The sequence below is a fragment of the Aquila chrysaetos genome, chromosome W (genome assembly GCF_900496995.4).
Source record: "Aquila chrysaetos chrysaetos chromosome W, bAquChr1.4, whole genome shotgun sequence".
NCBI classification, from domain to species: Eukaryota; Metazoa; Chordata; class Aves; order Accipitriformes; family Accipitridae; genus Aquila; species Aquila chrysaetos.
This window is the reverse complement of record NC_054457.1, coordinates 11,257,676-11,329,764: the sequence shown is the minus strand read 5'-3', so window position 1 is coordinate 11,329,764 and position 72,089 is coordinate 11,257,676. Positions and strand designations below refer to the sequence as shown.

The 72,089-nt window shown below is 43.3% G+C and overlaps 1 protein-coding gene and 1 long non-coding RNA gene across 14 annotated transcripts; one reads left to right on the top strand and one right to left on the bottom strand.

The window, feature by feature from the left end:
• Nucleotides 1–16,443: 16,443 nt before the first annotated feature.
• LOC121232839 (nuclear factor interleukin-3-regulated protein-like) lies at nt 16,444–49,375 on the bottom strand. Of its 13 annotated transcripts, none has more exons than XM_041121309.1 (4): nt 48,974–49,150; nt 29,500–30,884; nt 27,657–27,709; nt 16,444–17,651 (listed from the first exon to the last, which is right to left on the bottom strand). In XM_041121309.1, exons 2-4 carry the CDS (start codon nt 30,697–30,699, stop codon nt 17,588–17,590), a joined length of 1,317 nt encoding a protein of 438 aa, XP_040977243.1. In that variant the 5' UTR covers nt 30,700–30,884; nt 48,974–49,150; the 3' UTR covers nt 16,444–17,587. The 13 variants fall into 13 exon arrangements, with proteins under 13 accessions (XP_040977243.1, XP_040977242.1, XP_040977244.1 ...); XM_041121308.1 differs by lacking the exon at nt 16,444–17,651 and adding an exon at nt 22,445–24,712; XM_041121310.1 differs by lacking the exon at nt 16,444–17,651 and adding an exon at nt 24,620–25,357.
• On the top strand, nt 44,673–64,618 carry LOC121232844. The gene is made up of 4 exons (XR_005931733.1): nt 44,673–44,789; nt 50,335–50,340; nt 55,975–55,981; nt 64,608–64,618. It is a non-coding gene; the product is annotated as an uncharacterized LOC121232844 (long non-coding RNA).
• The last annotated feature ends 7,471 nt before the right edge of the window (nt 64,619–72,089 follow it).

Below are 72,089 nucleotides of genomic sequence, written 5' to 3'. Positions count from 1 at the left end.
TTTACCTCATCTGACTGGATTAGAGCAATAATTTGTTTCAAAAAGTCCACACACAGCTTCTTGGTCAGAAAGCTTGTCTATGCAAGAAAGCTACCAAGTAGCAACTATCTAGCTTCATTCAGTTACTGAGTGTTGTTTCAGAGGCCTAAGGTATATGTCTTCTGACTTTGACCAACCAAAGAACATTTAGGACTTTTAGCTGTAATGTCTGTTTATAAATTGTATCCTTGTATCAACCACAGTGCATAATCTAGCAGCTGGACTGTCATTTTCAGAGAATGTACACTTGTGTCCATAGGCACACTGTAAATATTTAACACAAACATTCAGAGTAATTTTCAATTTCCTTTTTCAGTCATCTTTGCTTCTTTAAACTCTCACAATGAATAAGGCAATAGTCTTGTTCTCCTAGAAAATAGGATCAGGAAACTCTTAAGAATCAGTGAAGGATCCAGAGAAAAAATACCTTACCTTAACCTTAAATTAATTATATAACTAATCCAGATTGAATTCTTAGATTCTTGCCTGTCCCTTAAAATAGAACCTGGGTGTGGTGGCGGTAATTTCCAAAATTAAAGTCTGTATATTCTAAAAATAAAGTCAAAGTATCAGTTCCCATGGAACTTTGAGCTCCTTATCATTTGTCAGGCTTATGCCTTTAAACCAAAGTAAATATTTTGGCAGCTTTCAGTAAAATGAATTCTTGTAAAATATTTAATTTTTTTGACTGGGCACTTTGTCTTTATACTCCGTTTTGGTGTTCGAAGGACAGAATGCAGGAAATAAACTTTTTTTTGTTTGGGGCTCTACTGAATGACAATAGTCCAATGGAAATCCAAATATACTGAAATAGTATTATTAGAAAGATAATATACTGCTTTATATTAATCATTCAGAAACATTCCAACAACACCATGTTGGGAGGGAGGGTTGATCTGCTTGAGGGTAGGAAGGCTCTACAGAGGGATCTGGACAGGCTGGATCGATGGGCCGAGGCCAATTGTATGAGGTTCAACAAGGCCAAGTGCCGGGTCCTGCACTTCGGTCACAACAACCCCATGCGACGCTATAGGCTTGGGGAAGAGTGGCTGGAAAGCTGCCTGGCAGAGAAAGACCTGGGGGTGCTGGTTGACAGCCAGCTGAATATGAGCCAGCAGTGTGCCCAGGTGGCCAAGAAGGCCAATCGCATCCTGGCCTGTACCAGAAATAGTGTGGCCAGCAGGAACAGGGAGGTGATTGTTCCCCTGTACTCGGCACTGGTGAGGCCACACCTCGAGTACTGTGTTCAGTTTTGGGCCCCTCGCTACAGGAAAGACATGGAGGTGCTGGAGCGTGTCCAGAGAAGGGCCACAAAGCTGGTGAAGGGCCTGGAGCACAAGTCTTATGAGGAGCGGCTGAGGGAACTGGGGTTGTTGAGTCTGGAGAAAAGGAGGCTGAGGGGGAGACCTTATCACGCTCTACAACTACCTGAAAGGAGGTTGTAGTGAGGTGGGTGCTGGTCTCTTCTATCAAGTAACTAGGGATAGGATGAGAGGAAATGGCCTCAAGTTGCACCAGGGGAGGTTTAGATTGGATATTAGGAAAAATTTCTTTACTGAAAGGGTTGTCAGGTGTGTAGGACCTTGGCTGGACCGAGGGGCCTGGGGAGGATATTGACCTTGACAAGATTGCAGTGTTCCCGTGAGAGAACAAGAAAGGAGGAGAAGAATGCCTGGGAAACTAAGTTTAAGGAGTGTGTTGACTGTTTGCAGTTGTGATAAGGAACCTGAAAAAAGCCACCCAATGAGGGGTGAGAAAAACAACTTCTGACAACTTTCTGACCAATAAGGGACAGACATATGTACAAGGTAACAAGTATAATAGGTATAAATTTGCTGGCTTGGAAGTAATAAAAAAAAATCCCTTCTTTGCTTGTACTATAAGAATGTGTACTTGTCGTTTGTCCGTCTCGACCACGACAATTGGTGACCCCGACGTGATGCTGTAAATTATGCTTGTGACTGCGAGGAGAGCAGTGGAGACGGAGCCCGGCATAGCTTGAGAGCGGCGGGAAGAGCTGCTAGTCCGGACCGATACTTGACACCTGCAGATAAACAGGTGAGCTGCCGGGAACATGGGCGGGACCCTCAGTAAAGAGGACGCCGGAATTGTAAATATGTGGAAAGTAATTTTGCAAAAGAGAGGACTTAAAGTAGAAGAGTTGATGTTGCGGAAAATGCTCTTATGGGGCAAGCAACACGGATATAAAGCAGACACAGTGACTGCATTTAGTGTGCCTGTGTGGCAAGGACTCGGGGACAAGCTGTTTGACAGTGCGTCCCGAGGGTCTAAGGAGGCAGCCAGCCTCCTGACGACGTGGTACCTGCTCCTTGAAACCGTCAAAGACATTAAAGAACAAAGGGATAGGATGAAGGAGCCAGACTTCCCCATCGTGGGGGGAGGGCAGTCCTCTCCCACAGAGGACGTGGGGTCTGTTGCCCAGTCCTCTGGCAAGCGCGCCGGGCAGCCAAAGCCACGGGGCTGACAAAAGAACCCTTTCGTTGATGACTCTGATGATGAGCGGCCCTCAGGACATCCTCGGACTATTAAAGATAGAACTTATAAGCGGCCCCGGGACTTGCTTCCTGGTAGTGACGTATGCCCTGCTGAAACGGCAGAGGCGCCAGTTAACCCATCCGCCCCCCCCTTGCCGCCTGATTCAGAGGATTGGGATGATCCCATGGACAATAATATGGGGGATCCTGAATCTGGGGGGTCTGCGGGAACACCGAAGGAGGGACAGTTACAGGGAGGCTCGCATTGCCGAGGACAGCCCTGGGTCCTCCCGCCGGCTCGAATTACTGTCAGTCCCCACAACCCCCTGAAATTCTGGCAGCAGGTGAAAGCTCGAGCTCTGCAAGAAGGAAATTGGGACCTGTCCGAGCAAATTAACGTTCCTGTAACAGCAGGCAACTCTGGTGAAACGAATTTAAGGGGGACTGGGGCGATGGCTTTCCCCGTGGTACGGGGTGATCCAGGACAAGGAATTATGGATGAACATAGACCATATTCGTGGAAAGTTATACAGGATTTACAAAAGGCAACTGCGCAATATGGTCCCAACTCCCCCGCAGTTATGCAATCAATACGCCTGTTAACTATGGAAGAAATGACACCTTATGATATTGCTCAAATTGCTCAAATTATTTTCCAACCTGTGCAATGTGCTGTTTTTCGTAGTATCTGGACTCAGAGAGCCGAGGCGCAAGCAATACACAATTTGCAGCTTTCACAAACCGATCCACGTTATGGTAACGGAGCTGATGTTCTGACTGGGACTGGTCAATTTAATAATCCTCAACATCAGGCTCAATGGCATCCACTTGTATTGGAGTAAGTAAAGACTATTGGTGTAGAAGCTTTGCTCCGAACGGCGGAGCTGGCAGAGCCTAAGCCGCACCTGATATGGAGAAGTTTGCTTTCACTGTACCTTCAGTGAACAACGATGAAGCCGCCAGGGATGTTATTCGGCGCTGGCAACGAGCGTTTTCTGTGGCTGGTGTACCTCAGCAGATTAAGACTGACAACGGTCCAGCCTATCTTTCTGCCAAGGTGACTATCTTTTTGCAGCTTTGGGGAATTACCCATGTCACTGGTATCCCTCATTCTCCCACAGGACAAGGCATTGTAGAGCACGCCCATGGAACTCTAAAGCATATGCTTCAAAAACAAAAAGGAGGAATGATGGGTGAGGGCCCGGAGGCTCGACTTAACAAGGCCACGTATGTATTAAATTTTTTGCAGGTCACTGATGATGTTCAACAACCACCAATGCTGCGTCATTTTGGGTCATTGACAAGTATATCTGGTGTGACCCCCGGGGTTAAGGTTCAGATACGGGACCTGCAGACAGGTCAATGGTCTACACCTTGTGACTTATTAACCTGGGGTCGAGGTTATGCTTGTGTCTCCACAGATACTGGACCGTGATGGGTGCCGGCACGACTGGTAAAACCCTACTTAGAAATGTCATCACCTGCTGCAGTCTCCTCAGAGTAGTGGTTGCAATATGGGTACCATCGCAGCCCAAGATGAACGTATGAGTAATGCTTGCAAATGCTACGGGCCAAGAGGGATGCTGGCTAAGCACGCAAAGCGATGCTACATCACAAGCTCTTTCTGGATTATTGCTAGATATAGATTCTATATGCCATGCTATGCTATAAAACAGAGCAGCTATTGATTTTCTGTTGTTGGCCTATGGCCACAGTTGTGAAAACCTTAATGGTATGTGTTGTATGAACCTATCAGGTCATTCGGTGTCGGTGTCCCAAAGTATCCAACAACTGCGAAAGGAGGTGCAGAAACTGACAGAAGATGTTGGGGTTGTTTTTTGGGTTGGATAGCTTGTTCTCTCAATGGGGGATTGGAGGGAGGCTAAAAAGAGTATTGAAAACAGGATTATTAATATTGGCAATTATTATCATTGCATTGAGCATCCTCCCATGTGTGCTGTCCTTGCTGCAAAGGGCCCTGCAGCGGACAATTCACATGGCATATTTGGCGCAAAAACAAAAAAGGGGAATTGTGGAGGACCTTGGCTGGACTGAGGGGCCTGGGGAGGATATTGACCTTGACAAGATTGCAGTGTTCCCGTGAGAGAACAAGAAAGGAGGAGAAGAATGCCTGGGAAACTAAGTTTAAGGAATGTGTTGACCGTTTGCAGTTGTGATAAGGAACCTGAAAAAGCCACCCAATGAGGGGTGAGAAAAACAACTTCTGACAACTTTCTGACCAATAAGGGACAGACATATGTACAAGGTAACAAGTATAATAGGTATAAATTTGCTGGCTTGAGATAATAAAAAAACCCTTCTTTGCTTGTACTATAAGAATGCGTACTTGTCGTTTGTCCGTCTCGACCACGACAGTCAGGCATTGGAACAGGCTGCCCAGGGAAGTGGTTGAGTCACCATCCCTGGAGGTATTCAAAAAGCACGTAGACAAGGCACTTCAGGACATGGTTTAGTGGGCATGGTGGTGTTGGGTTGATGGTTGGACTCGATGATCTTAAAGGTCTTTTCCAACCTAAATGATTCTATGATTCTATGATTCCTGCTGCAAAAAGGCTTACAAGGAAAAGTTCCCATTACATAGACTTGAACATGATTTGACTTAATGCGACTTTACTGCCATGGACATAAAGGTAATTACCTGTATAAAACTTTGTAGGATTGGGACTTTTTTTAATCTTCTGCTTTATTTTATTCTATTAGCAAAGTATCTACAGGTCTTGGAGTTAATTTATATGAATTCTGAAGGGATAGAGTTAAGATTAAGGGATAGGTCTTAGATTTGTGTCATGTGGTTCTTCCTATGTCTTTCTCAACCATAGTGTTTTTCATACTAGTCAAACTGAATTTATGTGTGATTATGCACTTAAATTTCATAAATGCACAGATACGGGGCTTTTTGTTTTAGCTGAGTTATATAATTTCTGGACCTCGTCTATATGGCAGAGTGTGGGATAAATGACCCATGCTAAGCTCCATGTTGCAGTGGCTAGAATGTTTCTTGTACCTGCAACATCTTGTTTCTAAAACACGTTAAAGCAGTCAGCAGTATGAACTGTCCTTCAACTCTTTTCTCAGAATGGAAATTTTTACATTGTTTTTGTTATTGAAATTTCTGTTTCATCAGTGGTTTACTGATAGATCATTGTCCAAAGACATTATTGTGGTGTTACTGCTGTCTAGTGTAGCATACTTTCCCCTAGCTCAGCTCTGCCTCCTGCATTGACTTAAGTGTCCTGAAGTTGAGGAGAAAACAATGCAGCAGCTAGTTGCATGTGGGTTTTGGAGTTCTTTTCTGAATCCAAACCTAGAGTAGTTTTAAATTTTGAAGGACTTTTACCCCTAATACCAAAAATATCTTAGGAAAAGCAAAACACAAATGGAGACCGTTGCTTGGAATGCTATGAATCCATGAATGTAGCTCTTCTTAGTGACATTAGTATTAACTGAGATTAAGATTTGAAGGCAGTGAGACTGCTGATTCTGCCTTGGACTGTCTGTCAGAGCAGAATTGGTTCCTGAATGCTATCAGTTTCTGTGTCTGAAGCAGGAATGCAGTCATGTTATTGAGTTACTGGTATATTCTAAATCTATACTTCAAAGTTGGTGTACTGGCAACAGTTTAAAATTGAAGTCTGGTTATCCATGAGCTCTTTGAAAATCAGTGTTGTTTTGACTCCTCTTGTGACAAAAAGCAAGAATTTGCTTTTTATCATCTGTAGCTCAAAAATCAATATTTTTATTCAAATTGAAAAAGTTGGTTTATCACAGAACAGAAAATGGTATTTTGCTAAAGATATCTTTTAGAACCATTGAGCTGTGGCTTGTGACCTTAAAGTCTACACTTTTATTTCCTCTAAATATACTTTATATGCTTTCTGTGTGTCTGTCATGTTGATTAAGTAGCCGGCAGTGGGCACAGGACCAGGACTCATGTCCATACATTATTGTCGTGGTTTAACCCCAGCCAGCAACTAAGCACCATGCAGCCGCTCACTCACTCCCCCCCACACCCAGTGGGATGGGGGAGAAAATCGGGAAAAGAAGTAAAACTCGTGGGTTGAGATAAGAACGGTTTAATAGAACAGAAAAGAAGAAACTAATAATGATAATGATAACACTAATAAAATGACAACAGTAATAATAAAAGGATTGGAATGTACAAATGATGCACAGTGCAATTGCTCACCACCCGCCGACTGACACCCAGCTAGTCCCCGAGTGGCGATTCCCCCCCACCCCCACTCCCCCCAGTTTATATACTAGATATGGTGTCACATGGTACGGAATACCCCATTGGCCACTTTGGGTCAGCTGCCCTGGCTGTGTCCTGTGCCAACTTCTTGTGCCCCTCCAGCTTTCTCACTGGCTGGGCATGAGAAGCTGAAAAATCCTTGACTTGAGACTAAACATTACTTAGCAACAACTGAACTCATCAGTGTGTTATCAACATTCTTCTCATACTGAACTCAAAACATAGCACTGTACCAGCTACTAGGAAGACAATTAACTCTATCCCAGCTGAAACCAGGACAATTATATAAAACAAAACAGGCAACTCTTTGAATTATGAGACTAGAATTCCATCAAGGACTTCTTCTGATGTCAAAAAAATGGAAAGCAAATCTCATGCATAGTTCTCAGAATCCTGAGATAGACTTGTAGCCTAGTAATTCAAAATTTAGTAATTCAAAATATGCTCAGGTTGGGTTTTGTTTGTTTGCTTGCTTGTTTGTTTTTAATATAATACTTAGTATTTTAGTATAATACTTGCTACCATTTCTTTAAAAAACAGCTTCACCTTTCAAATTTCTTGTTCCTCTGCCTAAGGTTCCTTCTGAATCTTTCCCTAGCCTGCCACTTTCTGTACCCCTTCTTTGCTGTGCTTTACCAGTGTAGCTTTCTCTACCGTTCTGTTCCATCTCAAACATTGCCAGAATCCTCCTCACTACTCTGAGGTTACTGCTTTGGCTCTGCTCAGTGACAGAGAAATAGTGTTGGCAATTATAACCTCAGATCTGCCTTCTTCATTGATGCTTAATAGTACTTCAATCTGTAAACAATCCCTTGGATTTGACATTCCAACTGTCAGAGGATCCAATTTCTAATCAATAAAATGTTGCTTGTGTGTTATACGCTTATATGTTGTGAATGAGAGAGAGAGAAGAGGATCCTGTGAGAGTAGGTTAGCTGACAATTTTCTGGCCTGCTATTATCTCATCAGTGGTAGATTTGAATAATTTACCAAAGTAATATTACTACAGCAATCAAAAGAAGGGTTATTCAGAAATTTTATCTTAAAATTGCACTCGCAGCCCAGAAAGCCAATTGCATCCTGTGCCGCATGAAAAGAAGCGTGGCTAGCAGGTCGAGGGAGGTGATTCTCCCCCTCTACTCTGCTCTCGTGAGACTCTACCTGGAGTACTGTGTTCAGCTCTGGGGCCCCCAACATAAGAAAGACATGGACCTGCTCGAGCAGGTCCAGAGGAGGGCCACGAAGATGATCAGGGGGCTGGAGCACCTCCCCTATGAGCATAGGCTGAGAGAGTTGAGGTTGTTTAGCCTGCAAGAGAAGGATCTTGGGAGACCATATAGCAACCTTCCAGTACCTAATGGGGGCCTACAGGAAAGATGGGGAGGGACTCTTTAACAGGGAGTGTAGGGATAGGACGAGGGGTAATGGTTTTAAACTGAAAGAGAGTAGATTTAGATTAGTTATTAGGAAGAAATTCTTTACTGTGAGGGTGGTGAGGCACTGGAACAGGTTGCCCAGAGAAGTTGTGGATGCCCCATCCCTGGCAGTGTTCAAGGCCAGGTTGGATGGGGCTTTGAGCAACCTGGTCTAGTGGAAGGTGTCCCTGCCCATGGCAGGGGGGTTGGAACTAGATGATCTTTAAGGTCCCTTCCAACCCAAACCATTCTATGATAAATATTGTGGATCACACTTCTGAGAATATATTAAAAGGTTCATTTTGTGTTACACATTCCTTAGTTTAGGGCTTAATTTATATAAATTTTGCAGCCTGTCTACTCAAAAGTGTGGTTTGGCAGTTCTCAAGACTGGTGTGCCAAGCTGTCCATGTCTTTTCCAAACTGTAGGTCAAACAGATACTGCTGATCAGCTGATTGGTGGTACTTTGCTCCTGTGGCAGGCAATGATTCTTGACTCCCAGATAGTGATGTACGACATTCTGAATCTGCTCATGTTCCTTCTCTAGAATGCATGCTATCAACTGCTTGCTCTGACAGATAAGGGACTGCCCCTGCCCTTTAGTAAAAAAGATAGATTTCATGCTTATATAAAGTAACCAATTCCTATAATGTCATCTGCCAATAATTAAGAAGTCATTAATTTAATAGTTTAAAGGAAATTTTACAAGATTTTAAAAAAGATAAAATTCTTTTCAGATTACATTAATATAGTTACCTGTTGAATAAAAGAAGTACAGACGGATATTTTCTTTCTAGCCTGCCCCTGTTATATACCTAGAGGGTAATATTTCAGTGAATCTTACTAAATTCCCTTCAGACTCTAGCTGTTGATCTCTCTTTTTTTCAACAGTATTCTGTTTGAAGTGAATTCCAGTTCTCTGATGCTATTTTGATATGCTCTTAAATAATATGATAAATATTAGTCTGTTAAATTTCAACTTTCTATTTTTATCCATTGTTAAACACTACACCAGATGTGGGTGTGAAGGACCCTGAGAAGCTGAAGGAGTTCCGCTTTTATTCAACATTTTTAACTGTCCAAACATTATAAGGTTGTGTGTGTGTGCTGTTTTGGTTTTTTTAAAGAGCAGAGAAAAACAGGCTTATGTAACTAACTTTGCATAAGTGCAGTGAGTCATTCACATCTATTTTTGGTGTGTGTCTGTGTATGTGTTATATCATTTTATATAACTGTTTTTTGAAAAAACACTACCGTGAATGCTAAGAATATATTTGCCCTGTAAAATAAAATAGAAAGGTGCCCATTGAACAGATAGCTGCTTCTCTGTGATGGCTCCTCATAGATGCTGTTCTCCAGTGAGGCATTTTGGTCATTCTCCTTGAAGCTCTCATTCTACTGGCCTTCAGTGCCAAAATTTATGCTGGTATATAAATGTGTAAGGGGAAGGATAGGTAGTTCTTACATTTCCCCTTAGTAGGCAGAGCTGTGAGGAACTCCAAAACACAACCGATAGAACTCTGCAAGGGTTTAACATTGCTGCTTTTCTCTTTTTTTGCCTACGTGATCTGGGGCTGCCTCAGTTATGATAATGTTGATTATATAAATATAGGGGTTTCAAATGTGTATAGTCCTTTCAGCATACCATAGCTTCTTCATTATTGCATTGCTTCTTACCACTTATGGGAAGGGTGGAACTTTCCTGAGCCCAACACCAATTGGTACTCTGTGCATAATAATGCAATCATCAGGCACAGTCAACATGGGTTCACAAAGGGAAAGTCCTGTTTCACTAATTTGATATCCTTCTATGATAAGGTCACCTGCCTAGTGGATGAAAGGAAGGTGGGGGATGTATTTTTTCTGGATTTTAGGAAGGCTTTTGATACTGTCCCTCACAGCATCCTTCTGAACAAGTTGTCCAACTGTGGGATGAGCAGGTTCACGGTGCACTGGGTGATGAACTGGCTGGAGGGCAGGGCTCAAAGGGTTGTAGTGAATGGGGCTGCATCTAGCTGGTGGCCAGTCACTAGTGGCATTCCTCAGGGCTCAATTCTAGGGCCAGTTCTGTTCAATATATTTATCAATGATCTGGATGCAGGAGTTGAATGCACCATTAGCAAGTTTGCTGATGATACCAAACTGGGAGGTACTGTTGACTCTCTTGAGGGCCAAGAGGCCTTGCAGAGGGATTGAGATGGATTGGAGCATTGGGCAATCATCAACAGGATGAGATTTAACAAGAACAAATGCCACGTTCTGCACCTGGGACAGAGTAACACCGGGCACAAGTATAGATTGGGAGAGGAGTGGCTGGAGAGCAGCCCTGCAGAAAGGGATCTGGGGGTGCTGGTCGACAGCAGGCTCAATAAGAGTCAGCAGTGTGCCCTGGCAGCCAAGAGAGCAAAACGCATTCTGAGGTGCATTAAAAACAGTATAACCAGCTGGTCAAAAGAACTGATTATCCCACTGTATTTATTTTATCCCCAACCCCAGTGGCAGGCACTGCAGCTACCCAAATCCCAGCGACAGGCACTGCAGCTGAACCAGAGAACCAGCCTGTGCCAGTATCAGTCACCCCTATACAGAAGAAGAAATACACAAAGAAATCAGTTCACTTAGTGAGGGATGAAAGTGAACCAGGGTCATCACAAGAACAGGAGGAAGAGGCAGAACCTGAAATAATCACCCGATCTCTATCCCTGAGTGAGTTGCGTGACATGCGAAAAGATTTTAGCCGCCATCCAGGTGAGCACATTGTTACCTGGATGCTTTGATGCTGGGATAATGAGGCAAGTAGTTTGGAATTAGAGGGTAGGGAAGCCAAGCAGCTGGGATCCCTATCTAGGGAAGGGGGCATTGACAAGGCGATTGGAAAAAACTACACAAGCCCTCAGCCTCTGGAGGCGACTTCTGTCAGGTGTGAAGGAAAGATACCCCTTCAAGGATGATGTTACATGTCACCCAGGCAAGTGGACCACCATGGAGAGAGGTATCCAGTACCTGAGGGAATTAGCTGTGCTGGAGGTGATTTATAATGATCTGGAAAATGGGCAGTCACCCACAGATCCAGATGAAGTCCAATGCACACAATCCATGTGGCGGACATTTCTACGAAGTACACCACTGACCTATGCCAACTCATTGGCAGTAACGTCCTGGAAAGAAGGCCATGGACAAACGGTGGACAAACTGGCTGTCCAACTCTGGCAATACGAAGGAAGTCTCTCTTCCTCCCTACGGGCCTGTGTCTCGGCTGTAGAGGAACTGTCCTGGGAGTTCCAGCAATTCAAAGTGGACATGTCCTTCTCCCCGTCTGTATGGGCCCACATCACAGCTATTAGGAGTAAGCGTTCTTCTGCCCAAGAAAGAGGAGATAGAAAGTACACACGACGGGGTACCCTGTGGTTTTACCTGTGTGACCATGGAGAGGACATGAGGAAGTGGGATGGAAAACCTACCTCGGTCCTAAATGCACGGGTACGGGAGCTGCGACAAAAGGCAATCAGAAAAGAGGATTCTTCTTGGAAAAAATGCCGCTCCAGTGTCCCGTGAGCAGTCCCCCAGATGCAGTAGATGGGCTGATCTCATTTCTGATCCTCTTGAAGGGACTGCTGATTTGCATTCGCGAAAAGTGAGTAACCAGGATTTAGAGGGGCCCTGCGTCCAGCCAGGTGGAGGAAAGGGATAACCGGGTCTGTTGGACTGTGTGGATTCGATGGCCTGGCACGTTAGACCCACAGGAGTATAAGGCTCTAGCAGACACCAGTGCACAGTGTACTCTAATGCCATCAAGTTATAAAGGGGCAGAACCCATTTGTATCTCTGGTGTGACAGGGGGATCCCAAGAGTTAACTGTATTGGAAGCTGAAGTGAGTTTAACTGGGAATGAATGGCATAAACACCCCATCGTGACTGGTCCAGAGGCCCCATGCATCCTTGGCATAGACTAGCTCAGGAGAGGGTATTTCAAGGACCCGAAGGGGTACCGTTGGGCCTTTGGTATAGCTGCATTGGAGATGGAGGGAATTGAGCAGCTGTCCGCCTGGCCTCTCTGAGAAGCCTTTGATTGCGGGGTTGCTGAGGGTTTAAGAGCAACAGGTGCCAATTGCTACCAGGATGGTGCACCAGAAGCAATATCGCACCAACGGAGACTCTGATTCCCATCCATAAGCTGATTCGTCAACTGGAGAGCCAAGGAGTGATCAGCAAAACTCGCTCACCCTTTAATAGTCCCGTATGGCCATTGCAAAATCTAATGGGGAGTGGAGACTAACAGTAGACTATGGTGGCCTGAATAAAGTTACGCCACCGCTGAGTGCTGCTGTGCCAGATATGCTAGAACTTCAATATGAACTAGAGTCAAAGGCAGCCAAGTGGTATGCCACAACTGATATCACTAATGCATTTTTCTCAGACTCGTTGGCAGTGGACTGCAGGCCACAGTTTACTTTCACTTAGACGGGTGTCCAGTACACTTGGAATCAATTGCCCCAGGGGTGGAAACACAGCCCCACCATTTGCCATGGACTAATCCAGACTGCACTGGAAAAAGGTGAAGCTCTGGAACACCTGCAATACATTGATGACATCATTGTATGGGGCAACACAGCAGAAGAAGTTTTTGAGAAGGGGAAGAAAATAATCCAAATCCTTCTGAAAGCTTCAGAAACTGCTGAAGGAGAAGGTGAATCGAGCCAGTTTGCAGAGGTGAAAGCCATCCAGCTAGCGTTAGACATTGCTGAAAGAGAAAAGTGGCCAGTGCACTATCTCTGTACTGACTCATGGATGGTGGCAAATGCCCCATGGGGGTGATTACACCAATGGAAGCAGAGCAACTGGCAGCGCAGAGGTAAACCCATCTGGGCTGCCGCACTGTGGCAAGATATTGCATCCCGGCTAGAGAATCTGGTTGTAAAAGTACGTCACGTAGATGCTCACGTACCACAGAGTTGGACCACTGAAGAACATCAAAATAACCAACAGGTGGATCAGGCTGCCCAGATTGAAGTGGCTCAGGTGGACCTGGACTGGCAACATAAGGGTGAGCTATTTATGGCTCAGTGGGCCCATGATACCTCAGGCCATCAGGGAAGAAATGCAACATATAGATGGGCTCGTGATCGAGGGGTGGACTTGACCATGGACACTATCGCACAGGTTATCCATGAATGTGAAACATGTGCTGCATTTAAGCAAACCAAGTGGTTAAAGACCCTGTGGTATGGAAGGCGATGGCTGAAATATAAATATGGGGAAGCCTGGCAGATTGAGTATATCAGACTCCCACAAACTCGCCAAGGCAAGCGCTATGTGCTCACAATGGTGGAAGCAACCACCGGATGGCTGGAAACATATTCTGTACCCCATGCCACCGCCTGGAACACTATCCTGGGCCTTGAAAAGCAGGTCTTGTGGCAACATGGCACCCCAGAAAGAATTGAGTCAGACAACGGGACTCATTGCTGAAACAACCTCATAGACACCTGGGCCAAAGAGCATGGCATTGAGTGGGTGTATCACATCCCCTATCATGCACCAGCCTCTGGGAAAATTGAGGAATACAATGGAATGTTAAAGACTACATTGAGAGCAATGGGGGGGGGTGGAACTTTCAAACATTGGGATACACATTTAGCAAAAGCCACCTGGTTAGTCAACACCAGAGGATCTGCCAATCGGGGTGGCCCTGCCCAGTCAGAATTTTTACGTACTGTAGAAGGGGATAAAGTCCCTGTAGTGCACATAAAAAATATGTTAGGGAAGACAGTCTGGGTTACTCCTGCCTCAGGCAAAGGTAAACCCATTTGTGGGATTGCTTTTCCTCAAGGGCCTGGGTGCACTTGGTGGGTGATGCGAAAAGATGGGGAAGTCCGATGTGTGCCTCAAGGGGATTTGATTTTAGGTGAGAATAGCCAGAATTAACCTGTATGGTATTAGTTGCTATATAACCCTGCTACTGTATGTTATCATTACTATAATTGTTATATGCTATATCCATAGTACTATAGTAAGAATCACTTAGATCAAGCAAGAAAAAACTGTGATAAAACTGAGCGAAGCGCAGTAGCGATGGAACCAGAACTGACTCCAGCATGCAACAATCCAATGGTGCACACCATCCTCCTGCTGCGTCCAATGTCACCTGCTCGCCACACTGCACTGAAGCCCAATTCTTCTCTATTGACTGAGAGGACTTTGCATCATCCCTCCTGCCCAGAAAGACTGGTATGACAGATGGAGCCCAGAGTCGGGAGCTAAATGAACTCAACGAACATTTTATGAACATAACCCATAAACTAAAGGCATGATATCTCTGTGTGTGTATACATATATATATATATATATATCTCATTGTTCATATGTCTCAAAGGGATGGAAAAAGTGATGATGATTGACTGGGATGTAACTAAAGGTATGGGAACTGAGCATGACGTCAATGGCATAGAATAAGGGGTGGATACTGTCCTGGTTTCAGCTGGGATAGAGTTAATTGTCTTCCTAGTAGCTGGTACAGTGCTATGTTTTGAGTTCAGTATGAGAAGAATGTTGATAACACTGATGTTTTCAGTTGTTGCTAAGTAATGTTCAGTCTCAAGTCAAGGATTTTTCAGCTTCTCATCCCCAGCCAGCGAGAAAGCTGGAGGGGCACAAGAAGTTGGGAAGGGACACAGCCAGGGCACCTGACCCAAACTGGCCAACAGGGTATTCCATACCATGTGATGTCACATCTAGTATAGGAACGGGGAAGTGGGGGGCGGGGAATCGCCGCTCGGGGACTAGCTGGGTGCCGGTCGGCGGGTGGTGAGCAATTGCACTGCGCATCATTTGTACATTCCAATCCTTTTATTATTACTGTTGTCATTTTATTAGTGTTATCATTATCATTATTAGTTTCTTCTTTTCTGTTCTATTAAACCGTTCTTATCTCAACCCACGAGTTTTACTTCTTTTCCCGATTTTCTCCCCCATCCCTGTGTCAGTCTGACAAATTATAGTCAATGTCTCAAACATTCGTTAAAGAACTTTGGTGGAGAAAATGGCCTCTGTAAAAATGCTGGAGTTTTGTGAACAGGACAATGTGGCCGGAGGAGAGGGCCCCCCAGAGGGTGGGACCGCGCTTCTCCAAAGCCGCAATTCCTTATCTTAAGTGACCAGGAGAAGGAGCACAGCGTATGGGCCTGGAGGAGGAGGCCCCCACGGAAGATGGGACTGTGCTTCTATCTTAAGCGGTCATGCCAGCAGGAAAAGAGAGGCAACTCCACAATGAATCCCCCCAAAGCTCACTGACCGATTCCAGAGAACCCCGGGAATGGGACTGCGCATGTCGAGACCATCAACTAAACCACTATAAAAGAAGGGGTAACGAGTTCTCAGTGCACGCCCTCCGGAACTGGTTCTCTACGCTGGCTGGACCAACGCTGGACCCAGGACTGGTGAAACCCTTTCCTTCTCTCTTTCTTTCTTTCTTTCTCTCTTTCTCTCTCTCCCCCTCTTTTCCTTCTCTCTTTTCCACAGTCCCTACACCTCATCCTTTTAAACATAAACCGTTGACCAAGTCTGAGACTAGGAGTGGATCTAGCCGCCCCTGGGCTCCTCTCTGAGAAGGAGTCCAGAAAGCAAGGGGGTCTGCTCTGAACCTCGTGACTCAACGGGAGGGCTCTCCTTCTGACAGTTTCATGTTCCTTTTTCCATTTCATTTTTCTATACTTCCCTTCTCAAACAGCGGCTTAATGACATGTTGCAAGGTTCATATTGATAAGTTCACGTGTACTTGGACAAAGTTAGCTAGGTTGAATAAATGTTGATTGTTGTTTGAACTCCCCTGGTGTTGTTTCACCTTAATTCTGACAAAGGAAATCCACGAACCTGAGTCGCTCCAACTTTGGGACGCAACAATCCCACTGAGTGGGGGGGAGTGAGTGAGCGGCTGCGTGGTGCTTAGTTGCTGGCTGGGGTTAAACCACGACACCTACTCTGGTTGATTGGTAATAAATTGAGTTAATTTTCCCGGAGCTGAGTCTGTTTTGCCTGTAACGGTAATTGGTGAGTGATCTCTCCTGTCCTTATCTTGACCCATTAGCCCTTTGTTAAATTTTTTCTCTCCCCTGTCCAGCTGAGGAGGGGAGAGTGATAGAACGGCTTTGGTGGGCACCTGGCGTCCAGCCAGGGTCAACCCACCACAGTGTGTTATCAACACTTTTTTCAGCACAAATCCAAAACATAGCCCCATACCAGCTACTATGAAGAAATTTAACTCTATCCCAGCCAAAACCAGTATAACAAGGTATCATCTTACTACTACTTTTGCATCCCCATTATGGTAAATTCATCTTGATCAGACTTCCCTAGCATCCATCATGTGAGACATAAAAGCCTTATAGTAGTTAAGATATATAGCAGGTGTTTCTTTGCTAACTCTCAAGTGTTTACAAATATTTTGTTTGATTATTTAATCCAGAATTTTAAAAAATGAAACTGATCCATAATTTTTCAGGTTTTCCCCCCTACCCTTTTTGAAAGAAGCAAAGAGGCTGTTTCTTTTCCAGAGCATCACCGCAGTTCTCAAGGGGTTCTTAACTACTCCAGTATCTGAGATAGCTTTAGATGATTGTTTAAGCAAAAATCTTACAGGACAATTTGTAAGAGTCCAAAGATTAAATTCTTTGGTCGATTTGAAAGCATCCAGTTCACTTAATGTTCTTATTCTATCCTACACAGGTATTGTCTTGGCCACTTACTTGCATTAACTTTTATTATAAAATACCAATCCAAAAAAAGCATTAAACCCTTCAACTTTCTCTGCATTGTCTATCATTAGCTGCTTCTTTCTGTTCTGTAGTAGAGCAACAATTCCCTTCTCAGTATCATGCTGTTGATGAGCTTATAGGATGGTTTCTTGTTACTGTTGATATCTATAGCTCCTTTTCTACCTGACTTTCTTTATATGTACTTATATAACTGAACCATTTCCAATTTCTGTATGCTTTGCTTATGTTTATTGTCAGTGAAACCCATCATTAAGCAAATTGTTCCCTTCCTACATTCCCCATCTTCTACTTTGTGTCCTTAGTATAATTTCTTTGCCAGTTCTTCTTAACCTTTTACCCCTTTGATTTGTCTTCCTGATCTCTACATTTATTTGAGACTGCTATTTTTATTTTACTTCTATCCTCTATTTAAAAATTATTAGCTCTGCCATTTCACGGTCACTCCAATTCACTTTACGTTGTGCTCTCACATTCTCAACCTAATATGTTAGCTCTTTCACTACTTACTTCACAGTCTGCATCAAAAAAATATTACCAACTCATTCCAAGAACTTGCTGAGCAGTCTGCATACTGTCCTGTACCTTCCCCAAGGTCACATCAAATTTCTGCAGAATTTAGTCCAAGTCGCCTCTGTTAACCACAGAACAATCTTTCTCCTGTAAAAACTCAAATAAAGATAAATAATATCACTCAAATTCATAAATACATACTCTGATTTAATGTGCCCCCCCAAAATTTATTTGGAGAGCTAATACTAGAAATATTCTTCCCATGTTTGGAACTACTTTTGCTTGTTCCATAGCATTATGAGCCCCTTGAGTGGAATGGTAAGGGAACATAAATAAGAGAGCTTTTACCATGCCTTAAAGACATGAAGGTTGTTTGGGCTTGCTTCCTTCCTGTGACATTTTGGATACAAAAGGGAGAGTCCAGCACAAAGTTTACAAAACTAACCAAGTGCTCTGTGCATACCATAGTCTTGGTAATGACAGTGTGAGGCAGAACATTTGGTACATCATACATTCTTAGGTCTGATCCACATGCTTTAATAATGCCATAGTAAATCAGACAAGTTGGTTTGGCTACCAGCTTGAATATGCCTTACTGTGTAATTTACACAATTAAAATAATGAGATGTTAGGCCCTATGATTATCTTTTAACTATACATCATATTTTATTCAGTAAGGCATGACTTTAACCTGGGGTCTGAAAGACTAATCGGTGAGCAGAACCCTCTAATTAAAATGTATTCTTATTTATACCGTACTATTAATGTTCCCTAAATCTTTAGCTGATGATTGAAATGCTTTTTGATAATAATACATACTATTTTATCTAGCAGGGTTTTTTTTCTTTCTTCAGAAACATCTATGAAACAGAAGGGATGAGACTTTCTATGAAAAATTGTGGGAACACATAAAATACACAGTACACTTCCTGTTATGTAAGACTATTCATTAGTCTAAATACTTGTGCAATATTTGGCAAATGATCAAAACTAGTTTCTCCTGATGTGTTTACAGTGTTCTAAATTAAAAGCAAAGCCCATTTTCAAGTTATATTTGTCATACAAATGGAAATGTTCCTCTCATGCTGCATGTGGTTGTACTTTCTGCTTGACAGGATAAACTACAAAAGTTGAGCACAAAGTTTGTAACAAAGTTCTTGTGAGAATTAAAGTTGTGGTCTAGCAATTCTTCTTATAAAAAGAACCAAAGGAGTCTTTCCCCCAGTGTAGGATTTTTTTTCTGTGACTGCATGTTTACTTAACTTCCTGTCTGATGCTGTACTTAATCAGCCATGTTGAGAGAAATTATTTTGATTTCATTGCATATTCTATTGCTTTTTACCCCATTTTAATGTTCTTTCCCATAACCTTTGAGTGGTAAAATGGTCACACACAAGAACATTAGAGCTCCCATTTCTCTAGTGAACACTTCAGAAATGTACTAAGGCATAAATTATCCAGAAGTTTTGAACAGACACTGTGTTTTATATTAAACTGTGAAAAAGTAGCTTGCAGTGCTAGAAAAATACTATTAAAGTGTTACAAAAATTACTCAGCACCACATGCAAAACATTTTCTTTTCAACTCAGGTGCAAATCCTATTATACAAACTGGTTTATTAATTATCATTATTGTTTCCTAAGGATTTTAAAAGAAAACTGGGTCAGTTTAATAACAGCTACTTTTGAACATATTTCACCATTATCTATGTGTCCTGGTTTCAGCTAGGATAGAGTTAATTGTCTTCCTAGTAGCTGGTACAGTGCTATGTTTTGAGTTCAGTATGAGAAGAATGTTGATAACACTGATGTTTTCAGTTGTTGCTAAGTAGTGTTTAGTCTAAAGTCAAGGATTTTTCAGCTTCTCATGCCCAGCCAGCGAGAAAGCTGGAGGGGCACAAGAAGTTGGCACAGGACACAGCCAGGGCACCTGACCCAAACTGGCCAACAGGGTATTCCATACCATGTGACGTCACATATAGTATATAAACTGGGGGGAGTGGGGGGGGGGGGATCACCGCTCGGGGACTAACTGGGCGTCAATCAGCAGGTGGTGAGCAATTGCACTGCGCATCATTTGTACATTCCAATCCTTTCATTATTGCTGTTGTCATTTTATTAGTGTTATCATTATCATTATTAGTTTCTTCTTTTCTGTTCTATTAAACCATTCTTATCTTAACCCACGAGTTTTACTTCTTTTCCTGATTTTCTCCCCCATCCCACTGGGTGGGTGGAGGAAGCGAGTGAGTGGCTGTGTGGTGCTTAGTTGCTGGCTGGGGTTAAACCACGACACTATGCATTCAAAAATCCATGCAGCACTTCATGTTACACAGAAAAAATGTGCTTCGGTAATTTTTCATGTTATAAATAGACAGATAAGCAAATACATACACTGTATAATTTCCAAGAAAAATACTTCATATTCCAGTAAACCTGTCCCTCTTCTCATATCTCAGATTTAGTAATCTTTTTATTAAGTTGCAGACTGACCTTGGACCTTTAGTCATCCTCAAATGTAAATAAAAATTACTGGCATCTGTATTTTTGTTTCTTTTCTCCTTTACCAAAGTGCTTTAATAACCATGAATGGTCCTGACTGAAATTAAAATGAAACAATCTGTTGCAGTTCACGAAAATATTCATTTGCCATATGTAGGACACCACACTGTGGATGTTTTTTTAGGACTGTAACATCAGCTGACTCAGGGATACTTGGAAAGAGAGTAGGTGAAAAAAAAAAGTGAATGTATGCAGTCTTTAAAAAAATAGATCGGCTGGTGTCCCAGCCCTTCCCTACGTCTCTAAGGAGCACATTTTGCTTCCTGTTCTACAGCTTTCACAATGGCAACAAAAATGTTTTGTTTACATGAAGTAAGCATAATTACTACAGTTTTTGGAGCTGAGGATTTTCAGAGATGGTAAAGAAACATATTTAACAAAGCTGAAACTGACACAGAAAATAATACTGAAAACCAGTTATAACACCACATTCTGTAAAAAAGACTTGTATAATAAATAACAAACATGGCCTGAGCTATCAAACCACAGCTACATGACCAAAAATATGCTAACTGTTGTTTTCTTTGCCTTTTTATTTGCCTTTTTATATTCTTCCTGTTGCAAACACTTCTATTATATTATACAAAAAGATTCTGCCATAATAAAATGAGATCCTTGCTGAAGGCTGGTTTCCAATTCCTTCATTTGATGTAAGTATCAAGTAAATTCAATGTTGTCAGAAAATTTATGTCATATTAAAGCCACAGTAAGATAACAGAATTGCGATTAGCTCACTATGTGAGCCATGAAAAATTTTAGACAGAAGATATCCTTTGTAAATGGAATACGCCATAATATTCAAAACTGATATTGAGAGGCATGGTCTGGAGTGCAGTAATAAACTAGGAGGTCAAGTTTCTTTAGGCTCAGCTCTAAATATATATATATATATATTTATTTTAATTAGGAATACTCCTTTATGCTCAGATACCCATAAATGCTTTTTGAGGAGATACAGATAAATATAATAAAGATACAGGTTACTAGAGAAAGAAACATTTCAAACTGACCAAGGATTGAACTAATAACCCTGAAATTTCCTTATTTTAGGAGATAGCTTCAGCAGCTTATGGAAAGTTTGAGCAGCTGGAATCTGGTCTAACTGCAGTGGATGGGAAAATGAAACAGCAATCTATTGGATTACTACTGTTGCTGAGGGAAGCAATCTAAGATATGGCCATGTGAATGGACAGGAGGGAAAAAAGATCTTAGGGATTGGGGGTGTGATGGGTTGACCCTGGCTGGATGCCAGGTGCCCACCAAAGCTGTTCTATCACTCCCCCTCCTCAGCTGGACAGGGGAGAGAAAATATAACAAAAGCCTTGTGGGTCAAGATAAGGACAGGAGAGATCACTCACCAATTACCATCACAGGCAAAACAGACTCAGCTTGGGGAAAATTAACTCAATTTATTGCCAATCAACCAGAGTAGGGTAATGAGAAATAAAACCAAATCTCAGAACACCTTCCCTCCACCCCTCCCTTCTTCCCAGGCACAACTTCACTCCTGAATTCTCTACCAACCCCCCCCCCCAGCAGAACAGGGGGATGGGGAATGGGGTTTACGGTCAGTTCATCACACGTTATTTTCTGCCGCTTCATCCTCCTCAGTGGGAGGACTCATCACACTCTTCCCTGCTCCAGCGTGGGGTCCCACCCATGGGAGACAGTCCTCCACAAACTTCTCCAACGTGGGGCCTTTCCACGGGCTGCAGTTCTTCACGAACTGCTCCAGCATGGGTCCCTTCCACGGCGTGCAGTCCTTCAGGAGCACACTGCTCCAGCGTGGGTCCCCCACGGGGTCACAAGTCCTGCCAGAAAACCTGCTCCGTGGGCTCCTCTCTCCACAGATCCGCAGGTCCTGCCAGGATCCTGCTCCAGCGCGGGGTTCCCACGGGGTCACAGCCTCCTTCGGGAACCCACCTGCTCCAGCGTGGGGTCCTCCACGGGCTGCAGGTGGATATCTGCTCCACCGTGGACCTCCATGGACTGCAGGGGGACAGCCTGCCTCACCATGGTCTTCACCACGGGCCGCAGGGGAATCTCTGCTCTGGTGCCTGGAGCATCTCCTCCCCCTCCTTATTCACTGACCTTGGGGGCTGCAGGGTTGTTTCTCTTACATGTTCTCACTCCTCTCTCCGGCTGCCGTTTTCTGTCTGTCCCAACTTTTTTTCCTTCTTAAAAATGTTATCACAGAGGCGTTACCACTATCGCTGATTGGCTCGGCCTTGGCCAGCGGCGGGTCCGTCTTAGAGCCGGCTGGTATTGGCTCTCTCTCGAACACAGGGGAAGCTTCCAGCAGCTCCTTACAGAAGCCACCCCTGTAACACCCCCCCCCCCGCTACCAAAACCTTGCCACACAAAGCCAATACAGGGGGACATGCATTAATCGTCCTGAGCAGCAGTATATTTTAAGCCATTGTTATCCTGATACACTCCAGAGATCCTTTAGGGAAAAGTTTCTGTGCAAGTGTTACAAAGTCTATCAAATATGGAGGGAGAAAGTTGCAGCATGATTTCATTCCAGCCACACTATAAAGAAGTGGTATAGAGACAGAAGATTCTAGTATGGAGTCTCTGGAGTCTCTCTGTGATCTCTTGAAGTCAAACATGAACAGGAAGAGAGTACCTTCCTTAAGGAGTTTTATCCCATGAGTTTTATATAAGAAAAGTTATCAGAAGAAAAATAAACACTGCAGACTTGCAAGGAAGCAAGCTGATGGATGAAAGCATCAGATTAGCAAGTGTCACATGGACAGATTGTAATAGATTAGTTATAAAATGGCTCCTGGAGGCTTTCACACTTTTCTTACTACTCAACTTCATTATATTACTTTGTATATATAAAGTAATCTTCTGAGAGCCAGCTGACTTTCTGTACATTCTGACATGCTGCTTAACTGTTTATCACATCAAACACAATCATAAATAGATAACTGAGGAGTCTGTAGCAATTTTTTTTTTAAAGGTAGATAAGTCAATTTTGTTCTCAGCCACAATCCTGCACTTGTTAAGAAGATGAGACATTTCTGGCAAAACAGAGTGGTTTATAAAGAATTCAGACTGCAGATGAGTTAGTGTTCCCTCTGGATGTCATTTGCAGGCCACACTTACATTTTTCCCATACTTGAAAAGACTAGTACATAGATATTACATAAACCACATACTAGGGATCTAATGCAGACATAGAAAGTTCCAGAGGAGCCTCAGATATTTTTGTGTCACCATGACTGTATTTAGAGGAGGTTCTGATATGACATTTGCTGTTATATCCTGTTTCTTGTTATTTTAAAAGTTCTCACACCTGCCTATGAGTAGCACACTTGCACCATTCTAATAAAAGACACAAGGCATGGACTTTTCTTCTTAATTTCCATGTATCTTGCACTGTTTTGCTAGGATTTACAGTAAGTTTTGTTGTTGGTCTAGAAATTGATGTATATTAATGCATCACCTGAGAGACTATTTTCCCCTTCCATGCCTGTTAACACTATCTCACAATACCATCAAATAAGGATTGTTTGTCTTTCTCCCAGTTTTCTAGTTTTCACTGTCATAAATCTCATGATAAAAGAAGCTAAAAATCTTCTTTTCAAAGTAATCTCACTATTCTTACAGAAAATGAGAAATTATAAACAATTACTTCCAGCCCCCTACAATATTTATAGAGAATATATGTTGTCCAGCTGTCACAGTCTCTTGTCCAATGTAGCTTTTTTTACATAAATAACTTTGACATTTGTACATTCACATTTTTAACAGGCTTTTTAAAAAAATGTGTCACCAAGCCTTTTTTGAGAATGGGAACTAAATACTTCAATCTATGTTAACATGTATATTGTCAAGTACGTATGATGTTGACGTGTATATTGGGGACTAGTTAAATGTGTACTTTTAATTCATGGATCAACCCTTGACAGTTGATTATTTTACTTTTGCTCTCCTCCAAAATCCCTCTAGCATTTTTAAATCCTTAATGGGAACAGGGCCCAGAGAAAGGAACACTGTGTTCTGCTACAATGGCTCTCATCACATTTTATCATCTTTTCAGCTATTTTATATGATATAGTATTATGCTTTAGTACTTTCTGATTGTTATACATACCATGAACATCCTGGCTTTCAGGGCCGCGTAACACAAATCCCATGGAAATCAATGCAATATGTTCTCAGTGTATTTATATACAACACAATTTTTAGAGGTCCAAATTGTTAGAAAGAGACAGAGGTTTAATGTCATACCTCAGAAATGTAGGTATAATGGATGCTGACTCTGGCACATAGAGATATCAGGACAAATTTAGGTTTTTACATATGTAAGTTATTTAGATGACCATTCAGCCATTTGCACATCCAAGAATCTGAGTAGCATGGAAAAGTATAATAGCTGTCTGACATTTTAAGTTGTGTATACATTTGTGCAGGGGGGAAAGGGAGAGAGGAGGAAAAATTGACCATGGTACCTGAATGTCAATAGTATTAGATGCACGTGTAGCTTCCCCAGAACCTCTTGGGCTGATGCAGGTTTTCTCAGATCAGATCTCTCTGATGTAGCAAAGGCAAGAAGGATGCTTACAGGAGATGAAAACCCACATAAAATCATAGCAGAGTTGCAGGCCCTGCATTTGGTCTTGTAATCTTGTGGAGCTCCATAGTGTTTAAAGACAAGATGAGGAGGAGGAATTACCATAACTCTACTTCATACATTAGGATTGGCACACAGATAATAGCTGGCAGAATCATAAAAAGTGTAGATGTGTTCCTGCAATATTTGGAGTTATAAGAGTAAATGTCTTCTGCTGCTTTCTCTTTCAAGCAAATAAACACTATGCCTTTACTTTGAGCTTTTGCTCATAATTCACCCAGCCCTTTTAGAGCTGACATAGAATAAATAAGAGTTGAAGACCTGGCTGCCTTCTCTTTCTACATGAGTAAGTTCTCTGTAACTCCAGTAATATTGACTCACATATCACTATTGTGTCACAAGAGAGTTAGCCTTAGAGATACTGAAAATCAGTAGGACTCTGTGGCATGAGTGAACAGTAAAGATTATGTCCTGGTAATCTTACTCAGTTTGAGTAAATCCCTTATTCCACTCATAAAAAAGTCCCCTTGAATAAGGAAAGTAGGATCTGGCACTAAGTTAAAGGCCTCAGGATTTGGCCTAGTATTTTTAACTTTGAACTTGGCATTCCGTAATGGAACAATACGTGCTACTCATTCTCATGCAATAAATACTAAAAATTATTTTGCTGTATTCTTGTAGTTACCAAGCTTGTATTGTGCAATAACCTGTAAAAGTATTTTAAAAACAATATGGTGTTAATAAAGGCCATATTTTAATTACATTCTCTGTGGGTTTTCTGCTAAATTCATTGTGCATTGCCTATTTTCAAAAGCATATTTGTATACTAGCAAGTAGAAAAGATTTGTAGAATTTGGTATTTTAATATAACTTCAGAAATGTGTTTATGGTGCAATTGTACATTTCTGTTAAGTTCTACAGAAAATGAACACTATGTATTCTCATGAACTGCTCACATGGACATAAGGGCCATAATGAAAACATACAAAATAATAAGATAAATCAGGTATTGCCATTTACCCATCTCCTATTCATGAACGAGGGGATATTTGGCTATACACAATAATACTAAAAAGATTTAAATATATCACTATCCTGTGCAATACATAAGCTTTACTGAAGGCAGAATTTTGAAGGGATTCAGAAAAGCATATCTATATTCAATCTTTATATCTACAAAAATATAGATGCTGATGAAACATGAAAATATATTACTGTATTTATAAATGTTAGGCAGATTTAAAAGAGGGACTGACATGCACACTTCACAGTATCAATCAACCACTACCTGATGTCACTAGGAAAAAACTTACCTTGTTAATCAACAGTTATTTTCCATGGGCTTTCTTAAAATTTTCTGTGAAGCCTTTCATACTAACTATTATCAGAGGCAAGATTCAGGACTAATCAAACTTATCTGGCATGATAATTCCTATGTTCCCATAAAAAATGACAATTTCTGTATTGATAAATCAATGGGTTTTCCAGTTTCCATATATGACCTTTCTTAGCATTCTCATTTGAAAGCATACCCTACAGACATTTTTCAGTCACTGTAGTTCTAGTATATGCCTAACTTGACCAAAATAAGTCTAACCCACTTCTCAAGTTTGATTCAAGTGTTTTCCACAGGATTTGACAGAGTATAAGAGCATTCATGTTACATATCCTTTTCCAAAATAAGCACATCCACACACCAAAATCACCACTTATACACATTTTTAACAGTGAAAATTTACTCCTGGGGGTGTAAAGATCCTTATCTGTTTTTTAAATATGCCATATATAAACCCAGACATGTGAAAGGGTAACAATATAAATCTGCAGTGTAAACTTACACATAACCATACCCATCTTTTAAGTGTTCCTGTGAGATAGGACAGGAAAATATATCCTTACTATTTATGTTCTAATTTATTAGTCACTGCTGCTGAAAGTTGGAGTATGGGAGCAGAGTCCCACCGCATTCTCTCCCTCCTACTGATCAGTGGCAATTCTTCCGCTTCCCCGATACAACATGCTGGAGGAAAGCAGGCTAAAGATGGGGCTGGGTGAGGAGATCAGCTACACCAAATTTATTTTTCAGTTGTCCACTTTAGAGAATGAGACTGTAGACAAAAATCTAGCTTTATATGAACCACCCACACTCCTGCATTTTATAACTTCAGTTTATGGAAGATACTCCAAATTTTAGCCATAGAAGTAATAACTTGGGCATAGAATGATTTTTCATCAACTGCAGAATTGTAGAGATAACACTTACTAACCTACATATTGGACTAATATGATGAACATAATAGAAAATCATGTTGCAATTAGTTCTAGTTTTGAACAAAAGACAAATTATTTCTTTTTTCAAATACTAAAGGGGGGTGGGGGCATAAATAGCATCTGATTGTGCTCTTAAGTTCCATGCTATAGCTTACTTGCAATGACACCCTTCAACAAATTAACTACATCATTGCTTTTAAGTATTAATTGCACAAAAGAAATACACAAAATAGTGGAAAATATGAGCTAAAAGGAGGATAATAATCTTCAATTATGACAAACAGTAAGTAACAATAAATTAAAAAAAAAAAAACACAATAGATCTAAGTTTACACACATAGCAACACTGAGATTTTTAAGTCCTCTCCTTGAACGCATTACATGTGATAAATAATATACAAAATATTTATAGAATTTTGTGGTTACTTACAGAAGATATTTAGCAAGCAAAAAGCTAGTAGCAATCACTGCCTGATGTCTCATATCCTTGTAATTCAATGTATTTATTTATTTTTTCATGCAATAATCTTGATCTTATTTTCAATAACACCGAGATGTCATCTATATTACTTACAAAATATATAGAGAGCTTGACTATGGGGTCTATTGTATTATTAAGGTATGAGAAAAGAATTAACAGGCAATTTTTGAGAAAGGAATCTCTGTGTGTTATTAACTCTCAATGTCACAAATACAGCTCAGCAATTAAAAGGCTCAAAAAAGTTCAAATTGTACCATTGATTTCTGTGCCAAGGTCCACCCAGAATGTGACTGTGAATCATCAGTGCCTGAAAAAAAAAAAATTATAATAAAATCCTGGCCTTGCTGACATCAGGGAGTTTTGCCATTGCCCTGACTGCTGGACCAAACTTCAGAGCTATCAGAAGAGACTCAGACTGCTCTTCATCCCAAAAATAAATCAACAAACTTTCTCTCACTCTAGTCAAATATGAAATTAAAAATCACTAACTCCATTCTGTTTTCTTAATTAGTATTTTAAGACTATTAATTTCCATGATCTATAATGGAACATTTCCATAAAGAAATTTTTCAGAAAGTGCTTATTTGTTAATCTGATTTATTAGTACTTTAAGAGAATGGGAGAAGGACTTCTGCCAAATCTATGTTCTATTTATAAATTATTTTTATTTTTTTAAATGAAAGACTTTGGTAAGCCCAGCCAAGGGGGTATGATGCAATACAATCTCCATGTTCCAATGGCTCTTCTCAGACAAGAACACTAAAACCTTGTCCAGTCATCATATGAAGAAGTCCTTGTCTATGCAAATTTTAAGGGGCTAGTACTATCTGGATTGTTCTCCATATATTCTGTTTTATATTTAAGAATTTCTAGCAAAATGCCTTGTAGTCAGCCAGGATATTCCAGTTCAGTTAACTAAGCCATTAAAACCAAAGCCATATTGGCTGTAAGCCTTATTTCATACTTACAATTCTTTTATGCCCCACAGCAGGAGCTGAAATAGCAGATTATCTCCTCTAACACTGCTACTTACTATTGCCTGTCCTTATACAGATTTTGCCAAGTTAAGCTTGGAGTTTATAGATCCAGTAGCCTTTGACCATACTTCTTTCCATGCCTGTACAGGCATAAGCACAGACCTTGGCAAAGACGACATTGTCCAATTTTGTCACTTCGAGGCTCTTAAAACTTGAAGATGCACAAGTCCAACATAACTAATTTCATCTAAAACACAAAGTTATAATACTGAAAAAAGTTTGTTATAGTAAGCCATTCAGGAAACCCAATACTCTCTCTCACATGAGACAGGAGAAAAAGTTCCTTGATATTACAATTACTGTGTTAGAATTTGTGTGGCTTTTGGTTAATTTATACTAAGAAGTAAGTTAAAGAAAGCTAAGGCTATGAATTGGATACTGTTTCATTTATAAATATCCACTTTATTTCAATTCTCTTCTAAAAAGGTCTTAAGGAAAAAAAATACAATTTAAAATATGTGTAAGTTTGGCTGTAAAAAACAAACATATAAGTTGAGCACAGCGTAAGAAACAAGCCTTTTTCTTTTTTTTTATTAACATATTTACAAGTTCATAAAAATCAATTGAACTGAAGTAGATGTTTTGTGTTTGTCACCAATATTTTATTGTAACTGGTAACTTGCACGCTTTAGAAGAAGAAAACAAAGTTCACTATATATAGGCTTCAGTATTGGCTACTTGACTATACATGAGGCATAATGATCATAACACAGCCTACTCTCCATAATAATTTGTGCACAAAAAGACACCAGACATTATGTGAACATTACAGTGAAATGACATCACAAGTCCAGTGATAAGTCAGCATAATAGAAAACATATTGATCCACTGCAAATGCCATTGTTTTTAAAAAACAACAATAAGCCTTTATTCAGTAATAACTTAACCAGAGTCTGATGCAGAGATTTGTTGTGTAGTTATAAGTCTTTTAAGGGAAGCAACCTCTACAGATAAGTTTGTTATGCCCTGCTTCAAATACAGGTTCTCTGACTCAGAGACATTGAAGATACTGTCTTTTATTTCAACAATTTCAGTTTTGCAACTACTCTGAATTCTTACATTGAGTTCCTTGTGATGCCAGAGTTCTGGTTTGAGAGACCAGTCTTGGATATTAGTCACTTGAACTGAGAAAGGAGTGCGAGAAGAATGCACCAAGTTTTGTGCAGTGTGTTTTTCAAGCTCAACAGGTCTTTTTGATAACATATCAATAGGTGATGATAGTTTCTGTGCAGCATCATAGTCATTATCTACTGCTTCCACCTTAACTTGCATGGCTTTGGCTTTAATTCGAAGCTTGTGAGGCAAAGCTGAAGAATTCACTTCTGGAACTTTAACTGTTGCACAAATATTTTTATGTTCAACTGGGGAATGGATTGGACCCTTAGGAACCTGCTGTTCATCTTCTCCATCGGATGACTTTCCAACTGCACTGTCATCAGTTTCTGAAGTTCTGGGGGAATTACTGGAGGACCTATTGACTTGGAACAGAGGAGGAGAATGTGAGTACATGTTAAAGGTAGTTCCCATGTAGTGTGGATATATGGATGCTTTCTGTGAACTTCTGTCATCTCTTGGCTCACTCTCTAATTCCATGGGCTCCTGTTCTATAATCTGGAACTTATTTTCAGGACTTCTGCAGTTGTTTTGCATACAACTTGACTGAGTATGTTCTACTGATGATATTTCAGACATATCAGACATAGAGCTTTGAGGAGAATGCTTAATGACAGAAATACAACTGCTACCAACTATAGATGGTTCATGTTCATCCACAAATGAATTAATATTTGATTTGGAACTTTGATAATCTTGGAAATACACAGCTGTTGAGCTACTGAGTTTCTGTATCTCTTGGGCATAAGCTGCAGAAGTAATTAAACCAAACTTCAGCTTCAAAGAAAGCAGCTCTGCCTTCAAAGTGGCATTCTCTTCTCCCAGTGCAATTAGTTTGTTCTCTAAGACAAGGTCATTCAGTCGTCGTTTTTCACGAGATCTTTTAGCAGCTTCATTATTTTTCCTCCTTTTCTCCCAATACATAGCATCTTTCTTTTCATCTGGAATGAATTCTCGCTTTCTCCGGCAAGCTGAAGATTTGCTTTTTCCACTACTTGCTTCAGTGAGTAGTATCTCTTCATTTGTAGACAATTCTTCAGACACTTCTGCTAAAGTAGACTTAAGTACCATGATTTTGTCCACATTGCTACTTGTGTCAACAGGTCCATGTTCCTTTTTAAGGGTCTGCATTTTTCTCAGCTGCATCAGAAACAATTTGTAATAGATCTACAATGAGCAACAGAGCAAACTATTTCCCCAGTACTTCTCATACCACAACTTAATGCAGTACTTTGAAATCCACACATATTCTTCCTTTTGTTTCATATTCTCAAACAGAAGTGTCTAGATCCAATTTTCTTGGCAGAGGTGATGAGAATCTTCTAAATAACCTTCAATAAATAAAAAATTTGATTACTGTTTAGGAATTGCTGGTTTGGGGCATTCAAAAGTAACTTTCAATAAAAAGCTTAGACTAGCATTTGATTCATTAAACCTGCTGTAATATGAAGGAAGCTTGACACTGAAGCAACTGATATTCTAAGCTTTATGATACCTAGGTAGCAGATCTGCTTCCAAAACAAATACAATATGATCCAAAGAAAATTAATTTTAAAAAAATATATATTTGAAATTTGATCTGACAATAATGTCACAGAACTTTCCATAATATCACTGACTTAAACCTAACACATAACACTGCTGAACACCAGACATGTTGATGAGCAGCACTGGAAAGTATCTTGTCCTTCCAAATTAAAATATCTCTTCAGAAAACAGCTGTGGTGCATGATTTAGCAATGCTATATATTTGGGTCCTCCACAGATTAAAAATAACATAAACTGATTTAGAGAAGCTAGAGTGCTTTCTATTGTCCTAAAATAACACTGCTATCCATGAAGTTATTAAACATTTAACTACTGCTTTTGTATCCTGTAAGTTTATATATATATAAAATGTGTGTTGTATGCATGTGTGTATACACACATGCACACACTTCAAGTTTTAAAATCTCTTTTTGATCAATCATATCAATTCAAACTAGTAAATGCACACATAATTCTGGCAAATACAGAAGCAACATGTTTTCTCTTAAATAAGACTGTTTCAGGACAAGAACTATGTCTTTGTATCTATCTGTATGGTCTCCAGCTCAAAGCGATGCCACTTTGGTGTCCATCCAACACTACAATTTAGGGAAAATATTAGTAATGATAGTAACTGGTAATAATAAAGAGCAGAAAGGGTTTTTTCTAAACGCATGCAGACCATGGGCATAGCTCATCAGTATGATCTTCTATTTAATCAATGAAAATTCAATTGCAAGTCCAAACAGTCTCATGCAGCCAGATACTGGTGTTAACCTACACTTAAAATCCAACAAGCTGCAGAGTTCATGTCCCTTGCTTCATGGGGCTTCTACAGTTTGGGGCATTTGAGGGCATAATCTGCTTGTTTTAGCACTGGTAACTCCTGTTTTGGCCAGTCTCCCTCCTGTACACATTGTTCCTGGCACAAGTAGAACGACCATAGAATTGGTAGCTTGTAAGTCTACAGCAAATATAAGTGTGTATCAAAACAATGGTGGTTTTGCATGCAGCATTCAACTCTGCTTTCAGCCAGAGTACATCAGTAAAGACAAAAGTGTAAGCCACATGTTTTATGTCAGTCTTACTGGTTTGATATTTATGTAATTAGTTCTAATGCCATTGGTTTAGTCAGCTAACAAAACAATAAAGCTCTAGCTCTTTCCACATATTACCTGAACACTTTTATCACGGTAACTGAAATTGCTGCTTTACAAACAGGACTCAAAGCCCTAGTTTGTTAATAGTTCTCCACATGGATCAACCCAATACTGAGTCTGTAAACTAATTAAATTCCATCTGACGATAATGGTAAAATGTCTTCAATAAAAAAAGCCATTTCACTTCACTTGCATTTATAATTCCACTGGAAAACATGAGTATTTACATGTAAATTAATGAACTGTAATGATTTCTCTGATTATATTTCAAATTCCAATATTTTCCCTTATGATTAATTTTTTCAATTGCTTTATCACTACCTCATAAAGTATTATAAAACCAACCTTACATTAGTCATTATAAAAGATTTTTTTTGTTGTTGTTGCTTGATGTTAATGACATTGAGTGCCAATGTAACAGTGTAATAACACTCGACCCTAACTATTAGATCCAGTCTTGCTCCCACAGCAATTTTGCCATTGGCTTCAATAGAAGCAGGATACAATCCCAGATCCAAATATTAATGAGACTTCCATAGAATTCATACTATTTAAGCAAGAAATTACACATGCAGAAATCAGGAAAATTTCATTTATCCATGTCAAAATAGTAAATTAAGAATTTGACCCTGGGGATTTGCGTATTCAGATTGTAATACTTGAAATGTGTCAAAGGGTTGTGACTCAGTCCTTCAATCTTCCCTCTGTTCTTTGTAATTTAATTAAGTCAGTTCTGCTTTACAATATGCACATAGGTCTCCACACATACATATGTTTCTCCAGAGTAACTGCATATTATTATTTGTATTTATCAAAATAATTCACATTATCTCCAAGCTTAATTTTTCAAAATGTATTCTGTAATGAGATATCTATTTAATTCTGTTGCTCTACAAAACTAAATTAAATCCCATTTCAAGCAGTCAGATGCTTTCAAACAAACTTCACTTTTGTAAAGCTGTGTCTGCAAAATTTACCTCAGTCCTTAAAAAAAAAAAAAGGAAAATAAATGCAAAATAACTTCCCATTTTAAAGAACGATGCATTTATCAATGTCTTTTTAATAAACAAACAGCTCAAACCACTATGTAACAAAGTGTTGAAAAACAATAAAAGCTCACATTGATACGTCTGCACATATTTCTAGTTGTTGTTTTCCATGTTCCACATAGGTATCATATAATTATGTTATTGCTAGCATTCTGTCAAAGGTTATGTATTTTAAAAATTTGTTCACATACCAGGGCTGGTATAGAACCTGCTCATAGATACCCAAACATGACCAGTTTGTACTCTGTAATTTGAAAAATTGAAGAATATATTTTGTACTTTCTATCTGTTGCCTCAAGCCTTCAAAAGACTGATTAACAAATAAGAAGGCGGTGATAGCTTAAAGAAAAAAACTAAAACATGAGAAGGGTGGTATGCTTGCTATTCAAGGACTGTTTAGATTACCTGTACTCAAGGTAAAGCTTATCTAGTTTAAGATTCTGCTTACAATAGAGGATGCTTAAGGAGTGTTTGGATAATAGTCCATTATCTGGTGCCCTGACATTTCAGAGTCACAGACTTGCTAATCAAGGACATACATCCTCCTTCCGCACTGAGAACGAGGTGTTGGCAAGAGAAACAAAGACTCTGGTGTCATCAGATGACACATGACCATAAAAGGACAAAAGGAGTAGGGGTATTCTTCCCCAATGGACCACCAAAGACCACCAGAGACCCCCCGCGCAGGGGTAGAACGCTCTGGGATGATTGCTCAAGAGAAAAACACATCATGCTTGCTCAACATAATGAATATGCAATAGTTAGGTGGAACATATGTATTAGATAGGCATGGTGTTTTAACTAGCATATAAGTATGGACTGAAAAAACCTCAGTAGGTGTGCTCGATTTGTGGAAATCTTCCACCTTGCACCCTGTGCAGAATAAAGCAATGTCTCCTCTCTAAACATACTTTGTGTGTTTCGGGAGTTACTTTCTGATCAGGTAATATATCTACAAAGCATTTTTAAAATATTTGCTAACTACCTCAAGACTTTTATGAAGTAGAGAAATAATATTATGCACATACAGGGGAGGAAACTGAGTTTAATTTTAGTTGATGGATACACAGCCTAACTAAACACTGCTTAAACATTTTGGAGCTACTCTACCACTACTGCTTTTCATAGACAAAAAGTATGCACCTTCCAGGTCTATAATAATTAAGAAATCCTCTTTAACTGAGGATGTGGCCTCCAAAGCCCAAACCAACCTCTACTGAAATCATCCAACATACTCATTCTTGCCTTATATCTAGCACCTTCAGTAAAATTCTGTTCCTGCTGAAGAAAAACTTTGATGCCAACTCCACTGGAATAGTGATATTATCCCTAGATTTGTGGGCAAGAGGATCTAGGCAATGGGGAGCAAATGAAGTTCAAACTTTCTGGAAGCACTAGGTAACTGGATGCTATGCTATTATAGATTATCCAAGGTCAAAGAAGGAAACAAAATTTACAATACCAATGTTACCACCAATTACTGCTGAATCCATTACAACAACATGGCGAAATACAGAACTATTGCTCCTGCATTAGGGTTCCCTTTTCTTACAACTTAATAGGCATTTTAAGTGTTTATGGTTCCAAGATCAACATGTAATTAGGTCAGTGGAACACTGATGATGATGCTTCATACAAGATGAAGCATTTTGGATAAAATGTTGATTTTCTTTGTCTTATTGAAAGAAAATCATGGTAGGTGTCTATACAATATAATTTATGCAAACATCAAGAATCATTCATTTCTTATGACACTTTTCAATCAAATATAAAAAAAAATGAATAAGCTCATCATGGCACTTGGAATACTATTGCACTTTCGTATTACCCAACTCCAAGTTGTATCAAGAAAGCTGATATCATATGTAATTTATATAAAAGACTTTAATTGTTAGGAAAATTAGTTAAGTTACTGTTTATCCTACTAACTACAAATCAACTCATGAAAGTATAGTTTTCTTCCCAAAGGTAAAATAATAATTTTACTTTCATAAATTGTGTATTTGGAGAGATCTAAACACATGTTAAAAATAGCTGTTCCTCAGAAAGATCAGTCAAGGTTAATAGGTACAAATTCAACCTGTATTTTCTTCAACTGGCTTGGAAAGTCAGTATAATTCTATCAATCAGACCTGTTCAATTTGTCCAAAACCAGGAAAAACTTTAAATGTTTATATAAAGTAATATATAAATTACTTTTGCTTCTCTGAGTTTTAATTATACATATATATCATACCATTTTATTTAAATATCACATCACTTGACAGTAGGAAAAACTAGATCGCACAAAGCAATAACTTAATAGTAACAATGTTCTGCAAATAAAATCTCGGCATCCCTAATTTCAAATATTGAAATTCATCATTTTGTTTTAGTTTCCCCTAATTAAGGGCCACAAAACAAAAATACAAAATCATATGTTAATTATTCTGACAAATAGATTTCTATTATTGAACTCTTTCATGTGGGTACAAACGATGTTGCAACAAAAAGTCTGAAGTCAATTGAAAGAGACTTCAGAGCCCTGGGAAGAATGCTAAAACATTTGGGAGCACAGGCAGCGTTTTCCTCAATCCTCCCAGTAATGAGGGGAGACTTTGGAAGAAACAGGCAAGCCCAGGATATCAATACCTGGCTCCAGGATTGGTGCCTGTGCCAAAACTTTGGTGTTTTAAACCATGGAAGGGCCTTCTACAGACAAGGTGTGCTGGGGCCTGACAGGATTCACCTGTCCCAATAGGGAAAATGCATCTTTGGGCATAAGCTGGCAGGACTGATCGAGAGAGCTTTAAACTAGAATCGATGGGGGAAGGGGATACCAACAGGATTGCAGTAGGTAAGCCAAGGGTTGGCATGGCATCGCCTGAAGGTGACAATGCTAGTGGGAACTTTTACCACTGCTCCAGGGAGCACTGAGGGCTCAGGAGCGCATCTGAAATGGTTGTACACCAACACACACAAACAGGATGAGCTTGAAGCATTAGTCAGCTCCCAGAGCTACAATATCATTGGTATTAGTAAGACTTGGTGGAATGAGTCCCAGGATTGGAGTGCTGGGATGGAGGGCTACAGGCTGTTGAGGAGGGATAGGCAGCGCAGGTGAGGTGGAGGAAATGAATTCTGTATGTAAGGGAGAGGTTTGACTGCACAGCCCTTACAGTTAGGGATGATGTGGTTGAAAGCCTCTGGATGAGGATTAGGGGGATGGAAAACAAAGCAGATGTTGTAGTGGGAATCTACTACCGATGGCCCAGCCAGGATGTAAGCAGTGATGAGTTATTCTATAGGCAATTAGGAAAAATTTCAGGATCAGTAGCCCTTGTCCTTATGGGAGATTTCAACTTCCTAGACATCAATTGGGAATACCATACTGCTGTGATGAGCAAGTCTGGGAAATTCCCGAAGTTTGTGGAAGATAACTTCTTGTCACAAGTACTCAGTGAGCCAACTGGGAAAGATGCCCTCCTAGACTTGTTGTTTGTGAATAGAGAAGGACTCGTGGGGGATGGTAGGAGGCTGTCTTGGCCACAGTGATCACAAAATGGTTGAGTTTAAAATTTTCAGTGTAATGAGAAAACAGGACAGCAGAGTTGCTACCCTGGATTTCAAGAGAGCAAACTTTAAGCTACTCAGGGAGCTACTTAGTAGACTACCCAGGTGTATTGGTTTTGTGTGGCAAGGTTTTGGTAGCGGGGGGGAGGGGGTTTACAGAGGTGGCTTCTGTAAGAAGCTGCTGGAAGCTTCCCCTGTGTTCGAGAGAGAGCCAATACCAGCCGGCTCTAAGACGGACCCGCCGCTGGCCAAGGCCGAGCCAATCAGCGATAGCAGTAACACCTCTGTGATAACATTTTTAAGAAGGAAAAAAGGTGCAGGACACACAGAAACAGCAGCCGGAGAGAGGAGTGAGAACATGTAAGAGAAACAACCCTGCAGACACCAAGGTCAGTGAAGAAGGAGGGGGAGGAGGTGCTCCAGGCGCCGGAGCAGAGATTCCCCTGCAGCCCGTGGAGGACCCCACGCTGGAGCAGGTAGGTGCCCGAAGGAGGCTGTGACCCCGTGGGAACCCCGCGCTGAAGCAGGCTCCTGGCAGGACCTGCGGATCTGTGGAGAGAGGAGCCCACGGAGCAGGTTTTCTGGCAGGACTTGTGACCCCGTGGGGGACCCACGCTGGAGCAGTGTGCTCCTGAAGGACTGCACGCCGTGGAAGGGACCCATGCTGGAGCAGTTTGTGAAGAACTGCAGCCCGTGGGAAGGACCCACGTTGGAGAAGTTTGTGGAGGACTGTCTCCCGTGGGTGGGACCCCACGCTGGAGCAGGGGAAGAGTGTGATGAGTCCTCCCACTGAGGAGGATGAAGCAGCAGAAAATAACGTGTGATGAACTGACCATAAACCCCATTCCCCGTCCCCCTGTGCCACTGGGGGGGGTTGGTAGAGAATCCGGGAGTGAAGTTGTGCCTGGAAAGAAGGGAGGAGTGGAGTGAGGGTGTTCTGAGATTTGGTTTTATTTCTCATTACCCTACTCTGGTTGATTTGTAATAAATTGAGTTAATTTTCCCCAAGCTGAGTCTGTTTTGCCTGTGATGGTAATTGGTGAGTGATCTCTCCTGTCCTTATCTTGACCCACAAGCTCTTTGTTCTATTTTCTCTCCCCTGTCCAGCTGAGGAGGGGGAGTGATAGAACAGCTTTGGTGGGCACCTGGCGTTCAGCCAGGGTCAACCTACCACACCAGGGAATCTGCTTTTGAGGCCTTAGCGGTCTATGAGTGCTGGTCAGTTTTTAAGAACCACCTTTTAAAAGCACAGGCAATCCCATTGTGTCATAAGTCAAGCAAGCAGGGCAGAAGACCAGCTTGGCTGAACAGGGAACTCCTCGTGGAACTCAGGAGGAAAAAGAAATTGTATGACCTCTGGAAGCGAGGTCAGGTTCTGCAGGAAGATTACAGAGCTGTGGTTCATATATGCAGGGAGAAGACATGAAAGGCCAAAGCTCAACTAGAATTGAAACTGGCCAGTGTTGTTTCAGATAACAAGAAGGGCTTTTTTAAGTATGTTAATAGCAAGAGGAGGTCTAAAGAAAACATTGGATCGATACTTGTTGAAGATGGTCACCTGACTAATAGGGATGAAGAAAAAGCAGAGGCATTCAATGCGGTTTTTTGCCTCAGTCTTTAATAATATTGATAGACCTTGGGCTGCAGGCCGCTCTCACGAGGGGGAGCAGCTGACAAGGCGTGGGCAGGGCCAGGACTAACGGCAGCAGACTTAAACGCAGTGTAACTGCCACCAACAGTCACTCGCCGAGAGCCGATCAGCTCCCGTGCAGGGGCGTTCTGCAGCGGAGTGGGGGATCAAGGGGGGGGGGGGGTCCTGAGCTGGGAAAACCCCAGGAGAGCTCGGAGACCCACCAGGAGCCCGCAGCTCTCATGAGGGAGAGCAGCTGACAATGCGTGGGCAGGGCCAGGAGTAACAGCTGCCACCCCCCACTCCCACAAAAGGCAGCCCTAGGGAGCACTAGCGATCAGGAGCACTGGGAAGAGAGCGGGCAAACAGGGCCAGGCCAGGCATGGCATGGCACGGCGCCTCCTCTAAGGAGGGGCATTCCACTGGCCGAGTGGAGAGAGGCTTGAAGTCCACATAACCCAGTAACAGGGCACTGTTCTGTGACCACCTGCACAGGCCAGAGGGCACTCATCCTACCTGACCCTCAAGGCAGAATGGTGGGCACTTGAGATAACAATTCAGTCTCTCACACAAGTCATTTGTCTCAAAGATTGTTTGTTGTGAGAGACTGGACTGTCATCTCAAGCCATTCTCTTAAGGATTGTTTGCTGTGATGAGCCACTTATCCCAGAGATGGCTTGTTTAAGCAGGGCACTCCTCTGTCCATAAGGACGATTATCAGGCCACTGAGGCATCCAGGGGAGGAGACAGGCCGGAGCCAGCAAAGCACGCAGGAATGTGGAGACTACCATTCTCATGGAAACTGTAGTCTTTGAGATAAGATACTGGTTTCTGGTGTTGATCACGCGAAGGTCCTGTGACAGACGAAACCTGCAGCACGTGAACACTGCATGAACAGTACGTATGTGCACGCATCATCGAAACATGCCCTATAAAAAACCATGGAGAGAAGCCGTGGTGTGCACCCACCACCGAAGAATTCAAGACTGAGGACCAACGGGACGCCGCTGGATCCATGGTGGTGACTATCCTTGCAACTCTATCCCGACTGCTTGCTTGATTTCTGCCTTTTCTTCCATTCTATCCTATCGCTACTATTTTCTACTTTTGATACTTTGGATAATAAAAGCTCTTTTGGGTATACGGCATTTGACCTTGTTTGTGTCTTAATCTCGCTCTTGGGATCATATCGAAACCTTCCCCGACATTGGATCAGGACAACTTATCTGAGAGCAAAGGCTGCAGCTCCGGCTGGGGGGTCTGCACCATCTACCCCAGTGGTGGCTGATGCCTCCACCCAGACAGAGCTCCTGAAGGGAGAGGCTGCAGTGCAGACCTCAGACTGCAGGAAGTGCCTAGACCTTTCTCCTGGGGCAGGGACAGGCAGCAGACTTGCCTGCAAAAGTTATGCCCAGGTGGAGGACCTCCTGCAGCAGGTGGCTGAGCTGCAGGACGCAGTGAGAAGGCTGTGTAGCATCAGAGGGGCTGAGAAGGAGTTAGATAGCTGGTTCCAAGCACAGTCTGCAGTGGACCCACAGCCCACAGCCAAACAGCCAAAAACTCCCCCACTGGCACACACGGAAGGGAGAGGGGCCGATAATGCAGAAGAATGGAAGCTTGCAACAGCAATTCCCCTGAAGCCTGAGATGCCCTTGCAGAACCGCTTCACCGCTCTGCAGAGATGCCCTTGCAGAACCGCTTCACCGCTCTGCAGACTGAAGAGGAAAAACCCGTCACATCAGAAGAGATGCTGGAGCTGAGTAAGGCAGCCCAATATGCTCCCCGTATAACAACCAGCACAACTAAGAAAAGGCTACGGGTGATAGTAGTAGCAACTCTCTTCTGAGAGGTACATAGGCACCCATTTGCCGACCTGACGCACTCTCTAGAGAGGTGTGCTGCTTACTGGGGGCTTGTATCAGGGATGTCACCGAGAGACTACCAAGCCACTGACTATTATCCGCTTCTGTTGTTTCACATGGGCACCAGCAATACAGCTGGGAGCAGTCTGAGGAGTATCAAGAAGGATTACAGAGCCCTGGGAGCAGTGGTAAGGGACTCTGGAGCACAGGTAGTTTTTTTCATCAATCCTCCCGGTCAAAGGGAAGGAGTTTGAAAGGGCCAGTCGAATCTGGCAAATCAACAAATGGTTATGGGACTGGTGCCACAGCCAGGGGTTTGGCTACTTAGACCATGGGACTCGCTTTGAGAAACCTGGTCTACTGGGGGCTGACAGGGTCCATCTGTCAGAGAAGGGGAAGAGCATCTTCGGTCACAGGCTTGCCAAGCTGGTGAAGAGGGCTTTAAACTAAAGTTGCCGGGGGAGGGGAACCTCAATCCATCTCACTCCTACCAGTTTGATGCCAGTGCCAGCAATAGATGCCCAGAGCCTGGAGAGGGATCACAGGTCAGCAGGAGAGCACCTGAAGAGCAGCACAAAGGAATTTCAGCCACTCCAGACAGTAAGTCAGCTTCATCAGGGGCCCAACTTAAATGCCTCTATGCAAATGCACATAGCATTGGGAATAAACAAGAGGAGTTAGAGATGTGCACACACCTGCAGGGCTATGGTCTTATTGGCATCACGGAGATGTGGTGGGATGGCTCCTATGACTGGAGTGTTGGAATGGAAGGATACAGGCTCTTTAGGAAGGACAGGCAGGGGAGACAAGGAGGGGGTATCAACCTCTATGTCAATGACCAGCTGGAGTGCATGGAGCTCTGCTTGGGGATGGATGAGGAGCCGACTGAGAGCTTATGGGTCAGGATTAAAGGGAGGGCAGGGACAGGTGACATTATAGTGGGGGTCTGTTACAGGCCACCCGACCAGGAAGACTGAGCCAATGAAGCCCTCTACAGACAGATAGGAGCAGCCTCACATTCACAAGCCCTGGCCCTCATGGGGGACTTCAACCACCTCGATATCTGTTGGAGGGACAACACAGCAGGGCATAAGCAATCCAGGAGGTTCCTGGAATGTGTTGATGATAACTTCCTTCACCAGGTGATAGAGGAGCCAACGAGGAGAGGTGCTAAGCTGGACCTTGTTCTCACCAACAAGGAGGGGCTGGTGAGGAATGTGAAGCTCAAGGGCAGCCTTGGCTGCGGTGACCATGAAATGGTGGAATTCAAGATCCTTAGGGCAGCAAGGAGGGCGCACAGCAAGCTCACTACCCTGGACTTCAGGAGAGCAGACTTTGGCCTCTTCAGGGATCTGCTTGGTAGAGTACCATGGGATACAGCCCTGGAGGGAAGAGGGGTCCAAGAAAGCTGGTTAATATTCAAGGATCACCTCCTCCAAGCTCAGGAGCAATGCATCCCAACAAAGAGAAAGTCAGTCAAAACCGCCAGGAGGCCTGCATGGATGAACAAGGAGCTCCTGGACAAACTCAAACACAAAAAGGAAGCCTACAGAGGGTGGAAGCAAGGACAGGTAGCCTGGGAGGAATACAGAGAAATTGTCCAAGCAGCCAGGGATCGGCTTAGCAAAGCTAAAGCCCTGATAGAATTCAAACGACCTTTTTGCTTCAGTCATCACCAGCAAGTGCTCCAGCCACACCGCCCAAGTAGCAGAAGGCAAAGGCAGGGACTGGGAGAATGAAGAACCGCCCACTGTAGGAGAAGATGAGGTTTGAGACCATCTAAGGAACCTGAAGGTGTACAAGCCCATGGGACCTGATGAGATGCATCCGTGGGTCCATAGGGAACTGGCGGATAAAGTGGCTAAGCCACTATCCATCATATATGAGAAGTCGTGGCAGTCCGGGGAAGTTCCCACTGACTGGAAAAGGGGACACATAACCCCCATTTTTAAAAAGGGAAAAAAAGGAAGATGTGGGGAACTACAGGCCAGGCAGTCTCACCTCTGTGCCGGGCAAGATCATGGAGCGGATCCTCCTGGAAAATATGCTAGGGCACATGGAAAATAAGTAGGTGATTGGTGACAGCCAACATGGCTTCACTAAGGGTAAATCGTGCCTTACAAATTTGGTGGCCTTCTACGACAGGGTTACAGCATTGGTGGATAAGGGAAGAGCAATAGACATCATCTACCTGGACTTGTGCAAAGCATTTGACACTGTCCCGCATGACATCCTTGTCTCTAAATTGGAGAGACATGGATTTGACAGATGGACCACTCGGCGGATAAGGAATTGGCTGAATGGTCACACTCAAAGAGTTGTGGTCAACAGCTCGATGTCCAAGTGGAGACCAGTGACGAGTGGCATTCCTCAGGGGTCGGTATTGGGACCGGCGCAGTTTAACATCTTTGTTGGCAACATGGACAGTTGGATTGAGCGCACCCTCAGCAAGTTTGCTGATGACACCAAGCTGTGTGGTGCAGTTGACACGCTGGAGGGAAGAGATGCCATCCAGAGGGACCTTGACAGGCTTGAGAGGTGGGCCCATGCGAACCTCATGAAGTTCAACAACGCCAAGTGCAAGGTCCTGCACATGGGTCGGGGCAATCCCAAGCACAAATACAGGCTGGGTGATGAGTGGATTGAGAGCAGCCCTGCGGAGAAGTACTTGGGGGTATTAGTGGATGAAAAACTGGACATGAGCCAGCAATGTGCGCTCGCAGCCCAGAAAGCCAATTGCATCCTGTGCCGCATGAAAAGAAGCGTGGCTAGCAGGTCAAGGGAGGTGATTTTCCCCCTCTACTCTGCTCTCGTGAGACTCTACCTGGAGTACTGTGTTCAGCTCTGGGGCCCCCAACATAAGAAAGACATGGACCTGCTCGAGCAGGTCCAGAGGAGGGCCACGAAGATGATCAGGGGGCTGGAGCACCTCCCCTATGAGCATAGGCTGAGAGAGTTGAGGTTGTTTAGCCTGGAGAAGACAAGGCCCTGGGGAGACCTTAGAGCGGCCTTCCAGTACTTAAAGGGGGCCTACAGGAAAGATGGGGAGGGACTCTTTAACAGGGGGTGTAGGGATAGGACAAGGGGTAATGGTTTTAAACTGAAAGAGGGTAGATTTAGATTAGATATTAGGAAGAAATTCTTTACTGTGAGGGTGGTGAGGCACTGGAACAGGTTGCCCAGAGAAGTTGTGGATGCCCCATCCCTGGAAGTGTTCAAGGCCAGGTTGGATGGGGCTTTGAGCAAACTAGTCTAGTGGAAGGTGTCCCTGCCATGGCAGGGGGGTTGGAACTAGATGATCTTTAAGGTCCCTTCCAACCCAAACCATTCTATGATCTATGATATCCTTCCATGATAAGGTCACCCACCTAGTGAAAGAAGGGAAGGCAGGGGATGTAGTTTTTCTAGATTTTAGGAAGGCTTTTTATACTGTCCCTCACAGCATCCTTCTGGACAAGTTGTCCAACTGTGGGATGAGCAGGTACACAGTGCACTGGGTGAAGAACTGGCTGAACGGCAGAGCTCAAAGGGTTGTAGTGAATGGGGCTACATCTGGCTGGCAAGCGGGCACCAGCAGCGTTCCTCAGGGTTCATTTCTAGGGCCAGTTCTGTTCAATATATTTATCAATGATCTGGATGCAGGAGTTGAATGCACCATTAGCAAGTTTGCTGATGATACCAAACTGGGAGGTACTGTTGACTCTCTTGAGGGCCAAGAGGCCTTGCAGAGGGATTGAGATAGATTGGAGCATTGGGCAACCATCAACGGGATGAGATTTAACAAGAACAAATGCCACGTTCTGCACCTGGGACAGAGTAACACCGGGCACAAGTATAGATTGGGAGAGGAGTGGCTGGAGAGCAGCCCTGCAGAAAGGGATCTGGGGGTGCTGGTCGACAGCAGGCTCAATAGGAGTCAGCAGTGTGCCCTGGCAGCCAAGAGGGCAAACTGCATTCTGGGGTGTATTAACACAGTATAATCAGATGGTCAAAAGAGGTGATTATCCCACTGTATTTAGTGTTGGTGCGGCATCACCTTGAATGCTGTGTGCAGTTCTGGGCCCCACAATTGAAGAAGGATGTTAGGGTACTTGAATGCATCCAGGGGAGGGCAACAAGTCTGGAAGGTATGTCCTATGAGGAGCAGCTAAAGACACTGGGTTTGTCTAGTTTGGAGAAAAGGAGAGTAAGGGGTGACCTCATTGCTCTCTACAGCTTCCTGAGAAGGCCAGGTGGAGAGGGAGGTGCTGAGCTCTTCTCCCTGGGATCCAGTGACAGGACATGTGGGAATGGGTCAAAGCTGCACCAGGGGAGGTTTAGACTTGACATTAGGAAACACTTCTTTACCAAGAGGGTGGTCAAACACCTGGAACAGGCTTCCTAGAGAGGTGGTCGATGCCCCATGCCTGTCAGTGTTTAAGAGGCATTTGGACAAAGCCCTTAACATGCTTTAACTGTAGTCTTACAAATGTCAAGCATGGACCAGACCTTCAGCTGATCTAAATTTATGTAACTCTATTAAAAGGCAGTAGAATGTCAGTAAATCCCAGATGATGCTCTAAACTTGCATCTTATTATATAAAAACTTAAGTACAAATATATAAAAGAAACATTGCCTGTAAAAAATCTTGATCTCTACCACTCGCTGCAAATGAAACAGAGAAATAGCAATCTTTAGAGCTCTAATCCTGCAAGATAGTCCAGAAGGGAAAACTACTGCATGCACAAAGCCTCATTTTCTTTATTGAGAGTCTAAGTGTTCGGTTCTAATCATAAAAGGAGGTCTTGCAGGACTGGCATCTATATTGCTATACTGCTGTGAAGCCATCTCTATGGCAAAAACTGGTTTATTATTTAAAAACTTTGGGGACAGAACTGAAAGCTACACCAAGATGTGGCAACTTACAAAAAAAGGAAAAATATTTTAAATTAGGCTTTCTTTCCAACAGAAAATAAATAGATTTATATAATATCTGTGACCAGATTCAGTCTCAGAGGATGCTAACTTGGACATGGATCAATTCAACATGTGAATTAGAAAAAAAAGAAGAAAAAAAAAAAGCAGGATATTTAACAAGGTCCCAATACTAATCCATTTGAGGTATACCTTTAAAACCAAAAAGTTTTCAGAAACATTGCTTCTATTACATTTTGAATCACATCCAAGTATGCCCTTGTTTACACAATCTTATTTTTGACAGTCATCACCATCGGTATTAGACAGTTACAAATATCTTGTTTGAAATTCCTCCCTCCCAAACACTGTAAAATACTAACACTGAAATCAACTGTCATTTTGTCATAGAATGGGCCACAGGAACTTGTGGGTTTTTTCCTATTACACATCCTAAGCATGTTTATATCTCATAACTGACTGTAATAATCATGACAAGGTCACCTAGAAGAGTCAATTAAGCTGAGGAGTCAGATACATTGCTTAACAGGGTGTAATAAGACTCAATTGTACACATTATTGCATCATAGTGATGTTATAACAGCAGCAAGATTGCTGTCTGGAAAAGGAAACTCTTGCATAAACATAGCTTGCACAACTATTAGTTAAAATAAGTCAATTTAGAATGAGCTAAAGGTTTATTTTATTTATGAGCTTTATTTCAAGATAAAGGATTGAGAAATGCAAGAGTACTGATATCTTTTCTAGACTGTGCATTCCTTTTATTGCAATAGATAGAACGCACGTATGTTCTACAAGTTTCAGCCAAAGCATGGAAAATACTGTTCCTTCTTAGGATAAGATAAGCTGTGAAGAGGTCATGTAAGTTCCTATTGCTCATGGGAAGACTCTAAGCTTTTTGACACCTTTCAAATCGGGTCCTTTAAAATAAATAAAATCCAAAATAAACTTGAAGCCTTGAAGTCAAATTCAGGAAGCTGGATATTTTGAAAGCTAGTTAACAGTCCTTTAGAGAATAAGATGAGTTAAAAATAGAAAATAAATAAGAATGGAAAATAAAGGCAAATAATTTTACAAACTGTTAATACTTCAACGGTCAAATAAAGACATCTGCAATGTGATATATTTGGTAGTGTTAATGATATTAAGGATCTTCAATCAGTAATCCTTGATTTGGTTGGTTTAAATCAGGTCTTTGGACCAAAACCTGAAGCCTTATTCATTCAAATTTATTATCTAAGTCAACATTTTAATTGAATAAGGATGGTAAAACTAATGCCCATAGCAATATTTTAAACTAGGCTCTGGACTGAATTAATTACTGAGGAGAACAAAGATGACTCAAAGTAGGTTACATACATACTAGTGAACACAATGAAACTGAGTGCAATCATTCAAATTATAAGGACAAGGAAAAAAATTATTTTTTTTTTTAAACACAGTTACTCCAAACAGCTTTACTATGGCAAAACTGTACTTGACCCCAACAATCAAGTAGCAGAAAAGTTTGTGCATGTTATCAAAAATATCACCTTTTAAAAAAAAATAATCGCTGTTGCTACCTACAACAGTTATACTGAATATACCACCATGGTTGTGATACTAAATTTTCACTTTGGAGGGTTTAGTCAAAAACACGGTAATTTTGGTTTTGTCTACTTAGAAGACCATTTTAGGCGTACGCGCACACACAAATTGCCTCATATTTAAAGACAAGTTATCATCAGCAACTTTCAAGGTAGCCTTCTGTCAAGGACAGAGCACAAGATGATCTCAGAACACGGGACTTCCAGCCACAGCTTTTGCCACTGAAATGTCGAAATGACTTGCCAATAACAGAATTGGGCAATGGCCAGTTTTCATTGTTTGTGAGTAAGGAGAAATCCTAAATATTCAGATCGGGGGGGTGGGGGGGGGGGGAAGGGAGGATTTATGCTGCCTGTCTGTGAGCCGTACCCTTCCTACAGTGGCACCCAACCTGTGGCAGCGGGGCACGGCCGAAATCCCGGGGCGGGGGGGGGGGGGGGGCCTGAGTCGCCGGGCGGGTAGTGGGAGGGGACAGTCCACGGGGAGACCCTCAGGCAGGGAGCTCGGGGCTCTCTGTTCGATTAGCCCTGACTGAAAGCGGCGGTCAGACATGACATCCGCCGCGCTGCGGCCCACCGACGCCCCCACAAGGGGGAGACGGGCGGGGCAGCGAGGCACCCCCCTACGTGACCGGCGGTGCATGGCGCCCGGCCCGCTCTGTTCAAAGTGGCCCCGCACTATCACCCCTCCTGACCTCGCAAGCCTCTGCCGCCGTGCCTGCCCCAGCCCCAGAATGGTGGGGGGCGGCAGTGCCCTCAGCCCTCACCCGCTGCCGCGCGGACGTTCGAAAGGTCCCAGCCCGCCGCCATCCCCAGCAAGAGGACACAGTAACCTCCGCGCCTCGTGTTGTGCAAGTCCTCGGGGCGGTCGGAGCCGCCGGGGCGCGGGATCGGGACCCCCCCCGCCCCATACCAGCACTGCTGCGATACTCCCTTCGGTAGCATTCCCCGTGACCCACAGCACATGCATTCCGGTCGTGATCATGCACCAACTAACCAAAGATTAGTGCTACCAAAAACGTCATACTGACCTACTTCTGCTTTTGTTGTATGCCACACTAAAATGCCCGATTTCATGGGACTGGGGTACTCCTCTGCCCCCTGGGCCTGACATATTACTTCTTCACCCGAGCCCACTGCAGCTGTCAGGACACAGGTAGGCCATCTCACTTCTTCAGCACTGTTGACATTTTCTTAAATTCATTCCTCTCTTAAATTACATGTTGCCCTCTTTTAAAAGGGTGACAAGTAAAAGCCAGTACCAAAGAAATTGTTTAGTGTCTAGGTAAAAAGCCTTCCTAAAAATACAGCCTTATCAAAAGGGCTCTGAAAGCATGGAGTTAAAAATCCAAGCAAATGGCCTTGAACGTCTATATGCACAGCTCTGGAGAAAAGACCAGGAATAGCACATGAAGCCACAATTGCTAAAATGTGATAGGGCTAAATATAGATTAACACAAATTTCATTTTAAAGGTACACAACACGGTCAGCAAGCATGAGTTACTTCCCCACTTACCCAGTTGTCTACTTTCCTTATTAAATGTACTTTAACAAAATCCGTTACATTTTTAAGCGTGATTCTCCCAGTTTCTTTGTAGCAAGATTATAAAATCGCATAATTAGCTCCCTCTTCCTAACCTGACTGCCAGCAAATTCTGTGGTTACATAATGCAACATTTCCAGGAACTATTATGTGATCAGTCCCGTAGAGTCTGAAAAACAGCGACAAAAGTGACGAAAAAGGCTTAGGCAAACACAGCCTAGCAAAACACGGGGGCTGTGGGGCAGACTGCTACCATTAATTCAGTTTGCCCACAAACAACATCCCTCAACACCGTGTGAAAATGGGATCTCTCCGGCGGCCTCTGACAATCCATCGGCACAAAACTCCGATTTTTCTCGTAAACGCACAAAAGGGTTGTAATTAACGACCTAATCCTTAACTCTGCACCGAAATTACCATGGCCTTTCATACTCACGCACACGTCGTGCCTGCTACCTTCAGGCGCCGAGCCCCGGCACTGACACGCCAGCAAAACGTTATACACGCACGCACACAGCAAACAAGCTCCGCACCCGCACGCGCCCCACCCCCCCAGGCTCCCGCACATGACGCCACTCCGAGTGCGCATTCCTACCTTCAGTGCAGCGCGGTAAGCGGAGCATTCCGTGCACCTGGCTGAGGAGAGGCGAGTAAGGACGGGCAAGCAACAGCGTCCCACTTGCCTGGGAGCAGAGCAACGCGAAGTGAGTGAGGGAGCATACGGCAACACGAAAGGATGTATGTTAGTAGGTCAGAACTACGCACGCACGCACACGCACGCACGCGCTCGCTCGCTCGCTCACTCTCTCTCTCTCTCTCATGGCCGGCCGGCCTGTCAGTCAGCTGCAAGTGACAGCAACAACACCCCAATCCACGCCGAGCACTCTCGAGGGGTGGCTAATGGAGGCTGCTGGGGGGCGAGGCCGGACACCCCGCCCCTTGCGCCGCTGGGGCTGCGTGTGGTACAGTAGGTCTATGTGCTGGGTATTGCATAATCCTCCAGGCAGGGGGCAGCGCGGAAGGGGGGCGGGGCTGACATTTACGTAATCGCCCCTGGCGAGCTGGGGCAGTGTGGAAGGGAGTGTTCTTTTCAACGTTCTACGGGAGTGGTGGGGTGTGCACGGTGGGCTTCCGCTGGGCCGGGGCCGCGAAAGGCTCCGTGCTCCGTAGGGGCCGCAGCGCGCTGGTGCGTGGCTGCGTGCGTATGTATGTGCGTATGTGCGTGTGTGCATGCGTGGAGAGGGCCTCTGCCCCTATTCCGAGGAAGATTTATGCAGAGGTTTGAGTGCTGTCGGTTTTATTGTCAGGGAAAATTAACTGAGCTGTAGCTCTCACAGTCTTACCGTTTACTTGGTATATAGTGTAATTCTATTGTATCTGACCAGAGTGTAAAAATAAAAATCTCTGATCTGGCAGAAGCATCATTTCAAAGTAATTGCACAAGACTGAAAAACTGTGTTTCTAAGGCACATATCTGCCATCTAGCCATGGCATATGGGTAATCCTCCAATTAATTATACTTAATCTTTGACTCGCAAACAAAAAAAAAATAAAAGAAAGAGAAAGAAAAAAGAGCTTGCAGAAGATACGCTGGCTCAGTGTTGGGTGTGTTCCCTGCTGTTACGCCACTTGACATTTTGTGCTGAGCTACAAAGCTTATACTGTATGGTACCGTATGCATCAGAGAGTACAGCCAGTGTTTTCTTTTACTGATCTTCAAGGATGAAGGGTTTTACTATATTTCTTCTACTGACTTCATCACTGCTCTCATCCCAGTGCTGAAATGCTCAAAAGTGAGGAAATATTTTGGAGAACCCATTTACATTGCTTCTAATCCCACTCGCTGTAACAAGGTAATTCCTCGATAGGGACTGAGTGCCTGCCTGCAGTTCAACAACTCCCAAACCATACTTCTCTTTGCAGAGTATTACAAAAGAGGAAGACTAAATAGAAGAGTCTGGTGTTGGTTTTACCCTTGTTTAACCTCCATTTTAGAAAATTACACATGGCCAGCAAGAAATCCAACTCAGAGTGTGTTTGAATATATACACATTTGATTTTGTTATATGTTTTCCTCATTTTTCTTCACAGGTTTATCACTCCCCTTTTTTTCTTCCACAAATAAAATAACTGAAGACAACAGAAAAATTTTCTTTATTAAATTCTAGTTCCAGAACAGAAATGATTCCTGATTTCATCCTGTTAAATGCTCTTACCAAAATAGCGCAGTCCTCACTAAGATAGCCCTGTTATATTACTCTGTCATCCTGTATTTATATGTCGATGAAGATAGCCCTCTGAAGCAAAGTATTTGGGCCAACAGGAACCTCATGAAGTTCAACAAGAAGTACAAAGTCATGGGGAGGAACAACCCCATGCACCAGTATATGCTGGAGGCTGACCGGCTGGAAAGCAGCTTGGCAGAAAAGGACCTGGGAGTCCTGGTGGACACTAAGTTGAACATGAGCCAGCAATGTGCCCTTGCAGCCAAGAAGGCTAATGGTATTCTGGGCTGCATTAGATAAAGTATTGCCAGCAGGTCAAAGGAGGTTATTCTTACCCTCTGCTCAGCACTGGTGAGGCCACACCTGGAGTACTGTGTCCAGTTCCAGGCTCCCCAGTACAAGAGAGACATGGACATACTGGAGAGAATCCAGCACAGGGCCACAAAGATGATTAATGGACTAGACCATCTCTCCTATAAGGAAAGGCTGAGAGAGCTGTGACTGTTTAGCCTAGAGAAGAGAAGGCTCAGGGGGGATCTTATCAATGTATATAAATACCTGAAGGGAGGGTATAAAGACGATGGAGCCAGGCACAGTGGTGTCCAGTGACAGAATGTGAGGCAAAGGGCACAAACTGAAATGCAGGAGGTTGTTTTGTCTGAGCATCAGGAAACACTTTTTTTACTGTGAGGGTGACTGAGTACTTGGAATAGGTTGCCCAGAAAAGTTGTGGCATCTCCTTTCTTGGAGATATTCAAAAGCCTCCTGGACATGGTCCTGTGAAACTGGCTCTAGGTGTCCATGTTTGAGCAGGGGAGTTGGACCAGATGACCTCCAGAGGTCCCTTCCAACCTCAACCATTCTGTGATTCTGTATGATTCTGTGATTCTTTCCTAACCAAAGGCAAATTCAGAAACCAGATGAGTTCATTGAATACTTTTCAGTTTATCTGTCCCTGATCTTTTATCATACTTATCTATACCTTCCCTCCACAATAAATCTATGAATTCATTTATATTTATGTCCTCGAGTTATTCATTGTGCAAGTTTAATAAACTTTACTCATATTGATTTTCCCCTCTCCACTCCTAATCTTCTAATATGTAGAATATAGAGCCTTGATAATGGTAACAGACTACAGAGCCCACCATTACTAGAAAGGGGATTCATCAGCAGCCCAAGTCAGGGAGATCAACTGTTGCTTCCCTTTGGGGGCTGCATGATCAATTTGTTTGCCATAGTTCTGCTTGCCAGTGGACTCATGAAGACAATTGACATGCTATTGGAAATTTCATAAGTGAGTGCTAGCAATGAGCTTGAAGATCTGTTTGCTCATTAATATTGGTGGTCTATTTAAGTCAAGTCTTAGGCAACTTGTCCTGCACGCATTATTTCCCATACTATACATGTTGTATTTAATATAATGCAGTGAGAGTCCCCAGGACTGTCAAAAATTAAAGAAAACCTTGAAATTGCAGATAATTTTTTAAATTGAAAAGTACAATCTGTTTTTACTATGGAAAATATTTTTGATGAATCCTGGGCATATACTTTTAGCAACTTAAAATCCATTTCTAGAAAGAATAAATGCAAGTGCCTCAAATCTGCCTTCATAACTTAGATTACTAAATATAGAAAGAAGTCTCCAAGGCAATAATATCCTTCCTATGTGGGTTTATAGTCCTGGAAATAATACTCCAGGTGGAGTTTGCTCACCTATTTGCTTATACTTTCATCACTAATTATAATCAGCTGTAAATCTGTACCTGATCTTTTTCCCAGATTCACAACAAAGACAAGCTACTGTATTTCATGTTACCTCTACTCTACAGAAGTAAGGAGAGTCAACACCTTCTACAGAAAAATCTGCTCTTACCCTCTGTCCTGGGTTCAGCTGGGATAGAGTTAATTTTTACAGGAACCTGGGAGGTGGGGGGGCATAGCCGGGGCAGCTGACCTGAACTAGCCAAGGAGCTATTCCATACCATGTGACATCATGCTCAGTATATACATGGGGAGTGGGCCGGGGGGAGTGCTCTCCTGCTCTCGACTTTCACTTTCGGTGGGGGAAGTGACGGAGCGTCGGGTCCCGGGTGGTGAGCAGTTGCACTGTGCATCACTCTTTTCTGTATACTCTTTCATTAGTACCGTCGTTGTTGTTGTAACTTTTTTTGCGTTGTCCCAGTAAACTGCCCTTATCCCAACCCTCGAGGTTCCAGTTTTTTTTCTTTTCTCTCCTCCGTCTCCCCCCTATCCCACCGGAGGGGGCGGGAGGAGTGAGCGAGCGGCTGCGTGGTCCTTTGTTACCGGCTGGGCTGAAACCACGACACCCTCCAAACCCTATGATGGGTGGGTGCTTGGTAAATCCAAGGGTAAGGTGAGACAGAGGGCAGAATGCTGATGTGGCTGAAGGAACATATTCATCATTTTTCCTACTCTCCTGAGGTACAGAAAAAATAGCACAGCTGAGAGCTGTAGTTAGCATTCTGCACAAAGGGAGTCTAAGGACTTAGGGAAAACTCTAAAAAGATAATCTTTCTGTGATTAACTACTTCTGGATTTTCCTACTGGAGGGTTGAAGTAGGTCATGGAGATCTTTAAATTCTCAGCTGACTCTAGCATGGTAGGATTTATACTTGCTTTTGGAAAACACTATTGTAATGAACGGGTTAACTTTGTTCATGAAATCGAGAAGGGGAAGAGACATATTGAGAGTTAACATATGCCTTGTGTAAATAAAGCTTGCTTAAGTGATGCGTAAAGGTCACAGGAAGAGGGCAATGGCTATAACTTATTAGATAAGGAGGGAAAAGAACAACAGCTATAACTTACTAGATAAGGAGAGGAAAGACAACAGCTGCAATTTACCAAGACTGTATTTCTCCACATCAAAAGACATTCTACATCAAAGGATACTCATCCTTGAGAAAATTTACCAAATCTGCATAGTAACAGACCTGCACGAATGAAGAAAGAAGCAGGACAAGGCGGAGACTTACAAGAAAGGGGTACATGAAATGTATATAAGGAATGTAACAGTAACATAAAGTTGCGGGCCTATGGCGGAGCATTGCCTCCCTGGCCGCCCAGCGCTGTTTTGCTCTCTTATCGCTTGCTAATAAATTCGATTTTTTTATCCAATACAAATTGGCTCCTCCAATTTGTCACGAGCGTTTATAACAACTATTAACTTCAACTCCTTTAGACTCATCTGCATTTATTAGCACGTGACTTAAACCCTCTTAACGCTATCTCTGATTTTGGCTTTGTATAACTGAGCCTGTACTGAGTCACAGTACTAAATGGAGTGTCTGGAAAATGGGCATTTGAGAAGTATTTAACAAAAATATAACAGGAAGTAATGTCTGTCATCTCTAACATCCTTTGACTCCTTTCTATTCACTCGTGTCCACACATCTTGGGCCTTCTGCGATGTAAGCTCTGAATCTGACCCAGTCTGAAATTCAGAATCAGTTGAAGTCAATAGTAAAAGTCACAGTCACAGGGAAAAGGCTTTAATTCCTTGCCTTTAATATAGCCCACATACAGTACAAAATAATATTCCAAATAACATACAGTTTGGAGGGAAATAAGAATAAAATACTTTTTAAGATCATGATATATGAAACTGTTATGGGTTTGTGTGGCGCGGTTTTTTCTGGTAGCGGGGGAGGGGCCGCAGGGGTGGCTCCTGTGAGAAGCTGCTAGAAGCTCCCCCGGCTCCAAGTCGGACCCGCCTCTGGCCAAGGCCGACCCAATCAGTGACGGTGGTAGCGCCTCTGGGAGAACATCTTTAAGAAGGGGAACCAGCCGTGAGTAGGGGGATTGGAATGTGAGAGGAACACCTATGCAGATACCGAGGTCAGTGAAGAAGGAGGGGGAGGAGGGGCGCCAGAGGAGGTGGATGCCCCTGCAGCCCGTGGTGAGGCGGCAGGCTGTCCCCCTGCAGCCCATGGAGGTGAATGGTGGAGTGGAGGCCCCCGAAGATGGCCGTGACTCCATGGGAAGGCCCGCGCTGGAGCAGTTTGTGACTGAAGATCAGCCCGCAGAAAGGACCCACGCCAGGGAAGTTTGTGAGGAACTGCAGCCCGCGTAAAGGACTCACGTTGGAGAAGTCTGTGAAGGACTGTCTCCTGTGGGAGGGACCCCACGGTGGAGCAGGGGACGAGTGAGTCCTCCTCCCCCTGAGGAGGAAGGAGCGGCAGAGACAATGTGTGGTGAGCTGACCCCAACCCCCGCCCCCTGTTCCCCTGCGCCGCCGGGGGGGAGGAGGGAGAGAGAACCGGGAATGGAGTTGAGCCGGGAAGGGTGGGGGGAAGGTGTTCTAAGGTTTGGTTTTACTTCCTAATATCCTTGTTTTGTTTTGATTTGTAGTAAATTAAACTGATTTTGTTTCTTCTGCAAATTGAGCTTGTCTTTTGCCCGTGACCATAAGTGGCGAGTGATCCCTCCCTGTCCTTATCTCGACCCACGAGCCTGCCTTTATATTTTCTCCTCATCCCACCGTGGCCGGGGGAGGAGTGAGCGAGCAGCTGCGTGGTGCTTTGTTACTGGCTGGGCTGAAACCACGACAGAAACGTATTTTAATGAATTTATACATATGTATATGTATATACATACACATCCTGCAATTAACTGGAGATATGGTGACTTCTAGTATTATCCTTGGTTTCCTTGCATTATGTTCTTTATATCCATAGGATATTTAGTACATAGCTATGTAGTCAGAGAAAACTATATTCACCGATCACTTTATATATTTAATGTGATCAGTACTCAAAAATGTTTAATACTAGCCAAGTCCTTCAGGGCTTCCTGCTCAAGATGAATAGTAGTGAAAGTTCTATAAAATATGTGATGCTGTGATTTTATAAAGATCTAAGCCAGAAATAAAATACAGTAAAGAAAGAGGCAGGTCATTTGACTGCAGTTCAAAGTATTAATCAAAATATTTTCATGCATATGGGAACATTTGTGGAAACTGTACTGGAAACTAGCATGTTACCCTACTTAGATTTAAAGAGAATCTAGAGAACAGAAAAATCATCAGGACTGAAGTAAATATTTGATTTCACCTGAATATTTTGAACACAATAATTGAGAAGGATTTTCAAAAAGGTTCTTTTAATTAATGAGCACATGTGCCGCTAATGTAAATAACACTGCAGTTACTGAAACTCTGAGGTAATGCTGCCAATACTGTGGAAACTAGAAACATGTATCACCATTCATTTTTAAGATTAGACTGAAATAATCACTGGAAAGCCCTCAAGAATGTAAAAATGTGCCATTTTATGAAGTGTATATTAAGTACATAGACAGCAGAAATGCTATAAATATCCCTGCAAAAAGAAGAAAAAATCACTTATAGCATCCCTGTACATGTGACTTGTAATGAACGGGTTAACTTTGTTCATGAAATCGCATGTGGAGGTAGGGATATTCTTCACTTATCTAAGACCATGAGTACTGATGATTAGCATATGTAGAGAGACGTTTACAGAGCATGAATGGGACTTGAGTCACCTAAAGAACAGCTGAGGAAGACTTTTCGGCCTTCATCCCAACAACCACCAGAAGGCAAATTACGACCACTTAACACCTGATGGCACAAGATACCGAAGATACCAGCCAGCCATCACGTATCAGGGACTAAAAAGACTGTATAAATAAAGAGGCTCTTCCCCTGTTTGGGTGCGAGCTTGTGGAGGAGCACTGTCTCCCCGGCCGCCCAGCGCTGTTTTGCTCTTTTATCGCTTGCTAATAAATTTGATCTTTTATTTAATACAAATTGGCTCCTCCAATTTGTCACGAGCGTCTATAACAAACTGAGCAGGAGAAATGATGAGTGGGAAATCTGGAGCACACCACATAAAAGTACTGGAGAAGGGAGAGTGATAGGCACCCTGCAATGTTCAAAAAGGACTGGCACACATTATGCTTGAACATGATTGAAAGAAGGTAGATCACGTGCAGGTACACAGGTAGATCAGCAATTTCTCATGGCCAACAGCACAGAAGGGAGAAAAGCAACCTTACAATGTCATCAGGAACACCCATTTTCAGCTCTTGGCAAAAAGAGCTCACCAGAGAGTGTGCTAAGTTCCAGCTTCCCTATACCTTGTTCAGAAGTTTCCAAGGACCAGGGAGATTTTAAATTTTTAGTTACTCAGAGTTTCCTTATTGATGATATTTGAATAATTTTAATAAACTGAGGCAAATAATTTGCAGGATTTGTGATATGAAATGATGATTTCTTGAGAGGAAGACAGACCATTTCTGCTATAGAGGGCCTGAAAGTCCCTAGTAACTAGAGGCTCTCCTGGTCTACAGCAACTGAAGCAATTATTGACAGCAGTTCTAGTCTAAAGCCCCAGCAAATTAAGCTTTCTGACACTGAAGCAGGAAAAAAACACTTTCACATTTTTCCCTTTAAGATACTGTTTTCTGTCCCCATGGATATGAGAGATCTTATCTCTAAAACAACATGAAATTGCCTTGCATGAAAGTTACTCAAATGACAACATTAACACATGCCTGATTCAATTAACCATCTAAATGGGATTATGCAAAAATGATGACACAGGCCAAAAACTTCACCTCCTGGTATCCTGCAAAGCCATGACAAGGGAAAGGAAAATCTTAGATACAGTTTTTTACATATGGCCAGTCATCTACTTTCCCACTTCATTTGTCATACTCCAAGGTGAGATGCATAAAGAAAGTCAATTAGATGTTTTTTGCAGTAATTTCTTACATATATTTGAGACGTGATCATGCCATTTAATCTTTGTTGACATTAGTCTTCCCGTTGCCTTTTATGGTATTACATTGGTGAGTAATCCTTAATCAAGTGATAATACAAAAATCTATAATAAATATATCTCACTTGATTTTCACCAAAATCTTTGGAAGCCTATTATGCTTGATCACTGAAGACAGACAGACACCAAGGACAGACATTTTCCTATGACATTGTGCTTTGAGGAATGATGCTGAGAGCAAACATTGCATGATGTGATGTACAGCCACCATAACAACTAAGAATAGTAAAATATGTATTAAAATATTGAGCAATTGGCTCTTCTATGACACTAATTATCAGTGAGTCATTTGTTGAAGCCTCTATGCTTTGCAAAATACTTTGTAAATGTGTTCTACTGAAGTGAAAATTAAGTAGTAAACTTAAAGACATTAATAAAAAGATTTTCACACAGCAACGATTAGCAGAAAGACAAGAAGTCATCTTTGTTCCGTGCAGGAAATATTTGTGTGACTTTTTTATGGTTATTGTATGTTAAAGCGGTGCATGCACTGTTGGCAGGCTAATTATAGACTTGTGAAAGAACTGAGTCTAATTCTTAGTGTTAGACTCTCACTCTCAAGGACTGTAGACAGCGTGGAAAACACCCTTAGCAAGTGTAGTGATCCTGAGTGGCAGACCATTGTACATCGGGGAATTAGTGATCCACATAACAGTAGGCCCAGGCCCGTGCTGTGCTTCGCTGTGCTGCATGTACAGCTGTCTTCAGGCCTGTGTTGTGCTGCACAAATCCCTTACCCACAGGATAAACTCAGCCAGCTCATAGTAACAGAGGAGCCTGCAGGCAGCTCCCACTTGGTACCGCGATTACACCACCTTCGTGGCCTTGCCTTTATCTGAAAATGCAGCAAGAAGTTCTCATGTGAACATCCTTTATGAGTAGAGGTTTTTTTTCTTGTAAGAAAAATTATATAATAGCTCGAATGACTGAAATGGAAGAACCTCTTCTATGGACAGGATCTGCCCGGTGTGCTGCACGTGGATTGGAGGCCCATTCAATGCTACACCACTCAGGGTTCCCAGCATCTAAAGGGACGTAAGATTATCTATACTGTTCTCTCCCTATAGTGTTAGCTCTAATAAACAGCATTTTAAATGATACCTTACAGAGTCTGAGTGCCTTTCTTACTGGGTTCACAATAGACCAGCACCTCCCAGTGAAAAACAGTAGGGAAGCAGAAAAGCATGCTTCTGGTTGTTCAACAGCAATTTTCACATGGACTTCATCATTTAAAGTCATGTAGATGGCTCAGTTCAAACTTGTGCTCCTGAAATTCTCTGCTCAGCTACTTGGTAATCTCAGAGGATCAGAAATAGCATTGCTACCATTCTTTTTTTCCCTTAACATGCTCAGACAACTGAAGTTTTTCTGCTGTACATGCAGCAGGGATGTGCCCTTCTTGCAGATAAGTCCAAGTAGGCCCTAGAATTGTAGCATTCCTCTACCCGAGTCCAGAGCTGGGCTTTATCTGATAGACATTTTGAAATATTTCTACAAACTACCTATTGGTACAAACTCTCATTGCACTGGAGACTTCCTAACTCTTGGGCTACAAAGTTCTAAAATTGACATGTGTCAAGAGGATGCATAAAAAGTGACTTAATATGCAGAAAAAGCATTAAAAAGTCACCAGATCAGAAACAAAGAGCAAAAGTGAGCCTGCCTTATATAGCTAAGCAATCAGGACATCTGTGTTTCACTACTTCAAAGATAGTTTATGCACTGAGAAGACTGGACCCAACCCTAAATAACATTCTGTCTTATCTGAGTTGAATAGAGAGCTGTTGTGAATTTGTGCAAACACGTTGTATTCATTCTGTCCTGATCAACCCTGATTCCCTCATACAGCATCACATGTAAAAAGGTGCTTATTAGGTAGCTCAAAAATAGTTCCTTAAAAATAAGTATGATGAAGACTTACACAGTAACTGTTTTCTTCATTGCCTTTCATGTAAGAAACAGATATCAAATGCAAAAAAGATCTGAATGTAGTAAGAGAGTGGAATTGGAGAATATGTAGTCCAATGAAGCCAGTCAGTATCAGTAGTCTGGAAACAAAGCTATTTTAGAGGTATCCTAATTGTTAATGCCTATGCCTTTCCTTCAGATGGAAGATGGAAGTCTAGTACATTAATCTATTTTGACTACCAGACTCATATTCTTCATGCATAAACACCAGTTCCTAAACAGTATTCAGTACAAATCTCTTAGGTTAAAACAGGTAAGCATGGATAAAATCTATTAGGAAATTCAAGTGGAACTAGAGAAAAGGAAATCCTGACAGTGTTCCATGTATCTATGTGGTTGTAACACTTAAAGAGTTACAAGTATCTTCTCTCCAGAGCTGCTGCTAACACAAGTCATAGCAACACAGAAAAGCATTAAGTTTGACTGTAATCTCGTTCTTAAATTGAGCTGGCCGAAACACAGAGCAAAAGTTTGAAATAGTACATTATGTCAAACAATGGTTTAAAAAGCCTGTAGTGTTAGTGGCAAGCTAGCTTTACCTTAGTGTTGCTAGTCATCCAATATTCCAGTGAAATAATTTTATGTTAGAAAAACTTGAGATTATTTGAATTAACTCTGAAAGCTGACAAGGAGGAATGGGGTAACAAACTAAAGGGACTGAGGCTTTTTCCCTGTTACCCCATTATTACTGCCTGCACATGGCACATACCCTTGCAAGCCACCCAACCTCCCTTCAGTGCATGACTGAATCTGTCCCTTACCTCTACTAGTGATGACACATCCTATAGGAGAATATTCTTCAGATTTGTTAAATTGACTCCTGAGCTGCCTCTCCTCATGTTCAAACAGAGAAAGAGAAATCAGATAGGGAGGACAGAGGTGAGGGGAGTTGGCTGCATGTTTGAGGTGTGAAACTCTGCAAACTTCTTAGAGCAATGAGAGAACCGTGGTCCAGAATTAGGTCAAGGGGACAAGGTTTTCACTGCTGGTGATCAGTAGTTGTTACAGATGCACGCACAACCAAATCCAACAGGTGTTAAAGCTCAGATTTATTCTTCAGTAAAAAGTTAGTTAGAACTCCGGTAACATTTTATAAACCACGGGCTCAATGATGTAAGGGGAATTAGTACTACACAGCCAACTTAAGAATCCTTAGAAGTGATGACTCAAAACGTGCATATCACTCACCTAAAAGATGAGGGCTCTCTCCCTCGAGGAGTTACCTCAGGCAGTGCCCCGACGCAAGGGGGAGTCCCCAACTGCAGACCCGCTGCTCCGAGGAGGACCGATTCCAACGTGTCCTCCAGCGGGACCCCGTTTATACCCCTGTCGAATCTGACCTGTGGTCATTTTAATCCCTATTGGCCAAGAAGGTCACCTCTGTGTACCTGGCACGTCTCAATTGGCCAGTTCAAATTTCAACCTGCGGCTCCCAGGGTTTAGGTTTTTTTCCTCTTCTCCCTGCCTGGAGAAGTTTTGTTTCCTGCTAGGGGAAGCGTACTGCCACACAATCCACCCCGTGATCACAGTCATGATTCGACTGGTTTCCTTGGAGTGGTGGTACAGTCAACTCTTGCCTCCAAAGTTAAAAAGGGAGCGCAGTCTGATGAATTTGACGCTCATTGTGGGCCATCATTTCATTCTGGTCTACAATTAAAGTGGAATATCTGACACAGGAATATCCAGCGCATGAACAGGTTTTAAGGGAGTATACTTAACTGTTAGTATAGACTTCACTACCAAGCGTTTGATAGAACTTATTGCAATACAGAATACAGTAATCATAACTACAAGCATTATTAAAGATTAGAGAAGGCTGGTCACCCACCCCGTGAAAGAAAATCCAAACTGCGGTGGGTTGACCCTGTCTGGGCGCCCGGTGCCCACCAAAGCTGCTCTATCACTCCCCCTCCTCAGATGGACAGGGGAGAGAAAATATAACAAAAGGCTCATGGGTCAAGATAAGGACAGTTTAATAAAGAGAAAGCAAAGGTCGTGCGTGAAAGCAAAGAAAAACAAATGATGTTATTCTCTACTTCCCATCAGCAGCCACTTCCTGGGAAGCAGGGCTTCAGTATGTGTAGTGGTTGCTCCAGAAGACAAAAATGCCCCCCTTCCGTCTCCCTTTACTTAGCTTTTATATCTGAGCTGACGTCATATGGTACGGAATATCTGTTTGGTTAGTTTAGGTCAGCTGTCCTGGTTATGTCCCCTCCCAAGATCTTGCCCTGCCCCAGCCTGCCATTGAGGGAGGGGGCAAAAATGTTGGAGAGACAGCCTTGATGCTGTGCCAGCGCTGCTCAGCAGTAGCCAAAACACTGGTGTGTTATCAACACCTTTCTAGCTACTGATGCAGAGCACAGCGCTACGAGGGCTGCTATGGGGAGAATTAACTCCATCTCAGCCAGACCCAATACAATCTCCACCCCTTATTCCATACCATTTGCGTCATGCTCAGGTCCCACATAATTTAATACACATATATCTTCTAACCACGCCATTGTATTTAATTCTCATTACTGAAATCCCTTCTTACCAACACTTATAACTGAAACTACATACTTAAACCACTTTTATACCCAACATACAGATTTATACATTCTTATTAACTACTATCCCCTGTCCTTTAACAGATAGATAGTCCATGGGCTTCTTCCACTCCTCCAGATGTTCACACACAGGTTATGACTTGGTCCCTATCTGTCAAGATGAGTGGTCAAGACAGGAGAAACAGTATGTTCGATCGTTGGGCACCAACACCGTTGGGCACCAACAGCTGTTTGATCTTCTCTGTGTACACAGTGGCTATACCAAAAGCCCATCGGTACCCCTTTGGGTCCTTGAAGTACCCTCTCCTGAGGTAGTCTATGCCAAGGATACAAGGGGCTTCTGGGCCAGTCACAATGGGGTGCTTTTCCCACTTGTCCCGTTAAGCTCACCTCAGCCTCCAATATAGTCAATTCTTGGCATCCCCCTGTCACTCCAGAGATCCAGATGGGTTCTGTGCCCCTGTACCCTGGTGGCACCAGCGTACACTGTGCACCAGTGTCTACCAAAGTCTTATACTTCTGTGGGTCTGATGTGCCAGGCCATCGAATCCACACAGTCCAGTATATCCGGTCATCCCTTTCCTCCTCCTGGCCGAAGGCAGGGACCCTCTGTTGCTGTTCCTCATCAGAGTATTCACTGTCTGACCCTTGCGGTGCCAGACCAGAAGTCCCCTCACCAGAATCAAGGGAGGTGGTTTCAGTTCTTCTATGCCTGGGAGATCGCTGATTGCCTTCTTGGGTGTCCACAGCAACGACACTGACAGCCGCCTTCTTGGGTGACCCCTTCTTAACAGCTGTCTTCCCTCTCAGTTCACGTACATGGGCTTCCAGCTTAAAGGTGGGTTCACCATCCCACTTCCTCATGTCCTCCCCTTGGCCACGCAGGAAGAACCAGAGTGTACCATGCGGCATACGCCTTGGGCTCCCTTTTCCTCTGTCTGGGGCAGGAGAGGACTGATTTCTTGGAGCGTCCCTAACAGCCAAGGCACTGTCCTGTAGGGATGAGGAGACACAGAGATTTTCCTCAAAGTTTTGGAGCCAAAACAACACTTTCTTCACAGTTGGTGTTTCCATATCTGGGCAATACATTGCTGCCACGCTGTTAGACTATGACGCTGGGGCACCTTGAATCACCTTTCTCCACATGGCCTGTGTACACAGGACATCCTCTGGATCTCTGGAGTGACAGGGGGATGCCAAGAATTGACTATATTGGAGGCTGAGGTGAGCTTAACAGGGGACAAGTGGGAAAAGCACCCCATTGTGACCGGCCCAGAGGCCCCTTGTATCCTTGGCATAGACTACCTCAGGAGAGGGTACTTCAAGGACCCAAAGGGGTACCGATGGGCTTTTGGTATAGCCACTGTGTACACAGAGAAGATCAAACAGCTATCTACCCTGCCTGGCCTCTTGGAAGATCCCTTCATTGTGGGATTGCTGCGAGTTGAAGAACAGCAGGTGCCAATCACTACCAGGACGGTGCACCGGCGGCAATATCGCACAAACTGAGACTCCCTGGCTCCCATCCACGAGCTGATTCATCAACTGGAGAGCCAAGGAGTCATCAGCAAGACTCATTCACCTTTTAATAGTCCTATATGGCCAGTGCAAAAGTCTGATGGAGGGTGGAGGTTAACAGTAGGTTATCGCGGCCTGAATGAAGTGACACCACCACTGAGTGCTGCTGTACCAGACATGGTAGAGCTCCAATATGACCTGGCATCAAAGGCAGCCAAGTGGTATGCGACAATTGATATTGCCAATGCGTTTTTCTCCATTCCTTTGGCAGCAGAGTGCAGGCCACAGTTTGCTTTCACGTGGAGAGGTGTCCAATACACCTGGAATCGACTGCCCCAGGGGCAGAAGCACAGCCCTACCATTTGTCACGGACTAATCCAAACGGCACTGGAACAGGGTGATGCCCCTGAACATCTACAATACATAGATGACATCATCGTGTGGGGCAACAAGGCAGAAGAAGTGTTTGAGAAGGGAAAAAGAGTAATTCAGATTCTTCTGAAAGCTGGTTTCACCATAAAGAAAAGCAAGGTCAAGGGACCTGCACAGGAGATTCAGTTCTTGGGAATAAAATGACGCCGCCATGTGCCTATGGATGTGGTCAACAAGATAGCAACTATGTCTCCATCAGCTAACAAGAAGAAAACACAAGCTTTCCTAGGCCTTGTGGGGTTCTGGAGAATGCATATTCCAGGTTATAGTCAGCTTGTGAGCCCTCTCTGTCGAGTAACCCGAAAAAAGAACTATTTTGAATGGGGCCCTGAGCAACAACAAGCCTTTGAGCATATCAGACAGGAAATAGCTCGTGCAGTAGCTCTTGGGCCTGTCCGGACAGGACCAGATGTACAAAATGTGCTCTACACTGCAGCTGGGGAGCATGGTCTCACCTGGAGCCTCTGGCAGAAAACACCAGGAGAAACCCGAGGTCGACCATTAGGGTTTTGGAGCCGGGGGTACCGAGGATCAGAAGCCCACTACACCCCGACTGAAAAAGAAATACTAGCAGCATACGAGGGGGTTCGAGCCGCTTCCAAAGTTGTTGGTACAGAAGCATATCTCCTCTTGGCACCACGATTGCCCGTGCTACACTGGATGTTCAAAGGAAACATCCCCTCTACACATCATGCAACCAGCGCTACATGGAGGAAGTGGATAGCGTTGATCACGCAACGAGCTCGACTGGGAAAATCCAACCGCCCGGGAATTCTGGAAGAGATCATGGACTGGCCAGAAGGCAGAGATTTTGGAGCATTGCCTGAGGAGGTGGCTCGTGCCCAGGTGGCACCACCATATAATGAGTTATCAGAAGACAAAAGGCGTTATGCTTTGTTTACTGATGGATCCTGTCGTGTGGTAGGGAACCATTGGAAGCAGAAAGCTGCTGTGTGGAGTCCCACACAACAAGTCGTTGAGGCCACTGAAGGAGAAGGCGAGTCAAGTCAGTTTGCAGAAGTGAAAGCCATCCAGCTAGCCCTAGGGATTGTTGAATGAGAAAAGTGGCCGGTATTCTATCTCTATACTGACTCCTGGATGGTGGCTAATGCCCTATGGGGGTGGCTACAGCAGTGGAAGAAGACCAATTGGCAACGCAGGGGTCAACCCATCTGGGCAGCTGCATTGTGGCAGGACATTGCTGCCCGGGTAGAACACGTGGCTCTAAAGGTATGTCATGTAGATGCTCACATGCCCAAAAGCCGTGCCACTGAAGAACATCAAAACAATGAACAGGTAGACAAGGCTGCCAAAACTGAAGTAGCTCAGGTGGACCTGGACTGGGAGCATAAGGGTGATATATTTGTAGCTCGATGGGCCCATGAAACATCGGGACATCTAGGGAGAGATGCAACCTATAGGTGGGCTCGTGATCGAGGGGTGGACCTGACCATGGAGGCCATCACACAGGTCACTCATGAATGTGAAACATGTGCTGCAATCAAGCGAGCCACCAGAGTAAAGTCTCCCTGGAACAGAGGGCGCTGGCTGGGCTTTCAATATGGCGAGGCCTGGCAAATTGACTACATTGGACCACTGCCACGAACACGCCAAGGCAAGCGCTACATACTCACGATGGTGGAAGCAACTACTGGTTGGCTAGAAACATACCCTGTAAACCATGCCACTGCCCGAAACACCATCTTAGGCCTCGAAAGGCAAATTTTATGGCGACGTGGTACCCCAGAAAGAATTGAATCAGACAATGGGACTCATTTCCGAAATAACCTCATAAGCTCCTGGGCAAAGAAACACGGCATTGAGTGGGTGTACCACATCCCCTATCACCCGCAAGCATCTGGAAAAATTGAGAGATATAATGGACTGTTAAAGACTATGTTGAGAGCGCTAGGCAATGGGGCACGGAAGCATTGGGATACAAATTCAGCAGAAGCCACTTGGCTAGTTAACACCAGAGGATCTGCTAACCGTCCTGGTCCTGCCCAAACAAAACCCCTACATACTGTGGGAGGAGATAAGGTCCCCGTAGTGCACATGGGGAAGTGGCTGGGGAAGGCAGTGTGGATTGCACCTCCCATGGGAAAATGCAAACCCATTCATGGGATTGTCTTTGCTCAAGGACCTGGGTGTACTTGGTGGGTAATGCGGAAGGATGGGGAAACCCAATGTGTGCCTCAAGGACATTTAACCTTGAGGGAAAAATAATCTGTGATGTGAGTTGTATGTTGTAGGAAGTAATGTAGCAGGAATGACCTGAACTGCAGAGGAGTGAACTTCGCAAGGAACCAGGCAAGTGCAACGGTGACCCAAACGAAGCCGGTGTTGGTGCCCAACAATCGAACATACTGTTTCTCCTGTCCTGACCACTCATCTTGACAGATGGGGCCCAAGTCATAACCTGTGTGTGAACATCTGGAAGAGTGGAAGAAGCCCATGGACTATCTATCTGTTAAAGGACAGGGGATAGTAATTAATAAGAATGTATAAATCTGTATGGTGTTTCTGCCTGGGAACACGGGGCACCAAAAAGGATTGTGGTGGGTTGACCCTAGCTGCGTGCCAGGTGCCCACCAAAGCCACTCTATCACTCCCCCTCCTCAGCTGGGCATGGGAGAGAAAAATATAACAAAAGGCTCATGGGTCAAGATAAGGACAGTTTAATAAAGTGAAAGCAAAGGTCGCGCGTGAAAGCAAAGAAAAACAAATGATGTTATTCTCTACTTCCCATCAGCAGGCGATGTCTAGCCACTTCCTGGGAAGCAGGGCTTCAGTACGCGTAGTAATTGCTCCGGAAGACAAAAATGCCCCCCTTCCATCTCCCTTTACTTAGCTTTTATATCTGAGCTGACGTCATATGGTACGGAATATCTGTTTGGTTAGTTTAGGTCAGCTGTCCTGGCTATGTCCCCTCCCAAGATCTTGCCCTGCCCCAGCCTGCCATTGAGGGAGGGGGCAAAAATGTTGGAGAGACAGCCTTGATGCTGTGCCAAAACACTGGTGTATTATCAACACCTTTCTAGCTACTGATGCAGAGCACAGCGCTACGAGGGCTGCTATGGGGAGAATTAACTCCATCTCAGCCAGACCCAATACACAAACATATCAAAACCTTTTCCCCAGTCAGTTAGTCCCTGGTGCAGAAGCAATTGCCTCTAGGTCTTTTGCCATTTTCTTTTGTTGATTTAATCTTGAAGCTACATTGACACATTTGGAGTGAACACAGCAGTTGTCCACCAACAGATTCAAACTTCACATGCACCCTTCTCTTTCCCAGATTTTGATAGTCATTTTACAGGTGTGTTATAACTGATTGTTCAAGAATCCCTAAATTATCAGATGTAACGTTGGCTAAGATTGATAGTTGTAAACTCAGTTCTGGAGTGCTCTGTCGGTGTTTTCTTGGGTACCGTACATAGTCACCCCTATGGAATTTCAGGGCATGATGTAGTACCATTCCAACTCTACCCCATGATCTCATGGGCTAGTTGGAGAGTATAGGCGCATGTGGTGACCAACTATAAACCACATGAGTATAACCTCCTCCCCCATACAATCTGAAACTCCAACTATAATTGTTACATTGCTCCCATGTGAACTCAAGGGCTCACGATATTGATGTCCATCATTTCTGCCACGACGTTATCATCCAGATCTTCACCATTATCACTACCAGTAGAAGCACTGGAATAGCTCATTTCTTCATGGTCCTGTAAAAAAGCACAAACTAGGCCTCGGTCTTAAAACCAGGTCACAGGGTTAGAAGTCCGGGATTATCCACTGGGCAGTGATGCGGTGAGTTTTTCCACTCCCATGAAATGGTCTCAGAGGACCAATGTAATCAACCTGCCACGTGCTCCAAAGAGCCTTGCCTTGTCTGATATGCTGGGCCAGAGCTTGGTTTGGATGATTAGCCTTAAGCCTTATTTGGCATTGTGGGCAAGCTGTAAGAATTGCTTCACAGATTTTCATAGACAGTGGCCAACCCTGAGATCCGTATTCATAATAGAGATCTGCTTTCTCTCAGTGGCCTCGTTTGATATGCAACCATTCTGCTAGTCTATCCCAATCTTCCTTCTCACTGGTGACCATCCTGATTTGGGCCAGGTGGTCCACCTGTTGATTCCATTTCGCAGCTGGGGTTCCATCCCAAGCATGTCCCTTCACCCATCCCACCTTTAAAGGTCGGGATCTCCCTATTGCCAGGAGACGTTGCCAGTCCTCTGTCCTCCACACTTTCACATGACCTACTTCCCACTTACTAGATTCCCACTGACATAACCACTCTGTAGCACCCTTAAAGGTCACATAAGAGTCAATATAGACAATGGTAGCACCATTGTCTACAGCCAGTAATAAAGCCTGTAGTTCTCCTACTTGTGCACTACCTTCACTCTCTTCTTTGACTGTCTTCCCAGTACCAATTTCCAATGCTACTGCTTTCTATTGCCATTTTGATCCCACTCGATGGGCAGATGCATCCATGAACCACACTCCCTGCACATCTGAGCCTGCCACAAATTCGGGTGCCTCCTCAATCGGAGAAGGTTGACCCAACAAGGGTGGATCGGGGTTTACAGGTTGCTGTAGTTTGAAAACCTTAGTCAGACCCTCCTTTAGTGGGAGCAATTGGCTTATCCCTTCCAGGTATGCATACCATTTCCTTACTGTGGCCTTTTGGGCTATTCCCTCCGGAGGAGATGACCCATTGAGGATTGAATTTAAGAGAGGGAAAGGACCCTGTACTATAACATCCTGTGAAGTACGCAGCTTTTCAGCCTCTTTAACTGCTCTAGTGAGGGAGAGGACCCCCTTTTCCCAATCTGAATATCGTTGCTCCGTTTCTTTGAATGCAGTGGAAGAAAATAATAAAGGCCTGGCTAGTCCCTGTGGCCCCTTTTGAAACACGCCACAGTATGAGGCATGTTCAGCAAATCCCCATTCCACCCTTAATGGATCTTGTGGGTGCAATGGGCCTAGTCTCTGATAAGCTTTAAGCTCATCTTTCAGAGTGTTAAGGGCTTCCATATGTTGCAAAGTCCAATCCCATTTCCTATTCTTTTGGAGCAAGTCATAGAGAGGGCGGGCAATCACTGAAAACCCTGGTATATGTTTTCTCCAGTAGCCCAAAGTACTTAACAGCTGTTGTAATTCCGTTTTATTGCCTGGAGTCTGTCCCTTTTCAATAGCTGATAGAGTATTGTCAGGTACTGCAACTGCTCCAGCTATCCACCATGCCCCCAGGAATTTAATTTCTTGTCCAGGACCTTGACATTTAGAAGATGGGATGTCTAGCCCATTCTTGACTGACAGATTCCAAATGGCCTCAGCCACTTGCCCTACCTGTTCCTTGTTATCCCCACTGACTAGGATATCATCTATGTATTGATATATGTGAACACCTGATGGTACTTCCACAGCATCATTCTCTTTTCCCCAGGTAGCCAGAATTGAGTTTGAGCTATGGGACATTTTTCTGCCACCCCTGTTACTCCTCTAATGTTTATAGCCTTTCTTGATGGCCTGATTCCCAGCTCACTAGCTTGTTGTTCATTTAAAACACTAATTTGGGCTCCTATATCGATTAAGAATTCCAAACTTATCTGTTTTGGGCCCACAGGAATGTGTATATAAGGCTCCTTATCAGCAGACCATTGGCAGGTATTCACCATGCGGACTGGGCGGCCTGAACCCCAAACCGCAGCTTCCAGTTTTTTAGCACTTCCAGTTCCTCTCGGAGTGCTGCGAAAGGGTTAAGTTTCTCTTCCCGAGGGGGCGGGGTTGCTGGCGCTTCCCTTTGGTCTCTAGCTTTCCCCTCCAGCAATCCCACTCCCGGACGCCGCCAGCGGACTGCCCGTGCAGCACGGCTCGGGCTGCCCCCAGTGCCGGTGCCTTCCGCCAGAGAGCGTTCCTGCTAGGATCGTAGTTCCGACCCGGCCGACCGCGAGATCGAGACCGCTCGGGGCGGGGTTTACAACCAGCTGGGCGGACCTTCCTGCTGCCCTCAGTGCCACCGTTCGGCTCCGTCCATCCCATCTCGCGCCCGTGAACTACTGTGCTGTGCTGTACTTCCGCCCAAGTCATCAAGCGCGCGGGCGGCCTCTGGGGGTTCTGCTGATTGCGCTCAATGGCCCCCTGGATTCTTTCTCTGAGGGACTGGACGTGTATCTTTAAAGCGTCCGGCAGACCTCTAATAAGGGGTCTGAGGTGGCGGGGGTCCACCGGTGCAGTCATCGGTATCCCTTGCTGCCCTCTATCATACACAGCTTTTTGCACTCCCTCCGTTAACTCCGACAGTCCCTTTACCCTGATTCAAAGAATCTAACTCAATAGCTTGATTAACTATTAAGTAGGTATTCTTTATTGGCAGCACTGGGTGCACGGGGGATCGCTCCACCTATCGTGCACACCGTCGGGCCTAATTGTGCAGGTTAAGTACATGTTCTACATACATATTCACTAGATTTCTGAGAAATGTTATACATTTTTGTTTTGTTTCCTGCTGGGGGAGTGTACTGCCACACAGGGTGGTTGAAGTCCCCCATGAGGACCAGGGCCTGCGAACGTGAGGCTGCTCCTATGTGTCTGTAGAGGTCCTGATCCACTTGTTCTTCCTGGTCAGGTGGCCTATAACATACACTCACTATAAGGTCAGTTACTAATGTTTTATATAGTGTATTTGCAATGCTAACTTTGCATAATGGAGCCTGATCCTGCAATTTTTTTAATGAAGAGTATATCCTACAGACATTGACACACATTCCTAAGTAAATATGCTAGCCAGTTGATTTTATCTGCTTAAGTGCTTTCCATATTGAAGCCTTGAAATGACCCACTGCTCAATTACTGGTGTGGCCATCATTTAATATGACTAAATTACTTTTATATCTGAGATTACATGTGTCAAAATTTTGCAATTTTCATTTTTGACTAAAGCATGTGAATTTTATTTTTCTAATTGAATTCAAGCATGAATTTGGAGAATTATCATTATTTTGGTGCATATTTGGCAGAATGACAAATAGAAACAACGCAGTGCCCAAATATACTTCACAACTTGGACTTCAGCCTTGGTATTAAATTGTGTAACATGAGCTGAGCTGGACTCAATAGCAGAGACAAGAAATTATTTCCCTCCTTCCCACACTACCCCCAAACATTTTCATGACATGAGGGAACGTTCATGCAATCAGTAGTGACAATGTACAATGGAGACCCAGGTATATATGCACTACCTGAGAAAATCAGACTGCTGCTGCTTGTCAGCATAGATTTGCATTTAATGCCAATGTGAAGGATTTTTTTCATACTGAAAGAATGCAATTAAACACTGATACGGTCCTGATTTGAGATACCATTGGCTAGTTTGTCACAGAACTCCTTAATAAAAATAATTTTCCTTCATAGTGAGCCCTAAATATTATTAATCAAACCCCAGTTGACTATGGATGTGGACACCCTTCAAAATAATATGCTATCAGGATAAATAAGGTCACTTCCATTTCTCAGTGCCAATGGAAAAGCGCTCAAAGCTTTTGGCTGTCTGTTTATGAATTTTAATGACACCTGGATTTGTCTCAGAAGGAGGTAGCCTTAGTTTTCAAAGTGATTCAGACAAGTCAGTACAATATTAGAAAGCAGTACAAAAGAATGAGCAACAATGTAATAAAACACTTTGATGAAACTATGTTGGGGAGGGGAAAATGCTTATGTAAAATCACCCCCACTATTTCTCCTCCTAAACTACAAAATTGCCGACTTTGGAACTCAGTTTCCAATGTCATTTTCACCTTTTGTTGCTAAATAGTTTTGTTATGGAATGAACTGTTAAACTAGAGACTGATCGTTATATTTTAGTCTCATACAGAGAACAACTTACACTTCTCGGCCATCAGACAGTGCACCGTGAAAAGGGTGGTGCAGTCTGCCGGTTATCTTCAGGATCTCTGAAGGCAGATCCCTAGAATCCTAAATGCAATAGCAGATGGGAATCCCAGGCTTGTCAGGAGCCTGTGTGAGTTTTCATGCATTCAAAAAAAAAAAAAAACCTCATTTCCTCCTTTGCCCTCACTCCCAGCAACATCTAAAAAACCCATACTGTTCTGAACAAATAAATTAGAATCAGGTAAACTCAGTGCTGCTGTTCTTCTAATTTTCTTTTAATTTCTTGTCCTAGT

Coding starts and splice junctions, on each gene's coding strand:
- LOC121232839 (XM_041121303.1), bottom strand. CDS start 30,699: ATGCAGCTGAGAAAAATGCAGACCCTTAAAAAGGAACATGGACCTGTT.